Consider the following 66,028-nt stretch of genomic DNA (forward strand, 5'->3'; position numbering starts at 1 on the left):
GTTGAAACTTATGCAGTAACACTGAATTGAGTCAAAGTACCTGGTTTGGAATTGCAACTCTGTTGTTTTCTTTGTTGTTGTTTAGTTATTTTTCAGTACATCCAGCTTTTTGTGACTGCTTTTTTTTTTTTGGCAAAGATACTGCAGTGGTTTGACATTTCCTTCTCCAGCTTATTTTATAGATGCTTATTCCACCTTCAGTCATTTAGTATTTCTGAGTCCTAGTTTCTTAATAAAATAAAGATGTAGGACTAGGTTACCTTGTAGACCCCCATAAGGCTCCTTCTAGTTCTCAATTTTATGATCCTATAATTTACTGGAAGAGATGAAGAAATAGAGAAGTTCAATGAAGAGCCTGCCAAAAGCCCCCAAATAAAGTCCACAGATGCTTTGGTATTCAATGACAGGAAATTCAATTCAATTCAGTAGGAAATTCAATGATAGGAAAATGAGAATGAGCAGAACAATGAAAGCCATCTTGAAAAATAGTGTTCAGGATCAAGAAATGAAAGAGCCAAAGGCCAAAGGAGCAGGCTCTTCTGAAACCTCATAACTCTAACATGAATACTTTCTTCAGTACCCAGAACAGTGCCTGGCACGCTGTAGATGCTAGAAATGATTGATTCATTCCTTCAAGACTAGCACTGAATGTGTCAAGCACTGAAGAACAAGAAACAATAATGAAATGTACTATTCCTTAACAAACAAAAAACAACTGGTTACAGATCATCACTCCCAAATACGTACTGTCTGCATATAGTCAGATTAGCAAATGGTTAGCGCATGTATAGATCAAAGTATATGTTTGTTGACTATTGAAGGTAAACACTAGATTTGAGGAAAGGCTAAATATCAGAAGGTACTATATATGGCTCCACCCTGACCTTTTCAAAGAATCTCAACTCCAAAAATAACTATGGAATAAAAACAAAAATATTGACTTTGATTATTACAATTTTCTAGAGGAGTTTAACCCATGCAAAACATGTGCTCCAGCTAGGATGCCAAGATTCAGAAGCTATCTTAGCTAGCAAACAATCTCCTCACCGAATATATTTATTTATAGGTGATTTAAAAATGAGACTAGAAACACAGAGGTTTCATGAGAAAAAAGAACTAGAAGGTCAAATTAGGAGAACTCAGTCAGAGGGAGAGAGAGAGGGAGAGAGAAAGAGAGACAGAGACAGAGACAGAGGCAGAGAGAGACAGGGAGGGAGGAAGAAAGGGAGAGAGACAGAGAGACAGGGAGAGAGGGAGAAAGAGACAGAGAGACAGAGACAGAGACCTGAGAGAACATCCATTCTCAGGGAAATGACAGTGTTGCTGTACTCTGCTCTCATCAGAACATATCTAGAATACCATGTGCATTTCTGGATGCCACTTTTTAACAATAGCATTGATAAATATAAGTATTGCCAGAGGAGGGAACCAGGATGATGAAGGATTGGAGATAATATGCTTCAAAGATAGACTGAAGGAACTAGGGGTATTTATCTTCTAGTAGAAAAGGCTTAGAGGGAACGTGATATTGGAATGAATATGTCTTAAAATATTTGAAAGGCTGCCATATAGAAGAGAGACAAGGGCTGTTTAGCTTTTCCTCAGAAGGTACCCTAGGAGCAATGGCTAAATTTTGCATAGACACAGACTTTGGCTAAAAGCAAGGAGAAATATCCTAACAATTTTGTTGTTGTTCAATTGTTTCAGTCACATCTAACTCTTCGTGACCTCATTTTGGGATTTTCTTGGAAAAGATATTGGGAGTGGTTTGCCGTTTTCTTCTGTAATGTAGAGGATGGCAGTATGGAATTCTTGCAAAATACAGGGTCAAGCCTCACCCAGAATTCCAGGGGACCACCCCCTGGAGAACTTTGGGTGAGGGGCAGTTGAGAGGTAGTTAAACAGTTGCTTTCTGGGAGTTGAGGTGAGCAGATCTTTCTGCTTGCTGCTCCTGACTTGGGGGTTCACCTGAGGGGACACTGTGGCAAAAGCCATGTGGTTTCTAATCAGGAGTTAGCTTGTCTAGTAGGATTAGACCTTATCAGCATCAATATAACAATTATTTAGTTAAAAAGACATTTGAAATAATTACCATTAACCAAGAGAGCAAGTTTAGCCAAGTGCCTGCCACTCCCTCCTGGGGGTTGGGGGAGGAGCGGCTTCAACCTGATAGATCAGGGCTTCCCATTACTTATCCGTATCCTAATTAGCCCCTCTTGCCTTTCCCCTTTCCCTTCCATAACCAATATAAGCTTTATCTTCAATATCTGTGCCTGGGAATTATTTGAGGATACTCACTGCTCACTTTGCCATCAAGCTCGAATCTTATCAGTTGCCAGCTTAGGAAGTCAAGTCCCCTCAACATTTGGATAACTAGCTACCACTCATTCTTTTATCTGACTTATGGGGAATATAAGTTAAGAAAGGGAACATCATAAAAGATTAGTCTTTGCTGTATCTGGCTTGAAGAACCACAGCCCTGTCTCCATTTTCCAACTGAAACCAACTGCTTGGGGGAGGGGTTTGAGAGCAAGGAGTGCCTAACCCCCTCCCTACTCACACTAGCTTGTCAGTGGGGAAGGAGAGTGTCCAGCAGACATCTGGCCCAGGCCAATCTATCAGCTTCCCCAATATTTCTGTTATTACCAACATACTTCTTCAGCTTATTTTACAGATGAAGAACCAAGGCAAGTAGGGTTAAGTGACTTGCCCAGGGTCACATAGCTAGTAAGTGTCTGAGGCCAGGTGAAATTCAGGACTCCAGGCTCAGCACTCTATCCATTGTGCCATCTAGTTGCCATTATATCATATCATATTGTATTTTTTAAACCCTTACCTTCCGTCTTGGAGTCAATACTGTATATTGGCTCCAAGGCAGAAGAATGGTAAGGGCTAGGCAATGGGGGTTAAGTGACTTGCTCAGGGTCACACAGCTAGGAAGTATCTGAGACCAGATTTGAACCTAGGACCTCCCATCTCTAGGCCTCACTCTCAATCCACTGAGCCACCCAGCTGCCCCCCATATTATATTTTTATTTATATCACATTCTAACTTTATTTTTGCTTCCCTTTCAAACCTAGTGAGCTCATTTATTCTATGTACTTATTCCTATCTGGTCCTGTTGACAGTATTTACAGAGTGCTTACTGTGTGAAGAAGCCTATACTAGGTGTTAAGGAAAATAGAAAAGAAATGGAAAAATTGTCTTTCCTCTTGCCCATCTATCTTACTAAAATGCACCTTCAGTGAAGGCAGGAACTATCCTGTCTTGCTTTGTATTCCCATATCTATCTTTGCATAGTGCTGGATGACCAATTGTTTGGTATGCTATAATGGAAATTCCTTTATGTGTGGGTTGGATGAAATGGATACTGAGGTTCCTTCCAACTCTTTAAATTTAATATTCTAAAGTGGTACAAAGTAACTTACATACTGTATTTGTTTAGGAAATGAAATTGCCTGACTCAATAGCATGTCTTCGCTCACAATGAAGGCATTGTAGCGTGGTGATTAGAGAGCTGTCTTTGAAGCCTAGCTCTCAGTCTCACTTCTGACACATACTATCTGAATGACTTTGGAACAGTCATCTAACTTCTCAGGGTTCTAGGCAACCCTCTAAGATTCAAAGTTGTAGAGAAGGTATTAAACACCTTGAAGGTCTTTATACCAATAAAAGCATAGAGTCAAATCTCCATTCTTATATCACAATATGTGTTTTTCTTTTTTAAATTATTTTTTAAATTTAGAACATTTTTCCATGGTTACATGATTCAGGTTCTTTCCCTCTCCTCCAACTCTCCCCCTCCCTTTAGCCGATGTGCAATTCCGCTGGATTTTACATGTATCATTGATCAAGACCTCTTTCCATATTATTGATAGTTGTACTAGGGTGATTGTTTAGCATTTACATCCCCAATAATATCCCCACCCACTCATGTGTTCAAGCAGTTGTTTTTCTTCTGTGTTTCTACTCCCACAGTTCTTCCTCTGAATGTGAATAGTGTTCTTTCTCATAAATCCCTCAGAATTGTCCTGGATCCTTGCATTGCTGCTAGTAGAGAAGTTCATTACATTCGATTTTACCACAGTGTATCAGTCTCTATGTACAATGTTCTCCTGGTTCTGCTCCTTTCACTCTGCATCAATTCCTGGAGGTCGTTCCAGTTCGCATGGAATTCTTCCAGCTCATTATTCCTTTGAGCACAATAGTATTTCATCACCAACAGATACCACAAGTCACAAAAGGAATTAATTGGTTTGATTCTAAAATTTTTAAAACCTTATATGTCCCTGTGGAAGGGTTGGAGACACTTACCCCTCTCCTCTGACAAGGCTTACATAATGATACCAGTATCTATAAGGCAGTAGGATGTTAGGGAAGGGAAAGTCTTTATGTTAGTCTTCCCTTATATGTCTCTGCAGGTTAAAGATGATACTCAATTAGTCTTAGACATTGTTATCCTTCCTATTTTCAAAGATTTCCTTATTAGGGGAGAAGCACCAGGACAGACCAGTAGGCCAAGTGTCAAAATAACTGGTTTTCAATTTGATAACAGCAGATATCATATAAGCTTTATGCCCATTTGGCTTAAAAGGAAACTTTCACAATCATAAACTGAGGTTTCCCAATGGCTTTCACTTAGCTTTTAAACATTCTTCTACCCATATAGCCAACTTCTAATTATCCACCACTAATCAGAGACTTCTATTTTATCTTTTGCTTGGTCAAACTTTAGGGCACCACCAGTTTGGGTCACATAAGTGGAAGTCAAAGCTGAGCAGAGAGAGAGGGAGAGCTTAGCATATATCTGACCATGCCCATGTGTGATTATATTCAAGTGTTAATTACAAATAATCTTTTGGATATCTATTATTTTAAAATTTAAACTATTTAATCATTTAAATATCTGCTATAGACCTCTTTTTTCTCCACTTATTGACAAGGAAAACAAATTTATTATAATAAAATATCATATTCAACAGCTCTGGCAAAAATTCATTGGGTGACTCTGGTTAAGTTACCATCCCAAAGTCTCAATTTATTCCTTGGCAAAATAGAGATAATAAAACCTTACTTGTTTATCAGAATCATAGAATTTTTAGAAGTGGAAGTAATTCTAGAGTTAACCTTATGAAATATCACTTTATAGATAAAGAAAATGAGGCCTAGGGAAGAGTAACAACCTCTCCAAGGTACCATAGACAGTATGTTTGATTCTGGATTCAAAACTAGATCATCTAAGACCAAATCCAATGATTTTTCCTTTGTACCAGTGAATCATTAAATCAGTTAATAAGCCTTTATTAAGTGCCTGCTCTGTGCCAGGCATGATCTGAGGATACAAAGAATGGCAGAACACAGTCCCTGATTTCAAGGACCTTATAATCTAATGAGGGAGACAACATGAAACCAACTATGTACAAATAAAATATAGGCAGAATAAATTGGGGATCATCAACAGAGGGAAGGAAGATTCATATGAAATAATTGTCTGTGATCTGAAAACTATATTTAGTGGTTATATATAGTATCCAGTCCTAAATCCCTTTCCTAAACCAAACAGCAATTTCATCAATTATTCCTCATGTAACATGGTTCCCAGACCTTCCACTATTCTTGTATCCGCCCCCCCCGCCCACTTCACCGTGTTTTTTTTTTTTGTCAATGTATTTCTAAAACAAACAAAACAAAACTGAACATAACACTCTAGATATGGTGTGATCAGAGTGGATTAGAGAAGAAATATTACATCCCTTGATCTTTTCTATTAATGTGGCCTAAGTTTGCATTGATGTTTGTGGCTACCATGGCACATCAATGACTCACATTTAGCTTGCTGTTAACTAAATCCCCTGTTTTTCCCCATGTGCTGCTGTATCACAGCTGAATCATAGAATTGTGTGTGTGTATATATATATATCCATATATATATATACATACATATATATATGCATACATTTTACAGTTACTACAGCACCAATTTGTTTTGTCTGCTCCTTCCTCAGCATCCAGATGAGTGGGGCTTTGTCTGCCCATGGAGAATGAGAGGAAGTCCAAAAGGAACGATCATTTCCTGGCAAAGAGAATATACCATGGTTAATATCTTTGACAGTAGAAGGACAGTGATACCTCCCGAGAGGTCTCAAGAAGAGGCATGCCAGAATGGAATGAGAACTCTCCAAAAAGCAGATGAAGGACCTAAGCATGGTTAACCCAGAGAAGAGAATGCTTAAAGGCAGTATAATGGTTCTCTTCAAGGATCTGTAAGAAAGATTTCCTGTAGAAGGTGGGGTTTTAGTTGAGACTTAAAGGAAACCAGGGAGGAAAGTAGTCAGAGGAGTCAATAGATGTCAGAGGTAGCATTTTGAACCCATCTTCCTAACTCTGAGACCAGCTCTTTAACTATGATACCATGAGGTCTTGCATTAATGTATTGATATTACTAGCCTTGTTTCCTTTGCTGATATTGTTACTAGACCAAATCTCTCTCTCTTTTAAGCCTTTACCTTAGACTTAACTCTTTTTTGTTTCAATTCCTCATCTGCAAAATGAGCTGTAGAAGGACCACTCCAGTATCTTTGCCAAGAAAACCCCAAATGGGTCACAAAGACTTGAAAAAGACTGAAAAAATGAGTAAACACCAACAAAACTAGTTTTCTATCCTTGGTTTTATTCTGTTCAACATTATTATCAGTGATTTCTATGAAAGTGTATGTGGTATACTTGTCAAATCATTTAATGACACAAAACTGAGAAGAGTACCCAACCCATTGGGAGACAAAGTCAAGAAACAAAAATAGTTCAGCAGGTTGAATAATACACTGAATTATTATTTTTTTAACACTTACCTTCTGTCTTGGAGTCAATACTGTGTATTGGCTCCAAGGCAGAAGAGTGGTAAGGGTAGGCAATGGGGGTCAAGTGACTTGCCCAGGGTCACACAGCTGGGAAGTGTCTGAGGCCAGATTTGAACCTAGGACCTCCCGTCTCTAGGCCTGGCTCTCAATCCACTGAGCTACCCAGCTGCCCCCTTGAATTATTTTTTAATAATAGAATTTATTTATAAGTGTCACTTCCTCCTTCCCCTCCTTCTATTATAGAAGGCAGCATCTGGGATCAGATATGCATTTATAAAAGATGTCTTTCATGTGTCCATTCTCTAGGGGTGACATTCACAAGTTATTCTTCAAGTATTAGATCTGTAGCTATGAATAATGTTCTCTTGGTTCTACTCACTTTGCTATTCACTATTCTATGTAATTCTTTCCAAGTTAAAAAAAATTAGCCTGATCATTATTTTATATGGTACAGTAGTATTTCATTACAACCATATACCATAATTCCCCAACTGATGGGCATCCCCTTCAGTGTCTAGTTCTTTGAGCTGAATATAATAAGATGAAATCCAGTGAGCAAAAATGTACAGACATATTTTGGTTCAAAAGATCAACTACACAAGTGCAGGCATAGTAGATACAGGTAGACAATAATGAATGCAAAAAAGATTTGAATTTCTTAATGGATTTCTAGGGGCAGCTAAGTGGCATTGTGGCCAGAGTGCTAGACTTGGAGTCAAGAAGAATTCATCTTCTTGATGAGTTGAAATCTGGCACTTACTAGCTGTGTGACCCTGGGCAAATAATTTACCCCTGCTTTCTTCAGGTTCCTCATCTGTCAAATGAGTTGGAGAAGGGAATGGCAAGCCACTTCAATATCTTTGCCAAGAAAACCCTAAATGGGTTCAGAAAGAGAGAGAGAGAGAGAGAGAGAGAGAGAGAGAGAGAGAGAGAGAGATAACTGAAACAACTAAACAACAACAAAATAGTTCTCCTTCAAATTCAATTGAAATTGATAATATTTTATGACAACTGGAAAAGTCAATAAAATTTCAAGTTTCCAAAATAGAAGCATAAGATTAAGAATCAGGTAATTTATGATGCTTTGGATTATAACTGAAAATGAAACAACTAGCTGAGGTGTGAGGAAAATGTATACTATAAATTATTACCTGTCTTCTTAGGGAGAGGGAAAGGGTGGGAGAGAAAAAGAAAAGAATGAGACATAGATTTTTGGATAGAGTGTATGTGATTGTTTCTCTTGGATAAGCATATTTATCTCTATTTATTACATATTTGTAACAAATCACATGCATCATATTTTCATTATGTTGCATGTTATGTTATACATAAAAATTAAAATAAATATCAATGCTTTCAAAAATGTTTTAAAAAGCTGGGAAAGATTTGATTCTTTCTGTTTTTCAATATCATCCTAGTCTTCATGCATATCCTTTCCCTTTTGTATCTAGCTGTGAAATAATATTCTTCTAGAAAGGTTATTGACAAACTGGAGTTCTTCTAGGAAAAGAGATCAGGATTTTTAAAAGATTGAAATTATGTTATGAATAATGAGTGAAGGAACTAGAGAGGTAAGACCAGAAAAAAGAAGACAGTAGGGAGGGTTGTCTTAGAGTATTTGAAAGACTATCATTTGGCTGTGTTGGATGTGAGCAAGGAGTTTCAAAGGACATGAGTGTAATATTTTATAAGGAATTGTATGACAGAAAGAATGTAGGCTTGTCATATGGCAGAAGCAAAAGATAACTAGTTTTCTATTGATGGCTTCTTTATTTTGAGAGAAAGCAAGAAAAGCCTCCAGCATGCTGAAGAAGAGACACAAAGGAGGAACAGGTATAGATGGGTGGCAATCAGCGTTGCTGGAAGGAACTTCTGAATTGATGAAATCACAGATTCATTTGAATATTGAATCATTTGGAAAAGAGATAAGACTTCTTTAGTTTGTCCCTAGAGGGAGCAAGAACTAGGAATAATGGATGGAAATAGGAGTGACAGATTTTGATTCAGTATGGCAAAAAATTTGCTAACTTTAATAACTATTTAAATGTATGTGACATATTGTAAAGCAGTACATTTCCCATCACTGAAGGTCTTTACATGGAACAGCTTGTTATAGTTGTTGCTGCTTAGATACTAGTTAGAAAAGATAATGTGATTCTATAATATGTACCTCACAATCATTTTTCCCTTTTTTTTTAATTATTGTAGAACTTAAAGTCTTTACCATACAATCTCACAACTGAATATAGATTACCTTAATTCTGAAATCCAGTTGTGTTATGCTTACCAGTTTCTATTTCATTTGTCTTGTCCTTTCAACTGTATTACAGACTTCTGGAAGGCAGAAAGTTATAATCCAATTCTTTGTTTTCTCACAAGTCCTCTAGCACAGTGCTATCAGTCAGTGCTTAATAAATTTTTATTTGAGGAGTTGTCACTAGGAAGAAGCATTAGATTTGATTTGCTTGGTTCTAGAGAGCATAACCAGGAAATAATGTATTCAAGCTACAGAGAGGCAGATTTTGTCCTATAAGGGAACATTTCTCTCTAGTTAGAATTATCTGAAAGTTCAATGGGCTGCTTTGGTTAGTCTTGGACTACTCACCATGTGAGTTCTATAAGTATAGGTGAGATAACCATCTCTCTGAGATATTGTAGAAGGGATTTCTGCTTAGATATTAGTAGGATTGGATCATTTGTCTATTCCTTCCTACTCTGAGAGCTCGAGATCTTTTGATATCAGTTCTGTAGTATTTCATATTAAGTACAATAAAATGCTTTAGGCCTTAAATCCTTAAAAGCTTTTTTAATATCCTCAAATACTTAGGAGTTAACATCCTTAAAATGCTGATATTTCAGAAGAGTGAAAGGGCTGTGATTTTATCCATATGAACAGATAGTGATTACCACCTCTCTGTTTTAACAGATGGTTTTGTGTGTGATTATAGCCAAAAAAAGTTTACTGCTTGGTGGCCAACTGTTTGGTGATGTGTCTCTTCAAGATAACAAGACTGGTTCTTGGATGATAACTATGCATCCATTCCTGGGCATAAGTCTGACCATTTTGGCAGGACATCTTAGAGCTTGTGTTCTACTGGCACATAGTATGTGTTCACTTCCAAATCACCAAGAGGTATAGGAGCAAGATTTCAGTTGAGGAAAAATATTGACAATGTCTTGTTCTAATTTAGTGCTTTGGAAGCCATTTTTAGTTCTATCTCACTGCATACCCTCCCCCTATACAATTACAAAGTGACAGCCATAGGCCAGAGCCAAACATGAAGCAAGTGTTGACAGTGCAATGTGTCTGACAGTAACTGCTGAGGATAAAAAGAACTGAAACTCTCACCCTTATTAAAATGAATGTGGAGTACCTGAAGAGACTGGTAGGAAGTCAGATGAAGTCATTTGGCTCTAGGCTGTACCCAGAACATTCTGCTCTAGTGATGATGTATGTTTCCTTAGAAGTACGCCTATGAAAAGACACCTTCGGATGATTTTTTTTGGCTTCAACTATTTGTTTTTCTTTGTTGTGATTGAAACAAGCCTTTGATCACAAAAAGAAATACAAAGACTAGCCAAGAAGTCATCTGGGAAAGATTTGATTCTTTATGTTTCTAAGTGACTTCTTATTTTTGGTTCAAGTTTCTAGCAGTGAAACATCGGATCTTGTGGAACCTGGGACTAGTGCTTTCTGATTTTGGCCTCATTGTCTCATCCCTGTATTTCACTTTCTAGAGCATTAGCAAAAAGAAGAAACTTTTTAATAATTTTTTTCTAGGAGCTCTTGGAAAATGTAATATTTGCTTTTCAAATGAAAGACCTGTTGAGAATGTATGAATAAGTAGACAGTCTGAGGGAAAATTTGCACTTTTGGATGCCGTTCTGGGTTCTATTTCAAAACACTGTCGTCATTTCCTTAGTTTTCAAAGAGGATGAATGACAGAATGAGGAAGACTTGTACAAAATTTGCCAGCCTTGCTTTCTCTTTCAGAAGAAATCAAAGTCCAGTGATAGGATAAAATTCTGGATGACTGGTGATGGCTCTGGATGCAGGGGATGAGTGGATGACCTTGGTGTCTTTAATGTCTGTCCAAGCTCTAAGCACTCCATAGCACTTGGTTTAGCCACTTTCATGATGATTGGAACACATTGATCTCATCTGCCCTTTCTACCAGCGGAAGTCTTCACATGCTTGGGGTAGATATCCTCTAATTCACTGATGGGTTTGAGGTCTTTTGGTTACCTCAGCTTAATTTAGCCAGTCTATCAAAATTGCTTAATCAGAATGTGCATGCTACAGCTTCCTGTAGCTGCATAGGCAAAAGTTGGTGGAAAGGCAGACACTCAAGGTGGATGAGCAGCCCTAGAAAGGGATTGCCAAGCCCTCACACCAGAAGAGCTAGTCCTTCTAAAACACTCCATACATTCTATGTCAACACTTATAGCCTTCGCTGAGTGTGTTATAAGAGGTCAGTGAAAGTCCTATTAATTAAGTAAATTAATTTGTAATTTGTAAATATAGACAGAGAGTAGCAAGTACATTACTGAATCAACAGTGCCCAGAAACAGAAAGATAGGACACGAGGAACACCAATCTCACAAACTCTTGTTGAATTTCCTTGATGGAAAGTTCTGAAAATAAAAGTGTTACAATATAATCTGCTTGTAAAATAATTAAAGGCTACTCTTGAGAAATCCACTCCAACCTAACACTTGTATACTATTTACAAAGTAGGGTGCAAGTTACTAAAGATACAAAGACAATGAAAAAGAGTCCCTGTCCTCAAGGAATTTACCTTCAACTAGTGTATGCAACCTGAAAATAGATCAGTATAGTCATAACAATCTTAGGAGGAAAAAAATAATGAAGGGGATCAAAAATGGATATCCTGGGTATAATGGTACTTGAGCTTACCCTTGAAGGTATAAAGATGGAATATGTGCAAAGGGGATGGGACAAAGAGAGCCAGAGAAGGAGTGGCTGAGAGTTGGTGACAGTTACTGACAGTTGAGAGACCAGAGAGGATTCTGGGTAATTCTTCAGAGGAGGAAGGAGAAGGGAGGGCTTCCAGCGGAGGACTGAGAGAGGAGGAGGACATCCTAGCTTGGATCCAGTCCTGACGGCTTCCTGAGGATCTTTCTTTGGACATTGAAACCCTGATTCCCTGGTCAAAGATTCCTTCACATCTCACCCAGCAAGACTTTAATCATTGAGTTAGCTAAGTTTTTGGACACCATTTTGGGAGTGATCTCTTAGTTTCCTTCTCCCATTACCTAACCTTGCTGAAAGACCCCCTTTCAGTCAAAACTTACAATTATAGAAAAGGATAGAAACAGAAGGAGAAGGGACAAGGGGGAAGAAGCTTAGGAGTGGGAGCCATTAAGGTTCCCACCTAAGCAATGGACTCCATAGGAATAGAGAAGAGGGCACCCCAAATCCCTCTGCCCTTCACCCCTTTCCCCAATCCCTGAATTGAGATTAATAAAAGCCATTCATTAGTTAGCGTTCCAGAGTGTCTAAGAGACAACGAGGGAGAGGGGGAACCACAGCTTGGTCTAGTTGCCTCCATTTTGGAGCCAGACTACCTGCTGTGAAATTGACTGATCTCAAGGGAGGCTTGTGTGAACCCCACCCTCATTCAGAATTGGATTGGGGTACCACATACCTCATCTTAAAGGGAAGCCTCACCCCCTACTCCTATGGGGTGGCACAACCATTCAGGTCACCAAGTTTCTGGGTGACACCCCTTCAAAGTCTCCCAGTGTATATTCAGCGGAAGGGGAGAAATAGAAAGGATGGTCAAGATCCTCATTGCAACTGATATGAGGAGTCATTTCATTCCAGGCACAAGGGATAGTTTGTGTAAAGGTATATAGGTAGCAGATGGACTGCTAAGCTCAGAAAGCCACTAGTAGGCTAACTGTACAAAATCACAGAGTGCAAGAGGAGTTGTGTGAAATACCTGCAAATGTAGATTTTTCTGGGTGTGATCCACTTCATGTTTATTATCTACAGTGATTCCTGATAATTTTCTCATTTATTAAATTTAAGGCATTTAATTTTTAAAATATTTTTAATTTTAAGTTCCAATGATCTCCCTTCTCCTGCTCTTTCCCCCACCTATTGGGAAACAAGAAATACCATGCACATTGCACCTTTGTTTTTAATTGCTTGTTCTCATAAAAAGTACTGCTAGAAATGTTTCAACATATATGGGAATTTTCTTCTTATCAATGACTTCTTTGGGGTATAAGCCCAAAAGTGGAGTATCTGGTTCTAAGGGTCTGGGCTTAGTCAATTTGCATAATTCCAAATTGCTTTTCAAAATGATTGTCCTATTTTGTAGCTCTAATGACTGTGTATTTGTGTGTCTCCCACTTCATTATTGCCATTTTTTGTAGGATGAGAGGTAAAATCTCAGGGGTGTTTTGATTTGCATTTTTCTTATTAATGATTGCAGCATTTTTTTCAAATGGTTGTAAAAACTTTGCAGTTTTTTTTGAGAACTGCTGGTTCATATCCTTTGACTATATTTCTATTGGAGAATGACTATTAGTTTTACATATATATGTGTGTAAATCAATTTATTCCAAATAATAGATATGAAACCCTTCTTAGACAAATTTGATACAAAGATTTTCCCCCATTTGTCCATTTCTGTTCTTGTCCTAGATTCATTAATTTTTTCTATGTAGAAGCTTTTTAGTTTTATGTAATCAATCATCTATTTTATCTTTTGTAATTGCCTCAGTTTCTTGATTGATTAAGACTACATCTCCTATGCATACCTTTGAGAAGTATATGATCTACTTCTCTTTAATATTTTTCTAAAGTATAATTTTTAAGGTCACGTTATTTATTTAGAATGAAATGTATTAGAGAATATGGCATAAGGTGTTGTTCTAAACCCATGTTGGTGAACCCATGGCATGTGTGCTGGAGGGAGCTGCTCCCTTCACCCTCTCCACTCATGCCTGAGAACATTTCTCATGTGACCCACCCCTATGTCCAGCAACCCAGTGGAAGCACTTCCTCCCTCCCATGTCTGGGATAAGGTGGGGGGCTCACATGTGGTGTGCGTGTTGCAGTTGGGGCACTCAGTCTCTAAAAGGTTCATCATCACTGATTTAAACCTTATTTCTAATAGACTGCTTTCCATAATTAGACTTCTGCTTTAGAAAACTTTTAAAAAATATTTACCAGTTCTTTTTCTGTTATATTTTAAGATTTGCTTTGGGTTATCTTATAATACATAAGTTCATTAGGGAATGATGATTCTACACCTGTACAGATGTCTGGGATATACTCCTTCCTCTATTTGCTGACCAACTATAGGATGTCTCCCCTTGTAGATCCTACTATCACCTCAAACTACTCAGTATACACAAAACAGATTTCATTGTTTTTCTTCCCTAAATCAGCTCCCTTCTCATCTATCCATTTCTCTTGGTAATACTATCACTGTTTCACTTTTCTAGGCTACAATTCTTGTTTTCTTGGCATCTCTTAGTTTTCCTTCACCAGTTTCCCTAAATCCAATCTGTCACCAAATCTTGTTATTTCTTCCTGTGAAATGTCTTTCATATTTATTTCTTCCTCTTCATTACTTCTGCTATCACTTCCTTCAGCTATTTTTTTATTCCTAGACTATAAGAATAACTTTCTGAATGTTCTCCCTTCAAATATATCATACATATTATTATCCCATTTCAGAAATCTAAATTAGATTTATTTTTCCTCTGCCTCCAAGGCCAAACTCTTCTGCCTATCTTCTAAGACCTTCCCTAATTTAAACCTATGCCACCTAATTTCCCACTTTTTCCCACTTGACTCAGAGAATCACCAGTTATCATAGCAGAACCTACCTTGTTGTTCATAATTTTGGGCATATCTGATTCTTCCTGGCCTTCTTTGGTGTTTTCTTAGCAAAGATACTGGAGTGGTCTGCCATTTCCTTCTCTGGCTCATTTTATAGATAAGGAACTGAGGCAAACAGAGCTAAGTGATTTGCCCAGGATCACAAAGCTAGTAAGTATATCTGAGACTAAATTTGAACTCACGTCTTCCTGACTCCAGGTCCCACACTCTATCCATTGAGCCACCTAGCTGGTCTATAGGAACCTACTGTAGCAACCATCTAGTTCAATCCATCCTTCAAAAAGAACCTCTCTACAATATAACCGACAAGTAGTTATCCAGTTTTGACTTGTAGACCATTAATGAGTTCCCTTTCAAGACAATCTACTCTGCTTTTGCACAATTCTAATTGTTAGGAAGTTTTTCTTCACATAGAATCTAAATTTGCTTCTTTATTCTATCTATTATTCCTAACACTAGTAGCTAATATTTATGTAGTGTTTTAAGATTTGTATTACACATATGAACTAATTTGATTCTCATGTCAAGCCTTAAATGTAAGTGCTTTATTATCCCTACTTTACAGATGAGGAAATTGAGGCATAGTGAGGTTAAGTGATTTGCCCAGTGTCATACCTCCAGGAAGTGTCCGATTTTAGATTTGAACTCAGCTCTTCCTGACTCTCCTCCCAGAATATGATTATCACTGTCTCCATGGCATTTCCTTTAGAATCTCCTCAGACCTATGGACAAAGCTGCAATAAATAGCAGGCATTCAATAAATTCTTGCTGATTAAATGGTCATTTCCATTCTTTAAAAAAAATTTTTTTTAAATGCTTACCTTCCATCTTAGAATCAATACTGGGTAGTGGTTCTAAGGCAGAAGAGTGGTAAGGGCTAGGCAATGGGGGTCAAGTAAATTGCCCAGGATCACATAGCTAGGCAGTGTCTGAGGTCACATTTGAACCAAGGACTCCATCTGCAAGGCTGACTCTCCATCCACTGAGCCACCCAGCTGCCTCCTCCATTCACTCTTTTTTTTTTTGTATATATTTTTTTTATTTTAAACCCTTAACTTCTGTGTATTGACTTTATAGGTGGAAGATTGGTAAGGGTAGGCAATGGGGGTCAAGTGACTTGCCCAGGGTCACACAGCTGGGAAGTGGCTGAGGCCGGATTTGAACCTAGGACCTCCCGTCTCTAGGCCTGGCTCTCAATCCCCTGAGCTACCCAGCTGCCCCCACTCCATTCACTCTTAAAGTCTGAAATAAGGAATTCCCTAATTGTCTTAGAAAATTCTTACATGCAAACAGTGATGCAGTGGCATGCTGACGTCCTTTGGAATTTTAGCTGAATGGATCTCAAAAGTTAGTAAGCAAAACATTTTAAATTATATGATTCAATGAAGGGATTACTGTATAATTAACAAAGGAAAAGTGAATTAGTACACCTTTATTTGTTAGTAAGAGAAAAAAGAACTTGTTGCAATTCCAGTTTTCACTTTCTCATTCCTATTTTTGTCAAATGATTGGAAAAGCCTGACTCTGCACTATAGGAAGGGCAGTAATATACACACACCCAGAGATGACCTCAGTTTGGCATCAATCTCCAGTTAAGCTAATTAAGGCTGTGTGTAGGAACCTAAATTGCAAAAGTAACCTCTTGATAAGAAGACCTATGCCACTAAGCACAGGAACTGGTAAAGTGGAGGTAGTACTGCCTAGTAATTAGCTCACTGCACAGAAGTCCTACCTCATGAATTATGCTGAGCTCTTTAGCTAATGCCTTCTGACACCTGTGTGACTCTCTGTTTCCCCATCTCAAAACTAAAATAACAACAGCCAAGTGAAAATTAAGGCAGATTCTGTGAGATCTCCTATCTACAACCTTTGGCAGGGGAGGATCCCAACCCAGGACCTTGGTATCTGGCAGAAATTGTTGGGGACACTTTTTGTGACAGTAAAGGAATAGGGATATTGCTTAACTATTTCAAGTCCCAATTAATACCTTCCTTCTAGAAATTGAGGGGTCAGCTTGACAAAAGTTCGGGATCATGGCTGAGTAAGAACAAGCACACAGTATCCTAAGAAGTAATCTGATTTCCAGCTTGTCATAAGAGAAAAAATTGGTGGACAGTCTGAGTTAACCTTCTACTCTAGGAAAGTGAGCAGGCACCTTTGGGATGTGATTTGAGAAGAACCCAGGAAGATCCTATGCCTAGAAATAATCTCCCAATCCCCAATGTCAAAATAACCCAAGTTCTACATTATGCATTTCTTTAGATCTTTAATCCTGTTGATTCTCTTTATTTTTATTTTTTAAAAGTAATTTATTTGTTTATTTGAAATTTTTATTTAATTAATTAATTTAGAATATTTTTCCATGGTTACATGATTCATTTTATTTCCCTCCCCTCCTCTCTCCTGTAGCCAACGAGCAATTCCACTGGGTTTTACATGTGTCATTGATCAAGACCTATTTCCATATTATTAATATTTGCATTAGATTGATCTTTTAGAGTTTGCATTCCCAATCATATCCCCATTGAACCATGTGATCAAGCTGTTGTTTTTCTTCTGTGTTTCTACTCCCACCGTTCTTTCTCTGGCTGTTGATTCTCTTTAAAATTGTAAAGTATGCCCAGAGAAAAGTTTCTTTCAGAAATGAGGCAATATGAGTGTAGAATATTATATAGCCTATCAGAAATGGTTGATGTGTTAGATGATTTTGCTTAAGTGCTTTTTCTTTCCTTTTTTTCTTTTAAAGTTTTTGTTAGAAGGGATGATTTTCCAGGTAGGGAGGTAGGGAAGAACATATCTATTAGTAAAGGTGAAAAAAAATAAAAGGTCAATAAAAATAAGGGTTTTTTTCTCTTTCTTTTTAAATAAAGCCTTTTGGGAGATTTAATAATTTAAACTAATTTATACTTTGGCATTTGTGATTTAGTAAATCCTATTTTGGGGAGTAATACTGAGTGCCTGACATAGGTCTAGTTTCATAGAACCTTCTATTCATTTAGAAAAAACCAAAGTCATTTCATTGTTTATATAAATATCAAAGATCCTTTCTCCAATATTCCTAAGAAGTGGTTATCTGATTTATGATCATCAAGGAAATTTTGACGGAGCCCTCATTGTTGTTTAGTCATTTCAGTCACGTCCAACTCTTTGCAATCCCCATTTGAGGTTTTCTTGGCAAAGATACTGGAGTCTTTTGTCATTCTCTTCTCCAGCTCATTTTAAGATGATGAAATTTAGGCAAACAGGATTGTGACTTGCCCAGGATCACATCAAAGTAAATGTCTGAAGCTGAATTTGCACTTAGGTCTTCCCAATTCTAGGCCCACTGTTCTATCTATTGTGCCACCTAGCTGCCCAGGAGACCTCACAGAAATTACTAAATAATCATAGAGTTCTTAGTAGAGTTTCACAGGCAATCCATGACATATTTGGACAGCTCTAATTATTAGGAAACTCTTCCTTATCTTGAACTGATATCTGACTCCTTTAATTTTCACCTTTTGGTTCTAGTTCTACTCTTAGGAGCCAAGAAAAATTAGACTAATTCTTCTTTCATATGTGAATGCACTAAATGTTTGAAGATTGTAATCAAACTGTTTGAAGACAAGCAATTCAGTTACTAAGGAACTGATAGCCAACTAGATAATCTTCTCTCACTTAGATTCTATGAGAGGGGGCAAGGGGGGGGGGATGGGACAGTGTTTCATCTATCATTTAAAGCTTGGGAGATGCAATGTAGATGACTAGATTTGGAGACAGGAAGATCTCGGCTCTCTAGGTAAAGTGGTTTATAAGCCTTAAAGTATATATAAAAATGTGTTATTGTTGTTGCTCTTATTCTCCCCTTTTTATTTTTGGTGTGAATTTGTAATTTTACTGGTGTAAGGATATTTTGTTTAAAAAACCCTTTTACCAATGCAGATCAGCAACTGTTTTGCAACTAATTGCCCTAGAGAGCTTTTTGGGGGTCCTGAGAGGTCTAGCATCACTCAGCTTCTGGCAGAGGCGAAACTTGAAACCAAGTCTTCTTAACTCTGAGACCAGCTCTCTATTCACCATGTGACACTGTTCCTTAGATACAAGCTATTATTTTCTATTGGAAGTCAAGAACTGTTAATTTTTGGTTTGGAATCCCCAGTGCCAGAATTTTGAAGAGAGGCCTTAAAAGAACTAGAGGGGGCAGCTGGGTAGCTCAGTGGAGTGAGAGTCAGGCCTAGAGACAGGAGGTCCTAGGTTCAAACCCGGCCTCAGCCACTTCCCAGCTGTGTGACCCTGGGCAAGTCACTTGACCCCCATTGCCCACCCTTACCACTCTTCCACCTATGAGACAATACACCGATGTACAAGGGTTTAAAAAAAAAAAAAAGAACTAGAAATTTTTACATTTGTATAACATTTCAATACCTGTCAAAGTATCTTCCCAACCATGCTCACAGATAATCCTAATAAAAACCTCATGAAGTCCATAGGGCAATAAGACAAAATTCAGGGATTTTGTCTGAAGGAGACTTAGAAGTAATATGGCCCGCAAGATTTAAGTCATTGGGGGCAGGTACCTTAAAAGGCTAACTAAAGGGCTGAGATTATGAAAGAGTAAAAATGAAATCAGAACATGGGATTACTGAGTGAGTTCTGAAAAATGAAGGAATTGAGGATCACAAAGAGAATGAGAAACTAGTGGCAGAGAGACCAGTTTTAATACTAGCATAAATTTCTCAATTGACAACTATCAAAGGCTATGATGAGCTAGTTCTTTCTTCCACTATATTTTTATTTATTTTGTTAAATATTTCCCAATGACATGTAAAATTATTTAAGGTGGCTCAGTAGATTGAGAACCAGGCCTAGAGATTGGAGGTCTTGGGTTCAAATTTGACCTTAAACACTTCCTAGGTGTGTGGCCCTGGGCAGGTCACTTAACCTCACCTTGCCTCGTCCTTACAACTCTTCTGCCTTGAAACCAATACACAGTATTGATTCTAAGATGGAAGGTAAGGGTTTTTAAAAAATTATCACACTCATTTTTTAAAAATTTGAGTTCTATAAATTCTTTCTTTCTCCCTCTCCTTTCCCACTTCCTTGAGAAGGCAAGCTGTACTGATTATACATGTGACATTTTGCAAAATATATTTTCACATTAGCAGTGTTGTAAAGAAAAGACAAAAACTTCCTAGAAAAACAAAGAAGTTTTAGAAAAAGTATGCTTCAGTCTGCGGTTAGAGTGTATCAGTTCTAGCACAACAACACATTGCCCAAACCTGGCAAATAAAAATCATATTAAATTTTTCACAGAATTATTTATGTGATTGATTTTCAATATATCAGTTTAAGGAATATAGCTCAGAGGAATACATTTAAATTTATCACATTCTATCTAAATAAAGGAACAGAGTCATATCCATGGTATAATGAAAGAATTACAGAGAAAAAGCCTGGGACCTTCAGGACCTGACTCTCATTTTGGGCAGTTTCTGAAACAGCTCCAAGAAAGTCAACAGCATTGGGTGTGGTTTTAATTTTGCTCTGAAGCCAAATTCCAGTGTAGTCTTCACAAAGGTTTGAACATTTTCCACCTTTTCATAAATAATTTGAATGTCAACATAATTTGAAGTATGATAGGAATAATCTCTGATAATGGGTAGTGAGTGATAATAGACTTCTATTTTACTTTTGACAGATTATAATTTATCTTCTTCTATCTGATGGTTAATGCAAGGGAATGTTCCAAGATGAGAGAGAGTGTGGACCCTCATCCTAGTGGATTTCTGTTAAACTCTTTTCTCAATTTCCTCTATCTTTGCAAGTTTGATGCTATCACACCTGTTCTCCTGGGGAATATTGATTCCCCTTTCACCTTGATGAAAGTGTGGAAAAACAACTTTCTTCTCCTACAGGAGAATAGAATTTGCAACAGTTATTTTTATTAAGAAGTCAAGAGAAAACATGAGTATGCCACAGTCAGATAAACAAAAGCCCAGAAATGGGTGTGTTTATAGGCCAGCAGTTATTCTATATTATATTCAAAGCTAGCCAAAAATCTTATGCTATCTAGTTTCAGTTGAGCTCTATGTATAGCTTAGCAATCTTTTGTTCATCTTTTATTGATTACTTAGCAAATTAATCCCAGAAGTTTCTTCAAAAATATGTTTAGTTTTCAAAAATCTTTGTAGTGTTTTAATATGAACAAAAGGATAAACTGAGGAATATCTCCATGAGAGATCACCTTTATTAGCAGAGGCAAACTACTTCTCAATAAGTGTGTCAGTGGCTTGCCTCCACTTATGCCAAAGACTCCAGACAAAAAGAGAGCAAACTTCAAATTGCTTTTGGTGAGTACAGAACAAAGAACTGAACGGGGTAGATGATGTCATGGAATTAAGGATAACATGATTGGTTACAGAGCTGAAGCACAAGGAACAACATAACTGGTTGGAAGTTTGGTAATGGGGGCTTGCAACAACTCCCCCTTCTTCTCTCATGAAACTAAGGAATGCTCATTGAGTACAGGTGCAAGATAGCAGCCCTTTTTGGGCTTTTGGACAGCAAACCAGACTTCCTTTAAGAATAGCTTGGTGGCTGCTAAATTCCTTGAGGTAGGAGATTTGGATTTTTAAATTTAACCCATTACAGAACAGTTGAATTCTGAACTAGATTGAGAGACAAAGAACCATGACTTAAGCAGTTACAGAACAAAAGTAGTTATAGGACAAAATCAATGACTTCTAAATAGGCTTAGGATAATAAGAATAATGATACATTGATGCATGATACATGATACAAATAAGAAAATGATACAGGATCAGTTTTAATCTTCTCATCAGATATAAGATAGTTGAGAAAAGTTCATGAGAAAAGGGCTTGGTAAAAGTGGGGTAACTAGCTGGAAGGTCATTGAAAGTCAAACGTTTCATATACTTGCCAGAAAAGACTAACATGATTTTAGGTGTAAAGACAGCTAGATGGTACAGTGGATAGTAGCCTGGAGTTAAGACCACCTAAATTTAAATCTAGGCTCAGTTACTTATTGTGTGTCCTTGGGGAGGTTATTTAACCTATATTTGCTTCAGTTTCCCCAATGGAAAAATGGGGAGAATTGCATCTATCTTGAAGGGTTATTGTGAGAATCAAATGAAATATTTGTAAAAAGCACTTAGTAGAGTGCCTAACATGTAGTAGACCCTAAATAAAAGTTCATTTCCTCCCTTTCCCCTTCCCCTTCCCTTAGGCAACATCAGTACCTATAAATGTTTATTTATTTATTTGTTTGTTTGTTTTTTAAACCCTTAACTTCTGTGTATTGGCTCCTAGGTGGAAGAGTGGTAAGGGTGGGCAATGGGGGTCAAGTGACTTGCCCAGGGTCACACAGCTGGGAAGTGGCTGAGGCCGAATTTGAACCTAGGACCTCCCGTTACTAGACCTGACTCTCAATCCACTGAGCTACCCAGCTGCCCCTTATGTTTATTTTGATGTATATTACTTTGTTCCTTTTTCTCTGTGTTAGTTAGTCCATGTTTGTAGAATAGTGTTCAGTTCCAGTCACCATATTTTGGGCAAAATATTGACAAACTAGAGTAGATTCACAATTTCAGAGATGGAAAGGGCTTGTGATCACAGAAGAGAGGCTGAGACACGTAACAGTTGTCTAGAACACTGACAGGTGAATAAGAATAGGTATCATTGCAGATTACCTTAAGGTTTGCAAAATGCCTCACATATATTATCTCAGTTGATCTTCACAACCACTTGGTGAGGTCACAACCACCTGATAAATCGACCATGCACCTGTAAGAAATCTATTCAAATGGAGAAAGACAATTTGGGTCTTATAGTTTTGGAAAATGTATGTCAAAAATTGTTTTCACGTAATTGGGAAATGAAATATTTTAATAATAATAATAATAATAATAGAAAGCCAATCTCAGGACCAAAAAGATCCGTGTTCATATCTGGCCTCTAAAAGAGAATACTTATACAAAACCAAAATTCCCCTCAAAAAAACAAATAAACTAAAGTGAAAAATTATATGCTTTGATCTGCATTCTAACTCTAACAGTTTTTTCTCTGGATGATAATATTCTTTGGCATAAATTCTTCAGAATTGTCCTATATCATTGTAGTGCTAAGAATAGCTAAGTCTTTCACAGTTGATCATCATTCAATATTGCTGTTACTGTGTACAATGTTCTAGTTCTGCCTATTTTACTCTGCATCAATTTACATAGGTCTTTCCAGTTCTTTCTGAAATCATCCTGTTCATCATTCCTAACAGAGACAGAAGTATTCCATCAACATTATAGACCACAATTTGTGCAGTCATTCTCCAACTGATGGACATCCCCTTAATTTCCAATTTTTTGCTACAGCAAAAACCCTTTAGGCGTAGTTCTAAATTGCTTTCCAGAATGGTTGGATCAGTTCATAACTCCATCAACAATTCATTAGTGTCTCTATTTTGCCACATCCCCTCCAACATTTATCACTTTCTTTTATTGTCATATTAGCAAATCTGATAGATATGAGATGGTACTTAGCAGTTGTTTTAATTTGTATTTCTCTTATCAAGAATGATTTAGAACATTTTTGTTATGATTATTGATAGCTTGGATTTCTTCATCTGAAAACTGCTTGTTCATATTCTTTGACCATTTACCAAGTGGAGAATGACTTGGGTCCTTATAAATTTGACTCAGTTCTCTATATATTTGAGAAATTAGGCCTTTATCAGAGAAATTTTCCCAGTTTGTTTCACTTCTAATCTTGATTTCATTGGTTTTGCTTGTATAAAAACTTTTAAATTTAATATAATGAAAAGTATTAATTTTATAGTTTGCAATGTCCCACACCTCATTTGGTTATAAATTCTTCCCTTCTCCATAGATCTGCCAGATAAACCATCCCATGTTCCCATAATTTGCTTATGGTATCACACTTTATGTCTAAATCATATACCCATTTTGACTTTATCTTGGTATAGGGGGTGAGATATTGGTCTATACCAGTTTCTGCCATACTGTTTTCCATTTTCCCAGCAATTTTTGTCAAAAAGTGAATTTTTATCCTCAAAGTTGGGATCTTTCGGTTTATCAAACCCTAGATCGCAATGGTCTCTCTCTCTCTCTCTATTGTCACACTGCTTCTTCATTCTGTAGTTAGTAGTAGTAATAGCAGTGATAACATTAATAGTAGTAGTAATAGTAATAGTAGCAGAGGTAGTAATGGTGGCAGAAGCAGCAGAAGTTATAATAGTAGCAGTATTAACATTAGTTGTATTAATAGTAGTAGTAAAAATAACAATTGTGTTTAGTGGTGCTTTACTTTTTGTGACCCCATTTGGGATTTTCTTGGTAAAAATACTGGAGTGGTTTGCCATTCCCTTCTCTAGCTCATTTTATAGATGAGGAAATTGAGGCAAACAGGGGTAAGGTGACTTTCCCAGGATCACACAGCCAGAAGTATATGAAAACAGTTTTGAACTCATAATGATGAGTTTTCCTGACACCAGGCTCTGTGCTCTATCTACTGACCCACCTGACTGCCATAAAACAATAGTAGTACTAGCAATAATAGTAGTCATATGAGGGCACCCTTGCTTCTCTGCAAAGCTGGAAAGTGGCAGGGCTGTATAAAAGATCCTTACTTATTGACTCAATGTTTCCCGGTGCTACATGAATTACTAGCAAAGCACTTTATCACCTTCCTCCTCTCAGACATAAACCTCATCTTTTCTTAATAGAAGGCATCAAATATTTCTTAACAAAAGAATACCAAGTGACCCTTCCAAGCGCAAGCCAATAAATGTACTTTATACAAAGCATTCATATCTTGTATGGCTTTTATATTAACATTTTTAAGAAAACTGTATATTGACCAAGGAACAAAAATAGTCCCCCCAAAGTCCCAGGGATATAGGAAGTTATCCATCATTGATTTGGTAATTAGTGAATAAACTGCCTGGAAGCACTATATGATGTACTCCTCTTATTATTACAAGGCCTTTGACTCACTGCCGCAGTCATGGCTTGCTCCTTATTACAAATATATAAAATAGAACGAAGTAGAGTAAGCATCCGAGAATACTTGATGTACGCATGAAGAATTGTTAAACACATTAACAATGCAGTAGCAAGGTGATATTTTTCAGTTTGTCTTTTGTAATTTTACCAAGCTTTGAACCCATTGTCATCTCTCTTAAATAGAACTGTTAGTTCTTTAAAAGAACTTCTTTTAGGTTAAAGAAGTCATACTACAGCATTAATCACTTGGATGGCTTCACTAAAAAAAAAAATAGGAAAATGTATTTTTTATCTTGTAGAATTTTTCTTTAATGATTAATTAAACTGCCATTAGGACTTGATAAGTATAAAATTCACAATGTAGGTCAAGAAAAATGGTTTTCAAGCTTGAAAGTAGAAGTCATATTGAATCAGTGGTTAAATATATTTGTAAATAATCTTGGTCCTCTTCAGGCAGGGAAGATCAAATTTAAATTTATGTTTGACAAAACTATTGTTGTGTATGCCAAGAGACTTGCTGGAATCCTTAAACCAAAGTTTAATAGAAAAAATGTGTTTAAAACTACTAATTCCTACAGAATACTGATGTAAGGATATGGTTCCTTTAAGATTATGTCTTCTTATATGTGCAGTTTAGTTTTGCATGGGACAGAAAAATATTTTTATTAAAGAGAAAGAATCATATCACCTGGTTAAAGATGTATGTTTCATAGATAAAGTCTGATCCCTAAAAGTACTCATTAAAAATGTTTAATACAAACTGTTAAAGTATACACATACACATATCTTTTTTTAAACCTTTCCTTTCCATTTTAGAGTCAATACTGTGATATGATTGATTCCAAGGTAAAAGAGTGGCAAGGGCTAGGCAATGGGGGCTAAGTGACTTGCCCAAGGAAGCAAGGAAGTATATGAGGCCAGATTTGAATCCAGGACCACCTGTCTCTAAATCTGGCTCTCAATCCGCTGAGCTCTCTAATTGCCCTCTGATGTGTATCTTTTAACCACAGAAGTCAGATCAATGAGCTTTTAACAAACATTCACATTATATCTTGTGTACTGTGCTACAATGAGGATACAAAAAAGATTTTTAAAAAATCCTTGCTCTCAAGGAGTGCAGAGTCTAATGGAGGAGCTAACATACAAACTATGTTCTGAAAGAGGGAAAATTTAGGTGTTTTGTAGATATATATTTAAAAGGTGGCCACCAGGAATCAACAATTCAGGTTGATTCCATAATTAAATCAGACCCAAGTCAGCATTGGGTTGAGGCAAGTTTATTTACAATCAGGAAGGTAAAAGTATAGGAATAAAGAGAAAGGGAGAGGCTAGTCCAGGCCTGGTCAGGCCTGGACAAGAGAGAAGGTTAAAAGGCTAAATAAATTAGGCTGCAAGCCACAAGGTCCAGCAACCAGATAGGCTAGTGCCTGCTTAAGGCAGAGTTTAGAAGCGGCCTAGGTAGGCCAAGGAAGTCAGCCTAACTTACCCACGTGACAATACAGAGTAGAAGCTGTCTGTGGTCTCAGGAGCTCCTTCAGCACCAAGTTCAGAGCGGGAACTGCCTCCACAGGAAGTAACCCACATACTTAAAGAGAGTGTCTTTCATCACTTCCCGTGGGTCCACCTCTAATTCAAGTGGACAAATGGTAGTCTCTACACTGATTTTGGACTGCCCAAAGGGCAGTCCCTTATTCTTGATTTGTTACTTATTGTCACATGTGGGTAACTCGTCTCCCCTCCTCACTAAGGAAGGTGAGGGTGACATAATTTCTATGTCTAGGTTAAGTAGGAGTCTAACTAGGAATGGGCTGGAACTAATTCCATTTACACAAAATGCTAAAAAGTCATTCAGTTCAGATGTCCAATAGACAGTCAGAAGCATCCTTTTTTAAACCCTTTCTTCTTTTCTTCCTTTCTTTCATCTTTCTTTCCTTCCTTTTTTAAACTACTACAAAAATCTTTTCCCTCCAGAAAGTCAATTCAAGTAAATTTAACATTTATTAAAGTAAAATATAAATGTAAGTAAATATAACTATTTGATCAAAAGCTTACAAATAGGCCCATTTTTCAATGAGTTGAGAATGTGTCATTTTACACATAACTCAACTTCTTGTTCCTGGACCTCCTCTTCTCACTCTATTTCACCTCATTAGCTCTCCAATGCATATAACCATTGTGACCTAGGACACAGTGACTGGATAAAAGTCATCACATTCTAACCAGTCCCCTGGCACTACTTATTCCTTTGTCTTTGAAAAGTTCTGAGTCAGTGCCCCATTACACAGCAGAAAGAAGACAAGATTTTAACCCCTTAAGGAGAACAGAAAGAACTCTCCCTGTCACCACCACAAACATCTACATTCTGCTCTCTTTCCTGAACACTTCCTATCAGAGGAGGAGAATCAGAAATCCAATAGCTCCTTTATTGTCATAAGGTAAATATTTCTATTTCATTGTGTTAAGACACCTTTTTAGCCAGCTTAAGCCCAAGGATGAAACAGCTGAGAATCTGGTAAAGGGTAGTTAGACACTGAGGGCTTTACACAAAGCAATCATCTTCCATTATTTTAGGATAATTGGGATGCAGTGATTATGCAGATAATCTACAAACCTAATTTTAATAAATAGTTTTACACTTCTCCACTCAATCTTCAGCCAGAACTGTTAATGAGTATTCAAGTTGATGTCTTTGAGATTCAACCCTCTGCCTACCCTCTGGCAGAGGTGTTAATAAGAAATGAAATGGATTAAAGATAGACAACCTTGAGAAAAACAAAGAGAAGCCATAAGGTTTGACAAGCTGCCACCAGTCCTTGGAATAATCAAATGTAGGCTGTCAAAGTTGAATCTTTCCATTTTCCAACAGTATGACTGTAAAGCAAATATTCTTCTAAATGTCATCAGTTGATGAATATTTCATAGATAATTTCCATTAGATAATTAGAATTTGCTAATTTCCTTCCAAATGGAAAGCAAAGTGTGCCATGTCAAAAATCAATCTGATAAACAGATCAAAGACACTAATTATGATAATATTTCATTTATCTGTCATAGCTGGAGAGTGCAGTACTCAGTGAAGTTTTTCATAAAAATGAAGATTGGCCCATTGGTATCAAAATGCTATCAGAACCATTTTGGATGGTTTAAATACTGTTCTGCCTAAAAAAAGAGTTTGCTGAACATAATCTAATATTGTCTTTACAACTCAAGTTCATTAAGAGCATCACTTATTGTCTTTACCTATAATAATAAAATGATAACCTGAAGGAGGTAAAATAACTACATGTCCTAGGTTTTCTGGAAGAGGAAGATATCTTACATTGGAAAGAAACTGCTTATAATGAGATTTTTGTTAAAAAAATATTCTTAAACCCTTACCTTTCATCTTAGAATCAACTGCATATTAGTTCTAAGGTAGAAGAGTAGGAAGGGCTGGACAATGGGGGGGTTAAGTGACTTGCCCAGGGTCACACAGCTAAGAAGTGTCTGAGATCAAATTTGAACCCAGAGCCTCCCTTTTCTAGGTCCAGTTCTCAATACATTGAATCACCTAGCTGTCCCCCCCTAGGTTTTATTCATAGGTTTTGAGAGAACTAATTCCCCCTCTTCCCCTATCACAGTGGTTCCCAAACTTTTTTGGCCTACTGCCCCCTTTCCAGAAAAAAATATTTCTTAGCACCCCTGGAAATTAATTTTTTAAAAATTTTAATAGCAATTAATAGGAAAGATAAATGTACCTGTGGCCATAACCTCCCCACCCCACCCCCCCGAACGCTACAGCACCCACCAGGGGGCAGTGGCACCCATTTTGGGAATCACTGCCCTATCAGATCTTCCTTCCCTACACCTTTTGAAGCTGCAAAACAAAGGCAGGGTTTCCACCCTGGACACTATTACTTCCCATGCTGTGACCTGACAAATTCATGATGGATTGATAATCTAAACTATACTGTCTGTACCATGCTAAGAACTATACAATCATGGGAACCAACTGCTTCCCTGCAAAACGGCCAATGAGACAACAGCCAATGAGACAAGTCCCAGATTACCTTTATACCCATAAAAACCTTTGTCTCCTCCTGCCCAAATGAGGCCCTTTGCTAACTCTCTTGGCTTTGGGTCTCTCACCTTTGTCTTTGCTGCGCCTAATAAACTTTGCTGAATCACCCTACTCTGGTCTCATATTGCCTCTTGTGTTGCACCCATCAGCCAGGACTGACATTTATCATGCCATATTTCCTGATTTTTGGTTTGGATAATGTAATCACCATGCATCTCATAGAATTTCTCCACATTGTTGTATAGTTCTGACTCTTAGTTCATTCCCCTTCTCCTGCAATCCCCAATTGATGTTTTTAGAGGGTATTTTATTTAGATGTTGTGAGAGAAAAATCCCCTACCCTCTTATATGAGGATTAAATATTAATGTTAGCAGTAGACTTTAGATAATCATAATTGTAATTCTAAGATAGTTAAATAATGGCCTTTTGTGATTATTTTAGTATAAGTTTTAAAGCAAGATAACTGCTTGAATAGAGTTAATCATTGTTAGAACAGGTCTCAGTTTTAGTCTTAGCCTTTAATTTGCTATATATCATGCACCCTCAGCAATCATGGTCTTGAATTTATGACTGGGCCTTCATTAGCATAGAGGCTTTTGTCTTGGTTAGAAGCCTGGTGACACCCCTTCACCTTTGTATACACCCTAGTATACATCATTAGGCTTTTGCCCTTCTTGGGGGTCTGGCACCTCCTCCTTACCCTAGTCATCTTAGCATTCATCATCCTTGATATCAGGTTTAGAAAGTATGGTTTAGGCTCCCCCACTACCCCTTTGTCTATCAAGTGACTTCTTCTACCAATCAGAAGTATCTCCTGATTAATTCAACCAATCCACATCTCTCTATTTTTATCATAGTCCTGAATTATTTTTGTACTGGTATAGAAGTCATGATATTCTTTGGGATATATAGGAAGGTCTCTCATGGTGCTTGGGGTCTTTTGGTCTTGACCAGAAGTCTGGCTTTGTTGTGGGACCAGGCTTGGAGACTTTCCTTATCATTTGCATTCCTGTGGTTTGAAATTATGCAACAATGTAGAAGGCCATTTAATGCCCCAGAGACTTCTTCTTGGCTTTCTCTGTTCTTAGTTATTATATCTTGTAGTTTAACAGTAAGCATAAGACAAAGTGTGGTATTCACAACATTGGTTCTTGAGACTTGTGAAGAAGCTAGGTCTGTTCTTTGAAAGACTTGTTTCTATGTTAGTCTGGCTACTCTTTTCGTAACTACTTTCTGTTTACAGCTAATTCTTCTGTTTCAGATGATATAATAAAGGTAAAATATGTACTTATTGAGATTTGTCTCACTTTTTCCTTGGTAGAATAATATTTAAAATTCATTTATGAGGCTACTAGTAGCTTTAGTAGCTTTATTACATCAAAGTAGTGATAGTAAAAAGAGGGAAATGTAGGAAAGAGGTAGAGAGAGTTGCCTAGCCTACCACCCTATGTGCCATTCTGATAGAATCAAGCTCATCACCAATAGGGGTTCCTTCAGGTCCAATCTCTAGTCAGAAGAATGTGAGAGTGTGTGACTAGAGCCTTGATCTCCTCTTTATAAGCAGTTTTCTCCACCCACTAGCTCTCCCACGTCACATCTCAGGAACCAATCATAGTTCCTTAATTTGTCTGGCACTGCTCAGGGGGGCAGTACTCATAGGATCAGTTTCCCTTCTGGTTGGTTTCAACTTACTTTCTCTGAGGGCCTGTTTATCCCTGCACATCTCAATGGTAGATGACTTCCAGGTCAATTTTGACTACATCAAAACAAAGTGACGTGCTCTTTGTGGTGGCAAAAAATTGGAAGATGAGGGAATGCTTTTAGATTGGGGAATGACTAAACAAACTGTGGTATCTGTTGGTGATAGAATACTATTATGCTAAAAGGAATAAGGAACTGGAGGAATTCCATGTAAACTGGAATGACCTCCAGGAATTGATGCAGAGTGAAAGGAGCAGAGCCAGGAGAACATTATACACAGAGACGGATACACTGTGGTAAAATTGAATACAACAGACTTCTCTACTAGCAGCAATGTATTGATTCAGGACAATTCTGAGGGACTTATGAGAAAGAAAACTATCCACATCCAGAGAAAGAATTGTGGGAACAGAAACACAGAAGAAAAACAACTGTTTGATCACATGGGTCGATGGGGATATGATTGGGGATGTAGGCTCTAAATGATCACCCTAGTGCAAATATTAATAATATGGAAATAGGTCTTGATCAATGAATGACAAATGTAAAACCCAGTGGAATTGCTTGTTGGCTATGGGAGGGGGTGGGAGGAGGGGAGGGAAAGAACATGAATCATGTAACCATGGAAAAATATTCTTGATTAATTAATTAATTAATTAAACTAAAAAAAAAACAAAACAACAAAAAAACAAAGCAGCATAATAGGGGGAGGAGTTCCCTTCCTGGGATCATAATATCTGAAAGTATCTTTTGATAATGATTATTCTAATGATATGAGTACAGTATCTTTTTTTTTCCTTTTTAAGAATCAACTTGCTCTCTGACAAAATGGTTGATCATCTTGTTGGAACGTGGAAATCAACTTCTTGTGAAAATTTTGATGAATACATGAAACAAATGGGTGAGCTGAGTTTTGTTACATCAAATTTACTGGAGATGGGATCCTGTGTAACACATTGCTTAGTATTCTCAAATTTTGGATTCATCTTGAATTTTCTCATTTCTCAGTAATAACAAAAACAAATATTATCAAATATTTATTATGTACAAGGCACTGTCCTAGGTCCTGTTGAGATTGTCAAGAAATAGAAGGTCCTTGCCCTGAACCAATTGTGTTGGGAAGAAAAAAAAAGAGAAAATTGAATAACAACAAAAGACTTAAAGAACAGAAATAATAACAGAAGAGATTTCACAAGGCACTGAATGATTAATTTTCAAATTAACTGTGCAGACAGTAATTACTCTGGAGTTCAGAGAAGGCACAAATAATTTAGACTTTTTAAGTGGACCATGTGATAATGTATTTCAAAATGTGACCATGTAATAGCAATTTTTCAGCTTATCTTTTCCTACAGACTTTCCTCACATTTTTAGTGGACATATATGAATGAAGAAGAGGCATTCTAATTCTTAAACAAAGCTTAAGAGGGAAGAGCTGTTCACCTTTTCCTAACATAAAAGTTTAAGTTTAATTAAGAATGGTATATGTAATATAGAACAATCACTATTTCTGGGATGTAAGTGACCTCATTTATTTATACTCATATTTAAAGAAGTGAAAATTTCTGGTGTGGGAGAAGGGCCTTGCACTCCATCTCTAAAAGGTTCACCATCACTGGAACAGAACCTTGGATAGAGCAAGCAGTTGTTTGCTAAACCTAAAAAACTTATTAGGCATCTAAATTAAACTTGAAAGGTATTCCCCAATTATTTACTATTTACAATATTTTTAAAGGCCTAAAGTTTCAAAGCATAATCTATCCCATCATGTAGATTTAGACAGTGGAAGTTCCATTTCAACTTGAGATATAATCTGACTCAGAATACACTACATTTCAGTGTAGGGACATTGAAAGAATATGGAATGACATTAGGTTGATGAATGATAACCAGAAAAGAAATCCTAGATAATTCCTTGAATGCTGTTTTTCTGAAACTAGGAATTTAAGGTCTGGCTCTACTGGGGACAGGCTGTGTGATGTGGGTGCTGGTGCAAATGTAAAGGACATGTCAATGTAATATGATTTTATTACAGAAAGAACATTTCTAGATGGTCATCTGGGAGGTCTGGAAAGAAGCATTTTGTTTTCCTTGGAGACTAAGGATGAAGATGTCTATATTCTAGGAGATAGAGTATCCATTACAATTATCCCAAAGTTGAATGAATACCCATTTACTATTCTAGCTTTGAGAGCCATGCTGACTTTCCATTATCCTTTTTTCAACTATGAGCTGACTACATCTTTTTAGAATTTTTCTAGGACATATGAATATTTTGGAATGCAAGCATCCATTTATATCTGACTATGGATTGTTTTTTAACATGAGGTTGACACCTATATCTACAATAATACTACCAAATAAGTTCTTTCTTTTTTTTTTAACCAAAGAAACAGTTCACTGATTAATGCTCAGACAGATCTATGATCTCCTTTTTTTAGGAGTCTCTTTCAACAGTGCAAGTCAGCAACTCAGGCATATCTTCTCATCCAGTGAGGCTCTTGTCGGTGTCTTTTCTTAAGGTTCCCAAACACAAGGCATCCTTGCAATGTGCTAGGAGCCTTCCTTGCTATCTATACTCATTCTGAGGTAAATGATGGAATATTTTGGCTATCTACCTGTCATCCCTTGCTCTCTCCATGTGACTGGATATTTATTTTTCCCATTATACTTTCCTTAGCATCTTTTGCTTCTGTTCTTCCAAGTTTCTCACTAGTTAAATAAACATTGCAACTGGCTTACTCCCACTAAAAACCACATTTACATTATTCTCTGTGCTACATTTCTACTTAATTCTTCAGATACTGTTGCACTTTGTGTCTTGCAGCCATACAACAACATTAGTAAAATGTTAACTTTATTTTTTTTTAATTTTTATTTTTTTAGAAAAAATTTCCATGGTTATATGATTCATGTTCTTACTTTCCTCTTCACCCCCTCCCCCCCAATAGCCAAAGAGCATTTTCATTGCTTTTAACATGTGTCATCAATCAAGACCTAGTTCCATATTATTGATAGTTGCATTGGTGTGGTCGTTTCAGGTCTACATCCCCAAACATATCCGCATCAACCCACGTGTTCAAGCACTTGCTTTTCTTCTATGTTTCCACTCCTGTAGTTCTTCCTCTGAATGTGGGTAGCATTCTTTTCCATAAGTCCCTCAGAATTGTCCTGGGTCATTGCATTGCTGCTAGTACAGGAGTCCATTACATTTGATTTTACCACAGTGTATCAGTCTCTGTGTACCATGTTCTCCTGGTTCTGCTCTTTTCACTCTGCATCAGTTCCTGGAGGTCTTTCCAGTTCATATGGAATTCCTCCAGTTTATTATTTCTTTGAGCTAGAATGTTAACTTTAAAAAGATGTGCTTTTGTTTCCATGGTGAGCGTGGAGTCAATAAAAGACCTTGCAATTTGAGGAAGTCAATACAATTTGCTCTCCTTTTACTGTTTGCCTATCTGTACTATTGGTCCAGGATATTTATGCTTCTGGACACACTAAGTTCTATGGCTTTCTATACAAATGCTTGTCAAAATCTGGGCAAAAGTTATCTTCCATTCCCTTGATATTTTCTGTGTGAATAGTCAGACCAAAAACTCTTTTGAGTGATTACTTGTCTCTTCCAACAGGCTCAGAACCATTCCAGTATTCTGTAGGCTTCCATTGTGATGCAACCAACACAGACACACACAAAGAACATCTATAGGACTTCCTATCCACAGGGATTTTTCTTTCACTTGGGATCTGTGCTGGATCTCTTTTGTCATAGCTATGAACAACCTCCTAGCAATCATACATCTTCATGTTTTATTCTTTGCCTGACATTTATGATCAAGAAAGGTTTATTTCTATTATCTCTCAAAGATTCTTAAATGATTTCAATGTGTGGATAGGACATATCTTGATGAAAAAAAAGAGTCATTTGTGGCATTTTTCTGTGTTGATTCAAATACTTTTTTATAATCAGCAAGCAATGAGTCTGTTGGGATTGTATAATCCCTAAACTTTAAGACAACTGGGAAATGATAAAGATGTGATCTAAGGATGTTGGGTATTGTTCTTATTGTTTCTATTTATTTATTTGTTTGTTTGTTCTTTTGCTTATTTATTTATTTGTTTGTTTATTTGTTTGTTTGTTCATTCATTCATTCATTTATTTATTTGCTTATTTATTTATCTATCTATTTATTTATTTATTTATTCATTCATTCATTCATTCATTCATCTATTTATTTATTTATTTATTTGCTTGTTTGTTTATTTATTTATTTATTTGTTTATTTATTTGTTTGTTTGTTTTTTGGACCCTTAACTTCTGTGTATTGGCTCCTAGGTGGAAGAGTGGTAAGGGTGGGCAATGGGGATGAAATGACTTGCCCAGGGTCACAGAGCTGGGAAGTGTCTGAGGCCGGATTTGAACCCAAGACCTCCTGTCTCTAGGCCTGACTCTCAATCCACTGAGCTACCCAGATGCCCCTTGGGTATTGTTTTTAAAGTTTGCTTGTTTCCTACAGGCACACTCATTGAAGACACCCACAATTTGTGTAGAGATGACTCCCACAAAGAATTTCTATAGTGGGAAAAGTAAGCATATAGGTCAGTAGTCTCATACAAACATATGGATTATACTCAGTGTTGCTGGATTGGCTATTCTTGGCTGTAAGCCTATATCCTTTACTTTTTGGAAGATTATATTTTATGGCAGTGATGGACAGCCTTTAAGAGAGGGAGTTCCAGACAGACACCCCCCCCCCAAGACTTGAGTGCTGCTCCCACTGCTTCCCCCTCTTCCCTCTTATTCCACCCAGGGGAGGGAGGAAGCACTCCCATTGGACTGCTTGCTGGATAGGGTGGGTGATGTAGTCTGGCTTGAGTAGAGGGAGAAGCAAGGGGTGCAAACATTCTACTCTGCTCCTCTGTGGTTATGTGAGCTATGATCCCCTCAAACTTAGCTCCTTTCCAAAGTGGAAATTGAGGAGACCTTGAAAATTTCAAAGTACACCCTCTTTAGCCACTTTTCAAGAAACCAGAAGCCATTTCAAATGTAACACTTTATTGAGAAAGAAAAAAACCTGGCCAGAAAAAAAGTAAAAAAGTCCCAGCTTACAGGAAAACCCCTTATTTACAGGAAAATATAACCTTAAGGTCAAATGACATCATCCTGACACATTCCCCCATCAGGTTCCAGCCTTCTTGAAGTGGGTATCCTCCAAATTAACCTTTTTAGCAAATGGTCAAGGGTTGAAGTCAGATTTTAATCTGCATGCAAGACTGATTAGGTTACTACCTCTGACTAGTCACTGTTGTGTTTTCCCTCAGGCAGGCACCTTTTGAATACAAATTGAACAGACTAAAGCACCCAAGGGCTACATATGAAAGAAACTGAGAAAAGGGTTATAGAATGGGGAAGAGGCTATTAGCCTAGCCTCAGGTTCATAAAATTTATTCCTAAATCACTACGCTACAGTTTTGAACATTTTTAAAGTACAAACTCAAAAGATACATCCTGAAATCCCCAAAATACTTTGTATAGTAAAGACACTGGTTGTTTCTGATAGTAAAGACAGAAGTTGTTTCTGTCTCACTCAGGCCAAAGGTAATTAAGAGGCCATTGTATTCTGAATGGGGTGGGGCAATCTTGTCCAAGGGAATATGTCTTGAAGAGAACTGCTCACTAACTCCTACTGGGGAGAGGGGGATGGGAGCAGCTCAGATTCACCTCCCTCTGGCTTCCTAGTAAGGAACTCTGGTGAACTCTGGATTGCAGGCATGGGAGTTCTGGGTTCTTGGGGTACTGGGTCCTTGGCATGCATGCCCACAGAGAGGTCTATGCATGCCATTTCTAGCACATGTGCCATAGGTTTGCCATCACAGTTCTATAGTTTCCATTGGCTGCTAAATTATGTATGATCCTGTTTGTGTCTGCTTGGCACTTGCATTTTGTCTTTCAAGTTGCACGCAGTATATATTTGTAAGGGGTAAAAAGGGGTTTTGATTGGTAAATATTAAAAGGTTTGGTTGCCAGGGGATTGAACAATTATCAATCTCCAATTAAGAATAACCTTGTTAAAATGATTTTATGGAAGTTTATTTACAAAATGTAGGAGAGAGTGGAAGTAGAGAGATGAGAAGAGGATAGAATAAGAGATTTGTACTTAAGTCTGGGCTTTACTCCAGCAGGACTCCAGAGGCCCAGCCAGAGCCTAAAAGTCAATTAACAAGGGTTTTAGCCACAAGGGCTTCTCCCAATCAAGGGAGCCTCCTGGAGGCTAGTACCTCCTGGGAGTTTAAAGGAGTCAGCCTTCTTCACTCACCACTGTAGTTCTAAGAGAGAGATCTAAGAGCAGTCTCACCAAGGTCTCAGGGTCCCAGGTCCAGAGCTCCTCCACATCCCATTCATGAATTAGAAGCCCCTGACTCACTCAACTCTCTCTTTTTAAAGGGGCCTTTTTTTTGCTTCACTTCCTGTGCCTTCCTCTTAGTTTGTGTGTCCAATCACAACAGACGCTTTTCTTAGGACTGCCCCAGAGGCAGTAAGTAAATTCTGATTTGTTACTCATTCTAGGACACGTGGGTTACAGACCACCCAACTTGTGAGTTAAATGGAGACATTTTCACCTTTGGTGAGTAAATCTAAAGACAGGCAGGGTAGATTAAATCTAATGATCACAATTTTACTTGGAAGATCTAGGTTTGGAGCTATGGATTCTCCTAGGAATTTTCATCTTGAGGTTTCTTTTAGGAGGTGTGATTGGTGCATTCTTTCTATTTCCACTTTGCCCTTTGTTCTAAGAGACTCGGGCAGTTTATAGATTTCTTAAATTAGGACATAAAGGCTCTTTTTTTAAGTCATGGCATTTAGATAGTTCATTGATTCTTATTTTTTTCTCCTTGATCTGTTTTCCAAGTTAATTGTTTTTGCTCACAGATACCTTACATTTTCTTTCATTTCTTCAGACTGTTGATTTTATTGTAATATTCCTTGTTGTTTCATTAAATCACTAGCTTCTATATGGCTCATCAGTTTTAGGAAGTTTGTTACCTGAGCAAAGTTTTGTACCTCTTATCCTAAGCTAATAATTTCCTTTCTAATTCTTTCCCCCATAATTTTAATTTCTTTTCCTTTTTTTTCTTCAGGAGTTCTCATTACATTTGTAAAAACATTTCAAACTCATTAAAAAATCCCTTCTTCATCTCCTCAGGGAATTGAATTTGAGTTTGTGCCCAGGCTTTTGCTTTTCTTTGAGACTTTACTTTGTACGATGTTTTGGAATTATTTTCTTCTTTAGATTTGTGTCTTGAGTTTTCTTGCCATCATGATAATTTTTTATACTGGTTTCTTCTTTTAGTTTTATGATTCTTCCATCTTACTCCTGACTTCAGACTTGGCATTATTAGACTCTGCCTCACTTTTGGAGAGAAGTTCTGGGTTAGTCCTATTGCTGCTTTTTTGAATATTGTGTTATTCCATGATCTCAAACACAGGCTGGAGACCTGTCATCTTTCAGTAGTTCCAAAGTGAGGCATTAAAGGGCAAAGTATGATTGCTGCTCTCCCTGGTCAGAACTTAATAAGTTTCTGAAATGAATTTGAGTTTGAGCAACTGCTGAATGCTGCTAGATTCAGCTCCTATTAATTAGTCAGAGTGACAGAATTTTAAGTTCCTTATTGATCTGGGATTTCTACCCTGATTATTATTCTATAGGCTGTGCTACATGCTGGAATTAAGACCCTCATGTTTATGCCACAAGTTACTTCTTACTTTTGAACTTCCTCCTTTTTTGGTCCACTTGTACAGGGCCTCCTTATCTAGCAACAGCCAAACCTGGGAACAGATGGAGTGAAAGCACAGGCTTCTTTCTCAGTCTGTTCTGGGCCTTTGTTATGGAACTGGGTAGTAGGACAAAACTGTTATTTGGCTCTTGTCCCTCCAGTTGGTACCCCAACATTGATGTGGTGGTGCCCTAGTATGGGTCTGGGATATCCACTTCCTTTGATTCACAGTTACCCCCCGGGACCTTGAGGACTATCCACACTACATATTTTGTACCAGCCCTATTCCTGGTGTAGGCAGACCTCTGTCTGTCTATGCTAACATGGGCTAGAAAAAGGACTAATTGTAAACATTTTTTTTATGGATTTCTCCATCAAGATTACATCTGGTACATTTTGCAAATCTATTTGGAGAAGTATTTTGCAAAGAGTATTTCATATTGCTTCCTGCTACTCTACCATTTTGACTCTCCCTTCCCTCTTGCTCCATATTTTTAAGGAAGAAATTATCATTGCAGAAAGTTAATAAGTTATTAGCTGCTCTGCTTTTGACAGAGAGGTCTAGCAAACGCTCAGCTGTCTGCAGTCTCTCTTCAATACTCTGTTATGTCATGACTCTGTGCCAAGCTTGTTATCTATTTTCTGAATTCACCATGCTATTTTCTTTTAAAGTTTTCTCCCCTTTAAGATCTTGAAAATTGACCCCTGAATGTTTTTAACATGGTGTTGTCTTCACATGAATTTCCACTTAGATATTTGTTTAAGTTTAGCACTCTTCCCAATTTCATTATCTTGAACTCCAATCCTCTTTCCTCCAGGCCATTAAATACAAAGCTGTTATTGTCAAATGTATAAATTCTACTGTCATTACTGATAAGAATCAGTTACTATAGAAATTCTGGCAAATCTGTTCTCTTTCACATCTTTTGTTTTCTTCCTTCGAGTTTTACTTTAAAATGCTTTGGTTTAATTGGGTCTCATGCCAGGCATTCTAGAGACTTATTTTCTCTTCCATTTCTTTTTATCACTCATAATCTTCTATCGTATTTTTCAATAACATCTTATAAATGAATTTGAATGGTAAACCAAGGTTTTCCCTAGCCTCTCTTTCTACTTGTAAAGGAGAAAATTTGTCTTTGCTGACTTTTAAGAGTTTTGGGACTCATTTGACTTATACACTATGGCAATAATTTATTTGGGTTAGCTGTCAATAATAAATGAAATGTCAATCATTTGAGTCAATGTATTTTTATTCATCTTCCATTTTTAAGAGCTTATTAATATGTTACGTTAGAGGTATTTTAGATGAACAGAGCATTTTTCTCATTTATCTGTCTAATTTAGTGCTAATGTTAAACCTTTCTTCTAACCAGTAGATGATAAAACTGACCAGAGACAACTAATTCTGAAATGTCTTCTACCTCAGTATCCAGTTGGTCTCTTTTTGTTAAAATAGTCAATTTCATTTGGGAGATTTTTTGTTTGTCTAACTGAAATCCCTAATACCTTTTAACTTTTCTTGAAGAAAGTATTCATGATGTACAGATATAAGCCTTCTGAGCAATCCACAAGACTTTGACCTCTTTCATTATTTTATTCTGAACATAAATTTTGGCCATTTCCCCCCAAACATACCTTCACAATGAAGTATTGATTATCATAGTATATTTTGACATAGTTTTAGGGGGTTTTCTCAAGTTCTTTGTAGAGTTCCTCAATTTTCTTATCCTCCTCACATGATTACTCTGACTAGCTCCTTTACTTGCTTTTTTTGAGGAGAACCTGAGAATCATTTCTCCATTTACCTTCAATTTCTTTATATCTTCTTGTTTTATTTATAGTGAGAATGTCATTATGAATATGATTTATCTCCTCCAATAGTGTATCAAATTATTTGTAATTGAATAAAAACTCACATTTTAGAGAATTAATAGTAAGATTAGTAATTATAGACATTCTAAAAAATATGGGATTCTTGATACCTTCTGATCATTTTTCAGCATTTTTGCACTCTTCCATGATCACTGAGGTAAAATCACAGAAATGAGGGCCCCTTTGGATTTTTCCTTATTTAATGGGTCAATTGTGATCAAAGAACTAGTGGGCAAACTGATGGCAGGGAGCCTCTCCAAATTTAGCTGGATATGTTCAGGACACATACCCTGTTGCTAAGATGATATTCTAAACCTTTCCTGCTTGATATGACCCACCTAGGCTCATGCTTTATTGGTACATATCTTTTGAGATAAGGTACATCCTTTGGTACCAAAAGGTCATTTATAAGACACAATGAAGCACTGGATGAGGGCCTTTAGGGAAGATTCTATGCTTACTTTCGGATTGTAAACCATTTAAATTCCAAGTGATGGAGACGTATTTTGACTTATAAATAACCTTAGCATCTTAAGGACATTCATGAATGTTTTAGGGGTTTGGGAACCAACTGATAGCACTTTCTCAGGTCACTTGGGAAACACTCAGAGACATTATTTCTTTTTCTGAAGTTGTGGAACTACTAAATTTTGATATATGACTTCATGAAAGATGAAATCTCTTTAATCATTTGCCAATGAAATCCAGCCATTTAAAGAATAATGCTCTCTGATAGTAAGTTGTTGGGCAGCTCAAAGGGAATCCTTACTAATAAATAACAATACTGCACATTGGCTCCTTTTGTCTGGTTTCTAGGAGTGGGATTAGCCACCAGGAAGCTGAGCAGTTTGGCCAAACCTGTCATGATCATCAGTGCAGAAGGGGATTTGATTACCATCAAAACCAAAAGCATCTTTAAAAACAATGAAATCTCTTTTAAGCTGGGAGAAGAGTTTGAAGAAACCACACTAGATGACCGAAAAACCAAGGTGAAGCCAAAAATTTTCCTCTTGAAGAAACTTGGACAAATATAACAAAAATATACAGTAGCCCATCAAGTGGACAATTAAATAGTCCATTAGGAAGATATATCATTAATACTTTTATTTATAAATTTGCTTAATTTATAAATCATAAATACTCTTTTACTATTAACTACTTTCCTGAAAACTGGCCTAGACTATTATCCTCAGATAATTGTATTCATATTATTTTATCTGCTATTTTGCAGCAGTTGTCTGCTCCCAGAATTATACTGAATAGAATGAATTGATAAATAACCTTGGTTGAAAGCAAAAGACTATGGAACAATATGCTTTGAGATATAGGTATATCCCATAATATGCCATAATAGTATTCTTTAATATGTAATTATAATATCTAAATAAAAATAGGATTTAAATGTCAGAAAATTCAAAGCTGATGTAAGACTTTAACCTCAATTATTTTGTGACGGGAAAGTGTGACATGTGGCTATAAAAGGCAGAATGATGTAATGGAAATTACATTGGCTTTGGAGTCAGAGGAACTGGGTTCAAATCTAGCCTCTGTTTAAAAACCTGAGCAATTTACTGCATCTCTCTCGACCTCAGTTTCCTTATCTGTAAAATGAGAGAATTGAATTAGGTTGCTTCTTATATTAATTTCTATGATCTATGATCTTATTTTCTCCCCATTGTGTTGGTTCTGAGGATAAGAGTTATAAATTTAAAACTACTTATATTTTAAAATATTTAATTATGTATATGGACATTTATAGATAATATGACAAAGCAATATCTTTGTTATCAAGCATTACTCTGCCCTAATTCACCTCCCCCAAATGTCCTCCAAGAGAGTATGAAAGAATTTTGAGAGTGTTCTTTTTTAAAATTCAAAATAATTAGTTAATAAGGCTATTATTATTTTGATTGTAGCCTGTGTAAAACTTCAGAGAATTTATAGCAGATGGCTAGAAGTTGAGGTGTGTAGAACACTCTGGATCAAGTGACTAGTATATCTTTGTCTTCTTCAGAATGTCGTAACCTTGGACAGTGGCTCTTTGAATCAAGTTCAGAATTGGGATGGCAAAGAGACTACTATAAAAAGAAAGCTGGTGGATGGAAAAATGGTGGTGGTAAGTTCTTTTCTCTGCCAAATATGGTCAAAATATGAGTGAAGTCTCTATGGAACATGTCGTTCTAAAATGACAAAAGAAAATGCTTTCCTTTGCTGAAATTTTATGTGAACAATAGAGTTTTGAGAGTTGAGAGAAGAACTTTGACAGTTAAGTAAACAAATGAGACCTATAAATGTTTCAGAATATTGATGAATTACAAAAACATTATAAAGTGTCTATAACTTGATTTTTGGTTATACATATAAAGAGGAAAGCCCTTTATAGTTGGTGTGTGTGTGTGTGTGTGTGTGTGTGTGTGTGCGCGCGCGTGTATGACAATCTCCCGCCTTCTTCTTAGGAAATGTAATGGAAAGATAGTTTTGTCGTGTGTGTTTCTTTTGGAAATTGTTTTTGTTTCTTATGGATCCACACTGGGAAAATTAGCTGGCCTGAATTTGTTTCTCTCTTAATATTAGTCAACAAACAGAATAGTTTTGTCTTTTATTGATAAATGAAATGTATGTGAGAGTGAGGTTGTCTGGATGAAATAAGCATTATGTGTTTTACTGTAAACGACTTATAAGAGTGAAAATATATAGTTTGGTCATCTAGGTATGTGCGTACTTTAAAACATAATGCAATTAACAAAGAAGAACCACAAGGCAAATTAATTAACAAACGAATGCTATAGTTTTCTTTCTCTCTGGGTATGCATATGGAAAAAAAATGTTTGCCCATAAATGTGCATATGTAAACATTAAGGTTTGTAAAGCACTTTACATATATTTTCTAATTTTATACTCACAACAAACTTGCGAAGTATGTCCTATTATTATCTCCATTTTACAGATGAAAGGACTGAGGCAGACAAGTTCAGTGATTTGCCCAGGGTCACATAGCTAGTACATCTCTGAGGCTCAGTTCAAACTCAGGTTTTCCTGAACCCAGGTCCAGCATTCTATCCATTGTGCCACAAACCCTCCTGTGTATGTCTACATATGCCAATAAAGTATATATAGAGATACACAAGATACATATGAACATATAAATGTGTCTGTTATACATAGGAATGTGGGGTGTGTATATGCATGTGTTTGTGGTAATGTGGCATAAATATGGCATACCACAATGGGTTCAAGTCCTGCCTCTGCCTTTGCATCTGTGTGACCTTGAGCAAATTACTTGCTTCAGTGACCCCAGGCAAAGACTAGAAATTACACAGGAGTCTCCTTATGAAATTATAGCTCTGTTTTTTAAAGTATGACTATGTATGTATGTAGAGATTTTTTAAAGGTATTTCTTTCAATTTTTAGGAAAGTGCCATAAATGACACAATTTGCACTCGAATATATGAGAAAGTGTGAAGATAATCAGCTTCAAACCTCATCCAAGCACGAAACAAGGACATCAGCACTTCTTGGGGCATTTCAATAAAACTCCAAAGCAAAAAGCCATGACAATGTCACTTCAACTCTGAACAAAAGTTAACAACTTTCCTTATACTATAGTCAATTAACTATTTTGAATGGTTATAAATAAAGCAGAAATCAGGCTGCTATAACCTCTTTCAACTCAGGATGGAGGGAAAAAACTGCTATCCTGGAGTAATTTTAATTTTCATTAGTCTAATGCCTTGAGGGAGGCATCAGAATTTTTTCAAAAGGGGTCCTTTGGTCATCCAAGAAAATTTAATGTAATTTGTGCTGGATTGGAAAAGTAATCTCTTCCTTCCTTCCTCCCTTCCTTTTCCCCTCCCTTTCTCCCTCCCTCCCTCCCTCAATTCCTTCCTTCCTTCCTTCCTTCCTTCCTTCCCTCCTTCCTCTCTCTCTCTCTCTGTCTCTTTCTCTCCTTTTTAAAAAATCCTTGTCTTTTGTCTAAGAATCAATACTGTGAATTGATTCCAAAGCGGAAGAGTGATAAGGGCTAGGCAATGGGGGTTAAGTGACTTGCCCAGGGTCACAGAGCTAGGACATTTCTGAGGGCAAAATTGAACCCAAGACCAGGTCCTTTCTCTAGGCCTGATTCTCAATCCAATGAGCCACCTAGCTGCCCCCTTAACCCCACCCCCCATTTCTTTGTAAACAATTGGAGACATAGTTTTCAAAGGGGACATGCTAGAAACATATGAGGGAAAGCAAGGGAGATTTTCATAATTATAGCCACAACTAATAGTTGGACATGATCCAAGAAAGTTTTTAGGAAAAAAGCAACCTCATAACCTCTAACAAAAGCTAACAAAGGACAATAGAACTTTAATTGTATTATTAGTTTAAAAATAGAATTTTATATGTAGAAACAGTTTTCAAGGTCAACTAGATCAAACCCTTCATTTTACAAACAAGTAGCATTTGTCATAATCTAGTAGTAGTAGGAAAAAATGTGTAGTACTTTTGGTTCCTTAATATGTAACATCTACTTCTGATTATAGGATAGATTTATAAAACAGGGTCTGCATTCCTAATTCCGTTCTTAGTAGGGTAGTTATAAAATGGCTTGTGCTTATGTCCCCAGTTATAAAGCATGATTTTCTAACAATGAAAGGACTGGAGATTAGCTTCCAGAGAGGAGCCCTCTACTATGCAGCTGCCATTGACACCTCATGCCACAAACAGGTGATAGTGGGTTACACAGCAGTCCAGGGTTTATGAGAAATATTAAATCTAGTAGATGTATTCTTTAATAGAATAAAAATATTGTAAATAGATGCTATTAAAAGACATCATAATTTCAGTTAGCTATGTTAGTTAATCACGTAATCAGAAATAAGGACAGTGAGTAGTAGGAACGCCTGCTTTTCCTTTTATGTCATGTTATCCAATCTGTAGAGTATGAGGTGGTATCTCAGAGTTGTTTTAATTTGCATTTCTTTAATCAGCAGAGATTTAGAACATTTTAAAAGATGTGACTCTTGATAACTTTGACGATTTCTTCTGAAAGCTGCCTATTCATACCCTTTGATCATTGATCAATTGGGGAATGGCTCTTATTTGTATACATTTGGTTCAGTCCCCTATTTATTTGAGGAGGCCTTTATTAGAGAAACTTGCTATAAATCACCCCCTCCACTTTCCTGTGTTTCTTCTAATTTTGACTGCATTAATTTTGTTTGTGAAAAATCTTTTTAATTTCAGGTAATCAAAATTCTCATTTTACTTCCTGTGATCTTCTCTATCTCTTATTTGGTCACAAACTCTTCCCCTATCCATAGACCTGATAGGTAAATGTTTCCATGTTCCCCTAATTTACTCTACCTTTTATATCTAAATCATTTATCCATTTTAACTTTATTTTAGTAAACAGTATGAAATGTTGGTTTACATCTAGTACCTGCTGAATTGTTTTCTAGTTTTTCCAGCAACTTTTGTTAAATGATGAGTTCTTGAACCAAAAGTTTGGATCTTTGGGTTTATCAAATACTAGTTTACTATTGTAATTTACTATTGTGCATTGGGTACCTAATCTATTCCATTGATTTACCATTCTGTTTCTTAGCCAGGACTATATTGTTTTCATGATTTACCATACAACTTTTTTTATTATTGTTCTGCATACATTTTTAATAACTTGTGCAGGATTGGAATGTAATCTAATCCCTCATTTGAAGCTTCAAGGATAAGATTCTATTTTTTTCTAAACATTTTGGTTGTCTTTACCTGCTTTTGATCCTGTATTCCACATATTTAACATTTCTTGATTCATTCCTACATGCACATGGAGACTGACAGCTCTATCTTTCTTCCATTCCAGAGCAGCCTGACTCCACAAAGAGTATTCGGAAATGTGAGTTTAGAAAATGTAAAGTTCTAATTTTTTTTTTTATCATTTTCAACACTTTCTCTGTGTGTAAAACAAGACCCGAACTTCCAGAGTCCTACTTTTTTCTTCAGTGGCACTGCTTTCCTTTATCTAGGTTGTTTAAAATTTATTTTTATTCTTTCATTCATCTCCTCTCCATCAATTACTAATTTACTGCCATGAGACTTGAAAGAGAATGCTATTATGTAATTTAAAAAATTTTTAAAAATTAAAAAATTTTTTCCATGGTTACCAGGATTCTCATTTTTTCTCTCCTCTCTTCCCTCCCCTCTCCCAGAGTTGATAAGCAATTCTACTGGCTTATACATATATTTTCACTCAATTCCTATTTCCATATTATTCATTTTTATAGTAGAGTAATCTTTTAAAACCCAAATCCCAAATCCTAAACCCACACAAACAAGTGATAAATCATATGTTTTCTTCCAGATTTCTACCTCCACAGTTCTTTCTCCAGATGTGGATAGCGTTCTTTCTCATAAGTCCCTTGGGGTTGTTCTGGATCATTGCATTGCTATTAGTAGCAAAGTCAATTACATTTGATCGCCCCACAATGTTTCAGTTTCTGTGTACAATGTTCTCCTGGTTCTGCTTATTTCACTCCACATCAATTCATGGAGGTCTTTCCAGTTCTTATAGAAATCTGTCGATTCCTTATAGCATAATTGTATTCCATCACCATCACATATCACAATTTGTTCAGCCATTCCCCAATCTAGGGACATCTCCTTATTTCCAATTTTCTGATGCAACAAAAAGTGCAGTTACAAATAATTTCGCATAAACAGGTGCTTTCCCAGTTTTTTTTTTTATCTCTGGTATACAAACTCATTGGTGGTATTGTTGGATCAAAGGGCATGCATTCTTTTAAAGCCTTTTGGGAATGCCATTAAAAATGCTAAGAAGACTGGCAAGGGGAAAGCAATCGGGGTTGAGTAACTTGTCTAGGGTCACACAGCTTGGATGTGTCTGAGGTCAGATTTGAACCCATCTGGATTCTAGGTCTGCTGGTCTAGCCATTGTGCAACCTAGCTGATCCTAATGCCATTAACTTTTTGAGAAAGAAAGGAGCAAGGAAAGATTCCAGCACTTTTGATTTCTAGAGAAGCCTAGAAAGAATATTTCTGCCCTATGGGAACATTTAATCTAAAAAAAGACCTTCAGGAATACAGGTACAAACTTTATTTACACAGGACTGAAATAAGAAATTTATTGGAGGAAAAAAGATCCATCAGTTTAGTCAGAATGATGATAGAATCCATGATTCTGGAGCATAGGCATTGCCACATAATGAATACTTTGACATTTCACGAAGACATAATGTATTACTTTCAATAGACAATGGTATGAGTTCTTTGCATGGTGTGTTGAGAGGGGGGAAAGTCACTTTTTCTTTTTTAAACCCTTATCTTCCATTTTAGAATCAGCATTGTGTATTGATTCCAAAGCAGAAGAGTGGTAAGGGCTGGACAATGGGAGTGTAAGTGACTTACCCAGGGTCACACAGCTAGAAAGAGTCTTAAGGCCAGATTTGAACCTAGGACCTCCCATTTCTAGGCCTGGCTATCAATCCTCTAAGCCACCTAAAATAATTTTACATGTCATTGGGAATTACTAGAAGCGTTGGATTGGTTTTAAAAGAGTTCTGATGGACTAGAAGGGTGTTGCTTGAAGAAAGGTTCCATGTAAGGTCTAAAGTGATTCAAAGTATTGTCATAAGGAAATTTGCATCTAAGAAGAAGAAGAAGTTGAACAGAAGTTATTGATTGCTACTTAGTTAATAAGGTGAAATGTGAATATGGAAAATCCTGGACTTAGATCAAGGGAGAGTTGAAAGCTGAGGATGTGAAATAAAATATACAAGGCTATATGCAATCGCTGTGACTATTGACTTTGCCCAGTTTTTATTATTATTGTTTCAAAATTTCAATAGAGTGGGAGTAAACACTCTATTGAAGAGTGAAGGAGAGTGAAGGGGAGAAACAACTGGTATAAAACCAAAAGACAATAAGACATAATGGTGAATTCAGAGAAGTTTGATGAATGTCTTTGAAACTAAAGGTAAGAATCTTGGTTAAAATAAACTGTGGTGGAAGTAGATTACTGAGTCTGGAGACAGGAAGCATGGTTTTTCATTCAAGTTGTCAGATATGCTAACCATTGAGAAGGCAGTTAACCTTTCTGAGTCTCAAATTTCATTTTCTACAAAATAAGAGCAATAAAAAATCACTACAAACTTCACAGGTTTATTGTGGGGGAAATGCCTATTAAGCCTTCAGGAATGAATGTTAATTATTATTATCATACATTATTTTAAATGTATAAATAGTGGCTCACATTTGCTATTTTAAACATAGCAATCTTGTAAGGGAAGCAGTGTAGGAAATGTTATCGCACTCACAAATATCCTTTCTTTTCCACCGCCTCATCACCAAAACTATCCTGCCCACACCAGAGACTGGATCCTGAAGGAACTCGTGCCCTGAGCTCTCCTCTATTTGGATCTACGAGGTGCTGGGCACTGTGCTAAGCACTTTACAAGTATTATCTCATTTATTCCTCAAAACAACCCTAGGAAGTAGATGTTATTACAACCCCATTTTATAGTTGAGGAAACAGACGATTTGCCGAACGTTGCATAGTTAGGATGCATAACATATTCCATAAGGCCAAATTTGAATTTGTCCTCCTGACTCCAGGCCCTGAGCTCTCTCCACTGCACAAACTAGCTACCTAGGTAGAATACAATTTATGAACGATAATAAAATATAATTGACTCTGACAGAATGCATTTGTTGATTTTTTTTCTGAACTTTTGTACCCATAGCCAACCTATGGTTGCAATTCAACCACAATTTGATAAACGGAGTTATATTCTAATCTAAGTTTTTCCAATAGATTCATTGTCATTAAACCCAATTTTGACCTACCGATAAACTATTTCTTATCCTTGTACAAATCACATAATAATGCTAACTATCTTAACACTTTAATTATAGTTGCAGGGATTAGAACATTGGTTTTACAGTAACATCTACAAAATTCTGAAAACCATTCAAATCAATCTCATGCTTTAAAATTTCACTTTATTTAATTTTCACCAGGTGTCCATGGAAAAATTAGTTCTTTATTAGGCCAAGTACTTGATTCTAAAAAATCAGAACAATTAAAAATGCTTTCATCATTTTTTCTTTCTGATAAAAGATGTAAGTTTATGTGTTGAATGATATTTTTCAATAGTATATTCCTAAGGAGAATATTAAATTTATTATTTTTTATTAAATGGAATATCTATATTTGGAATGGAATATTAAATGGAATATCAAATAAACATATTTGATCTAAAGCTTCAACTTGAGAGACATGCTTTCCAGAACCTTAAACCTTAAAACTATAAAGTTTTCCAAAAATTTTATGATACATTTGATTATTTAGGGGCCTTCTGAATATTAGTTATTTTATGTCATTAAAATTAATCACAATTTCTCAATTTCAATCATTGTAGCAAACTCTTATAAGAAATTAATGTCACCTAATCTTTTTATCCAAACAGAAACAGAAGAAGGAGGAAAAATGTATATATAATGCAGGCTATGGGTACTGCCCATCTTGCTCCCAGTATTCAACTGAGTTTAATAATTTCAATTTCAAGTCCTTTAGCTACACTTCTAATTTGGTTTTATTTTATTAGATTGGTGACAAAGGGAATGAGTTTTATCCAGTAATATTTAAATGATTAACTTGTTTTATTTTAGATTCTTTCATACTTTTAGATTGAACAGTTTTGAGCCTCCCATTCTCAGGGTGAGACCCTACACGTTTTCCCTCAACACTTTTCCCATTTAACAAACTTCAAGGGCTCCCTCTGGCCTCCAGAATCAAATAAAAAACCCTCCATTTTACTTTTAAAACCCTCATAACCTGAACCTTTCTACCTTTCCAGTTTTCTTATACCTTGTTTCTCTCCATGTACTCTACAATTCAGTGACACTGGTCTAATTGCTGTTCTGCCCTTAAGATACTCCATGTATTTTTTTTTCATGGCACTGTCCCCCATTCCTGGAAGTCTTAACCCTCTACTCTCTCTCCTGGCTTAAATCTCACAGTCTACAAGAAGCCTTTTCTGATCTCCTTTAACACTAGTGCCTTCTCTCCCTTTATTTCCAACTTATCCTTATTGTTCATAGTTGTTTGCATGTTGTTTTCTTTCATTAGACTGTGAGAGCCAAGACAGTTTTTTGTTTATATTTTTGGCAGGGGTAGGGATGGAGGATTCCTCATATTCTCAGAGCATTTGCACAGTGCATGAAGCACAATAGGTGCTTAATAAATGTTTGTTGGTTCAACTAATCATGAGAAAAGTTGAAATTGTTCCATATATATGGGGGTCAGTTGAAGGAACTAGCAATGTTTAACTTGGAGAAGACTCAGAAAGACAATATTTCTTTCTTCAAATGTTTTGCTTGGACCCAGAGAGTACAGTTAGGAATGATAGTCAGAAATTATGGAAAGGAAGATTTTGATCCAATTAAGATGGAAAAATTTCCCAATAATTGGACCTATATAAACATGGAATAGGCTGCCTCTTCATAACATCTTAAGGCTCCTGTCACTAGAAGTCTTCAAGCAGAAGTTGCATAATGTTATGACTAAAGTTCTCTGGACACTGTAATTTAATTTATATTTATTTATTAAATAATAAAAAGTGGGCTAGACAAAGAGAAGATATCAGCCAAATGTGGCCTGCTGCCTTCTAAGAACTATGCCCTGTTGCACAACTACTTAGTTCCAAAGCTCCCACTTTTTCCTGGTACTCTATACTCTTTGTGACGTCCCTTTCTCAAGTCTCTCAGACTGGATCACTCTGGACAAGAGGCAGGTCTTCCAGACACCATGGAATCATGCAGGGCAAGAGACAAGGATCTTTAGGGATGCCAAAAGTCAGGAGACCTTTGGAATGGCTGCACAGTGCTCATGTCCACTTTTCTCTACCCTGCTTCTTAAAAGACTTGATTACACAAAAAGAGCTTTGTCTCCTCCCTTATTCAACTAGAGGGTATGGAAAGAAGCAAGCTGTAGTTTCAAACTTTAAGATTAAATTCTTTCCTTTAAAATCCAAAGGTTGTCTTGGGGTGTCAAAAAAAGTACAGGCTAGTGTTAAATTTTCACACTAACTACTTGGAGATAATTCTGAAGAAATTTCCTATATCAGGTAGAGGCTGCATGACCTTAAGAGGTCTTTACCAATCTGTGATTTTCCTTCATTTCAGACACACTATAGATTAATTAGGCTTTTCTAGGCTGACCTAGGAACTTAGAGATTGCTTATGACTTAAAATATAGGATCACACTTGCTAATTACATCAACTTTTAAAAATGTAAACCCTTTTCTTCTGTCTTAGGATGCTGTATATTGGTACTATGTCTTGGGTCCAACCAAAAGGAAGAAAGGCTAGGCAAAGTGACTTGCCCAGGGTCATACAGCTAGGAAGTATCTGAGGCCAGAGTTTAACCCAGGTCCTTCTAAGGTCTGGCTCTCTAACTACTGAGTCACCTAATTGCCCCTCAACTGACTTTCAAGTACCTCCTCCTCACGACCTCTTTCCCAATCCTCCCCATACCAATACCAGTATGACTTTGTAAATATTTTATATGCACTTATGTCCTTGCTCATTGTTTCCTTCCTGGGTCCTTACCCCCATTAGAATGTAAGCTCCACTGGGGCAAGGACTTTAGCCTATGTCTTTCTGTACCTCCAATACTTAGAACTATGTGCCTAGCACATAGTAAATGCTTGATAAATGAATATTGAATTGTTGAATACATTTTTGCAATAAAATCTATTATCAGTTGGGAATTAGGAGGAAAGAGTATTTGATTGGATCACAAGGTCTCTAATGACTGTTTAAATTCCACTGACACTGTGCATTCAATTTTTGAAATGATTTATGAACCTAGTAAATTGTTGCATTCTGTATGAGGCAAGAAGGTAGCAAAGCGTATTAGATTTGGAGTCGGGAAGACTTTAGCTTGAATCTGGCCTCCGAGACAGTTCATCCTTAACTTTCTGGGGAGCCAGGGTAACATTCCTAGAAAATGGCTCAAAAGTAAAAAACGCAAATGCTGATATATTGAACTGTGGGAAATGAGGGGTTAGGCTCCCATGACCTCCCCGAATGGTAATCCTTTGCTAGAGGTTGCTGAAAATACACTTCTACACGTAATTCTTTATAAAAACCATTCATTCTGGTAGTATGCACTTTTCCTAACACAATAACCGTGAAGTAACCCATAAAACACAGGAGGGAAGAAAGTCAATACCTCATGAGTTGGGAGAGGGGTCAGGGATGGGATGTCAGAACCCCAAAATAAAAAGAAGGAAAGGGGCAACCTGCCATCTCTGATCTCGCTTTTGGCTCTGTAGTTGAACTGTTCCCCAACGAAAAGTACATGCCTTGGGGTGAGTCCCTGGCCCAGTTCCAGGAGCTTAGAACTCCTGCTGGGGCCTGCCTGGCCCAGCCCAGCCATCCTTTGGTTACCCCTCAGGAGCCAGGCAGCAGGGGCAGTGGCTGAGCCAGGATGCTTCAGCACCTTCAAGAGGGTGGGGGTGATCAACATATTTATTCACAAACTTAGCCACTTTTCCTTTTGTTCAGTTCTCTCACCAGGCAATTAAGAAGTCACTATAGCACTTTCTGGAGTGGGTCCATGAATACTTTTACGAATACTTTTCTCTTTCTTGTGGATATAAGTTTTTGTGGATTCATTAAACACCAAGGACGTTGCTAACAGTGACTACAGACTTTCTGACATGAAGTTTAGCACCTTTGTTTTCCCACTAAGCTGCATTACTGACTTTGAATGCTTGGGCTTGAAGCCCAAAGGACTTGGCCTATGCTTTGGGAACATAATTGCAACACAAAACTTGAGTTTCAAAGGCAAACTATGAAAATATGCAGCAAAAAGATGGAGAGCTCTTTCCAAGGATTAGGTGAACAAGACCAGTGAAGCCCTTAGTAGGACACCAGCTCCATAATACTGCATCTCACATCTACCTTTTTTCTATACTGTGTTTAGTTGCCAATGTCTGTTGCCTAGAGGAAAGTGAAAATGAAGTTACTAATAAAATCACAGGGATGCTTGAAGTTCCAAAAATTAAACATAGGAATGTTGAGGATTGAATATATTTGGGTGTATGACCCTGGTCAAGTCATTTTCTCTCAGAATCAATTTTTCTCTCTGTTGAATGGGGATAACAATTACATCAACCTCACAAGGTTTTTGTGAGGATCAAATGAGATAACGTGTTTTATAAATCATAAAGTACTATATAAATGCTAGTTATTATTACCACCCTACTTTAAAAAATCATAACAAATTTTAGAAAAAAGTAGGCTAATGTTTTTTGAATTAAAAGAAAAAAATGAACACATTTAAAGATTTCCTTTAAATGAGGAACAATACTGTTATGTTTAATGAATGTTATACATTAATGCTCACTCATCATACGAAAATGCACTCCATATACCCTCATTCAAGTCTGCAGGTCCTGAGTGGGGTCAGTTCCTTTTCTAGCTCTGCCAATCTACTTGGGTGGTTGTGCAGAAGCTATTTCACTCTTCTGGATCTGCATTCTAGCTTAAAAAAAAAAAACAAAAAAAAACCCCTTTTCTTCCACTTTAGAATCAATACTATATTATTGGTTCCAAGGCGGAAGAGTGGTAAGGGTTAGGCAATGGGGGTTAAGTGACTTGGCCAGGGTCACACAGCTGGGAAGTGTCTGAGGCTAGATCTGAACCTAGGATCTCCCCTCTCTAAACCTGGCTTTCAATCCACTGAGCCACCCAGCTGCCCCCTCCACCCCCATTCTAGCTCTTCTAATCTGTAAAATGTGATAGTTAATATCCTTTCCAATTCTTGGAACAAGGAATAAGTGAGATAGAGAGTGAATTTATTAAATATAAAGTAGTACTTAGTTTTCTCTTCCTGAAGGTGGAGCTATGTGCAGAGAAAAGGATCATTGCCATTTTATTCTGACTTATTCTGATTTAAGCAATGCTATCTTTTTTTTTCTGAAATACTTTTATCATCAGATAATTTTTATGATTTTTTAAATATTCTCTTTCCACTTAATATGGTACTATTTTTGGGGGGGAAAGGTGAATTTTACATGTAGCATACATACCTCTACTTAGATCTTTTGGTTGTCTTCCTCATGGGGAGACTGCCAAAATTTTTAATTATGACTTGTCCAATACCAACTGATACTGGGTGATTTTAAAAACATACCTTTCTTTCTACTGACAGATATAATGTACTTTTTGCCTTTCAAACTACTAGATTGATTATCTATTATCAAAGTGGTGTGTATTAATTTGACAAGCTTTGTTTCCTTTAAAGGTAAGAATGGTTTCTCTTTATCCTATGTTATTATAATCATTATATGTTATTATAATTGTCTGTTCATGATTTTTCCTCCCAGAACTAGATTCAAAACTGACAGGACTGTCATTTTTATGGCCTGCATTCTCCCTGTGTTTAGACAAAATTTTTGTTTTTTCACTAGTTGCCCAAAATGACAAATACTGGCTGCCATGATTTTAGCTAGTACCTGGGGTGACAGTCAGAAGAGTAAAACATTCCCAGTTACTTCATTTTTCTTCCCAAAGCAAGAGAAGGAGAAATCATAAGACAATTTTTTAAGGACTGGTTTTAAGTAGTCTTTCTTTTATAGAATTTATAGAAAGTGGACTAGCTTTATTCATAGGCAAAAGTGGCCTCCCACCAAAATGATCTCTTCTATTAAAGTGGTGAAAATTCCTTCCTTGAGAGTTTGAGTCTTCCACTTTTAAGAGATTAAAATGCAAATAATCCTTAGAAGAGTAGCTCCTTAAGCCTTTTATCAGGTAGTACTTTGGAAAGGATTTTTTTGATTCTCTTAAGTACTCTGAAAGTGGTGGTGCCACTTAAGTTTTTCTTAAACTATGTATGTGGTAGGATTTGGAAGCAAAGGATCCTGGTTTAAACACTAATTCTGCTACTTACTCCTCCTGTGCTACTGTGTGACCTGGGTCTCAGGTTCCATTTCTAAAATGAGGACACTGGGCTAGATGGCCTCTAAGGTTACTAACAACTCAAAGACTATAATCCTACAAATCAGGACACCTAGGTAGCACAGTGGATTGAAAACCAGGCTGGGAGTTGGGAGGACTTGGGTTTAAATATGACCTCAGATATTGCCTAGCTTTGTGATCCTGGGCAAATAAATTATTTAACTCCCATTGCCTAGTCCTTGTTGCTCTTCTAGCTTAGAACTGATATTAAGACAGAAGGTAAGGTTTAAAAAAAATAATCCTATAAATCACAACATTTTAGGTTGAAAAGGACTTTAGAAATCATCTAACTTAACAGTGATGAGCAAACTACGGCCAGCAGGCCAGATGCGGCCTCCTGAAATATTCTATCCAGCCCCGCCACATTATTACTAATCTGACTAAAACAATGAGTAGGATACAATACAATGAAACTTTGAAAGAGTTGCCTTAGAAACAGACTGATAGATGAGCATTTCCTTTCCTTTGTCCCCCTCTTTAAAAAATTTGCCCATCACTGGTCTAACACAATTTATAGATAAAATAGCAATCCTCTCTGCCTGAAAGCAGGTTCCCAAAGCAGCCCAATTCCAATTCTGAAGATTTTGGGTTGTTAGAATGTTTTCCTCATTATAAAATTAAAACCTTCCCATGTATAGTTTCCACCCCTTGTTTCTTGTTCTGTGGTCTTGGGCCAAATGGAACAAGTCTATTTTCTCTTTCACATTACAACCCTTTGTTATGGGAGAAATACACCCAAGTTCGAAGCTGGGTGTCAACCCAAGAATGGGAGACTCAAACTCTGTTTAATCCAGAAGTAAGAAAAGAATTTTATTTGACAAAGAAGAGGCTTTTAAGATAATATAACTAGGCTGGTGGAATGAATTTAGGGACTGGTAGTGTAGCCTGATAGCTAGTAGAATAGCAGCCCCTGTGGTGGAATAGCAGTCCTGTGGTGGAGTAGCTCCTTGCACTGATGAAATAGCCCCAGAGTTCTGGGCTGATAGAGTAGCTCCATAGTCCTGGGCTGATGGAATAGCCCTGGAGCTGATGGAGTAGCTTCTGAGCTGGTGGAGTAGTGACTTTCCGAGTGTGGAGTAGTGACTCTCCAGGTGTAGAGTAGCAGCCTCTGAGCAGCTGGAATAGCAGTTCTGGAGCTAATGGAATAACCTGGGAGCTGGTGGAACAGTTCCCTGAAGCTAATGGAGTAGATGGGGAGCTAATGGAGCAGTCCCTCTGTGTGGATCAGGGTTCGCATATTTATCGAGGACCCTGGACTGCCAGACCTCTTGATGCACATGTCTCATGTTTCCCCCTCATTGTCCCCCTGCCATCTTTTGTCAGCTTGGGAGAGATCTCACCTTCATCAAAGGTGGTAATGTAACTAAGGTAAATAAAGAACAAATGGCTATTATAGTAGCCTAATAATTCAGAACTAAGGTAAATATAGGCACAAAGCTGTGGCACAGAGCAGCCTGACAATTCTGAACTAAGTAACAGAACAGTATAAAACCATTATGAGTGATTAACAATAAAGAATGGTTAACTGATTAATAATACAAACTTTACAGTTTATACTTAGCTAGTGCTAATTGGTGAGAAATACAAGATTTCAGAGCATGAAGGTCCTATTTCCTTTACTGCATGTTGCCCACCTCCATCCCCTTCAAATGCTTTTAGACGGCTAGTTAACACATTAGATAGAGTGGATGGAGTACTTAGTTCTGGAATTAGGGATGCCTGAGTTCAAATTCAGCCTTATGGACATTTACTAGCAGTGTGACCCTGGGTAAATAACTAATCTCTTTCTCAGTTTAAAAAAAATAATATGGTGGGGAGACCCACAGATGTGGATAGTGGTAGATCCACTCAGGGATCCCCCTGAATACCCAGCTGGATATTCTAACTTTTGGTTAGTGAGAGTGAAACTGAATCACTTTCTCTCACTGGGCCAGTTGAGCAAATGCCTTGGAGACAATTGATATTAAAAAAAAAACAAACCCCAGTATCTCTTTTATTTTAAGAGGGAATACAAACTGAGGATCAGAATGAGGGGTTCCTAATGCTAAGGGATCTAGCTAGTTTCCCAAATTCACATACGTCCCTCACAAGAGGGAGCCTTCTGGTCTTCTGGCTAACTTAGTTCCCTGTTTCTATCTAGGTGTCCCCCAAACTGACTAAGCTACCTATCTATGAACCTTAGTAGTTGGTTTGATTTATTCCCCAAAAGCTGTCTCCAAAAAACCCATTATGAATAAACTCCAATGGCTAAGTTCACCTCAGGGGGTCTGACCCCTGAGGTAAGAACCTCAAAGCTGATCTGAGAGGATTTTTCAGATAAAACATTCTGAAAAGCACAACAGGTATGGCCAGATCCTTTTCTAGGTCTTTCCCAGTTAAATAGAGTACCTCCAAAGAAGAATTAGGGGTACACTCCTTCTCCACAGTCAGTTGAGGTCAATGAGCTCCCATAAGCCTGCCTCTCCTCCACCATTCCTGGACAGGAAGCTCCCAACCTCCAAAAGGAAGTCAAGTCACTCTAGCAGTTGTCACTTCCAAACTGTCCTCTGCTTTCTGCCTGCTAAAATCCTTTCCCTTGAGTTCCTAGTATGTGCCTTAAAGACAGCCTTCCACTTCTCTTAAATCTTATCCTATCTCTATCCTTTCCCCATTACAATTTCCTCAACTGAAAAGATGGGGATAATAATAGCAACTATTTCCCAGGGTGGTTATGAGGATCAAATGAAATATTTGTAAAACACCTAGTACAGTGCCTGCCATATAGTAAGTGCTTAATAAATGCCCGTTACTTTCTTTCCTTTAGACAACCATGCCTTCTCTAGGCTAAATATCCTCCAGCCTTTTAGCCCATCTTTATATGGCACATCATGGTATCAAGATTTTTCAACAACTTGATTGCTTTCTCTGGTTATGCTCTAGCTTATCAACATCTTCTCACAATGTGGAGCCCAGAAAATGGGTACAACATTGCACACAAAGTTTTCCAGGACAGAGGACTACAGGATTAAAGTTTAAAATACTTTGGCTTTTTAATAGTCAGGGTGAGAATATATCCCTACCCCTTATTTTACAGAAGACAAATTTAAGTATAAAATTTAATCTACTGTCAACTTGGTTCTTGTACCATACTGCTTATGACATAAAACTTGTGGTTGATAATAAACCTCAACTTCTTTATATATAAACTCTTGTCTAGCCATAGTTGCCTCATTTTATCATTATCTAATTGTGTCAGATTTGGACCATTAATCAAGTGAAATCTAATTGGATCTCATTTCTATTAGGGAGGCCTCTATCTCTCAGATTTTAAGTTATTTTTTTTTAAACCCTTACCTTCCATCTTAGAATCAATACTGTATTAGCTTTAAAGCAGAAGAGTGGTAAGGGCAAGGCAATGGGGGTTAAGTGACTTGCTCAGGGTCAGTGCTTCTGGTCTGGGGAGAGATTTGAGACATGGGGCATCATTAGAAGGCTGTTTGAATAGTCCAGGCAAGAGATACTGGGATTTGAATTCAGCAGGTGGCTATGAGGATAGAGAGAAAGCGACGGAAATAAGAAATGCTATAGAGATAGAATTGCCAAGACCTGGCCACTGATTAAGTATACAGAGTGAGGAACTGAAGGATGACTTTAGTGTTGAAAATATGAGTGGAAGTTTGGTGATGCCTTCAACAGAAATACTGACATTAGGAAAAGAGATTTTTTTGGGAGGAAAGAAAATGAGTTCTGCTTTGGACATGTTGGACAAGAGATGCCTAACACACATCTGGCATCTAGTGACACGAGTCAAGGGGCAGTTAAGTAATGCAGCGGATAGGATGCTAAGTTTGGAGTCAGGAAGACTTGAGTTCAAATCTGGTGATTTTTGATTACACAAAATTTAAAAGCTTTCATTCTAACAGAAATCAATGAATAGAAGTACAAAAAAATAAAAATGGATTGGAGAAAATGTCTTTTCATCAGACATTTTCTATTCAAAATATATAGAAAATAGATATAAAACTGTAAGATTAAGAGCAGTTTTAAAAAGTTTATTTATTTAATTAAGTTATAATATTTTCCCATGGTTACATGATTCATGTTCTTTTCCTCTCCTCCTTCCACCTCCCTCCCATAGCCACCAATCAGTTCCACTGGGTTTTACATGTGTCATTGATCAAGACCTATTTCCATATTATTAATATTTGCACTAGGGTGATCGTTTAGAGTTAAGAGCCATTTCTAATTATTGTGCATATAATTTTTCCAGTTTAATTTTTTGTTTGCTTTTTCAAATAATATTTTTACAAGTATTTTTAAAACTCATGAGAGCTTTCCTTTTGCCTTTGTATAAACCCAATAGTGGTATTTCTGGGTGAAAGGGTATGAATAGTTTATTAACTTTTCCCATGTAATTCCAAATGCTTATCCAAAACAGATGGGGCATTTGAAAACTCAACCAACAATAAATTAATATCCATTTCCTCACAACCCTTTAGTTTTTGACTTATCTCAACTTTTCCCAACTTCGCCATTATGGTGGGTGTGTAGTAAATCTTCAGAGTTTTATTAACAATGAGTTTTCCCTGTGTTGCTTAGTTTTGGGCCTGAAGTAATAGCTCAGAATTGTTTCAAATTAAATTAATTGCATTATTACTGATTTTGAATAATTTTAGGATGGTTAATGAAAGTTTATATTACTTTTTTGGAAAAATATTCCAATCCTTTAAAAACCTCTTATGGAATGGCTTTTAATTTTATAGATTTGTGTGGGTTACTTATTGATTTGGGCAGCTCATTAACATTCAAAGTTATAACTATTCATTTTTTCCCCTCACACCAACAAATCCTGTTATATAGCAGTAGCTATTTTTTTCTTCAAACAATATATCCTTCTCTCTTTCCCTGCCTTTGCTTCCTAAAATCCAAATGATCATATCTTGGCCTCTCCCCATCCCTATTTTGTTCATCATCAGTTCTCACTAACTGTGATTTGATTTACTTGAAGCAGTCCCCTCCCTGAGATATTTTTACTACCAAACTCTTGCTTGCCCCATTGTCTGATCACTTTATTTTGTGATTCAAGAGCCCCTCTCTCTTCATCTCCCTTCTGATTTCAATGACCATCAACAGAAATGCCCTGAATTAAGGAGATACTAAGTCTCTTCTTCTCTAGGCTACTTATCTTTTATAACTCAAGTTCATTGCTGATCTTTCTTTGTTCCTTCAGTGACCCATATGTATCTCATATGTGGATGGAAACACGACTCCTGATTGGCTGAGAGAATACTCTCATGACACTATCATTCAACCCCTTCCCCTGCAAGGGATTTACATCCTGGGAGGTGTTCAAGAGAGAGACTTCCAATGGGAGACTGGAGTCTTTCTACTTAGGAACAGGTCCAAACATGATCCTATTGTGGGGACTACTGAGAGAGAGCCTCTATTCTAAGAGATCATTCTTTCTTTCTCTGGTTTTACACTGAGAACTTATCTCATTAACAGTTGAAGAACTCATTTGCTCTTCTGTATTCTCTGGTTTAGTCTAATCTGTAGAATTTCTCTGATTTGCATTTTCTGTTTTCACAAGGTTTACTCAATATACTTTTTTTAAATCAATTTTTAATTTTTAAAAAATTTATTTAGAATATTTTTCTATGGTTCCATGATTCATGACCCCCCCTACCCCATCGCCCCTCCCAAAGCCAATAAGCAGTTCCACTGGGTTATACATGTATCATTGTTTAAAAGCTATTTCCATGTTATTCATAGTTGCAGTAGAGGGATCTTTTAACATCAAAATCTTTTTTTTTAAGGTTTTTTTTTTTAAACCCTTAACTTTGGTGTATTGTCTCATAGGTGGAAGATTGGTAAGGGTGGGCAATGGGGGTCAAGTGACTTGCCCAGGGTCACACAGCTGGGAAGTGGCTGAGGCCGGGTTTGAACCTAGGACCTCCTGTCTCTAGGCCTGACTCTCACTCCACTGAGCTACCCAGCTGCCCCTCAAAATCTTAATCACATCCCTAACGCACTACATGATAGATCACATATTTTTTCTAGTGCATTTCTGCTCCCACAGTTCTTTCTCTGGATGTGAATAGTGCTTTTTTCTCATAAGTTCCTCTGGATTGTCCTGGTTCATTGCATTGCTGCTAGTAGAGAAGTCCATTACATTTGATTGTGCCACAGTGCATCAGTCTCTGTGTTTAATGTTCTCCTGTTTCTGCTTCTTTTGCTTTGCATCAATTCCTGGAGGTTGTTTTAGTTCACATGAAATTCTTCCAGTTCATTATTCCTTTGAGCACAATAGTATTCCATCACCAACAAATGCCACAATTTATTCAGCCATTCCCTAATTGAAGGGCATATTTTCATTTTCTAATTTTTTGCCACCACAAAGAGCATGGCTATAAATATTTTTGTACAAGTCTTTTTCCTTATTATCTCTTTGGGATACAAGCCCAGCAGTGGTATGACTGGATCAAAAGGCCAGCATTCTTTTAAAGCCCTTTGCACATAGTTCCAAATTGCCCTCCAGAATAGTTGGACCAATTCACAACTCCACCAGCAGTGTATTAGTATCCTTACTCAATATTCTTGATAGTCTTTTGTGTGTCTGGCATTTGGCATTGAAGGGATATCTGGTAAGGCCTACCAACCCCCAAAAGAATGATTTGGAAAGTGGCTTTTTTTCCTGAACTTGTAAACACTGTATTTTTAGTCTAGGAATATTTGAGGAGTGGTAGAGAGATATCATTCTAATCTACTAACCCCCTTAGAAATGGGAGAATGACTGCTCTGCCTGGGCTATCCTGGATTTTACCTCCCTTTTCCCCAAAATGGAGTGCCATTGTGAGTCACATCTATATATTTAGCCATATTCCTTTTCCACTAAATCCTTGCACATATGGCACACCAAGGCAAGGCGGTTGTTCTTAGGGACCTAGTTTTGTCTCTACCTTGAATTATGCAAACATCAGGTCAACATTTAGTTGTTTGACTTTATTAGGATTTGTTTACCTTTTATGTTTCATTCATCAGTTGTTTGCATTTCAAAAGCTCTGTTCAACTGTACTTTTCTCCAAAGGATTATTAGGAAACTTTTTTTGGGGTGTGTGTGTGTGTGTGTTTAAAATTCATTTTTCCCCCCCTCATCCCGCACTGGGATATGTTCAATTTTGTAGAATGTGTTGTTTTTGGATGCAAGAAATGTTCATTTGTTTTTTGGTAGACCATATTTTTTTTTATTTTCAGTTTTTCATTATTGGTGAGTAGTCATAGGTGATTCAGACTGGAATCATACCAGATGAGACTTTTGGTAAATGATATGTCTCTATAAGGTAGCTTTTTGTAAGAATTTTTTCCTTTTGATCTGAAAGATATGAAGCTTAGTGATTATACAAAGTGAGTTAAGGAGTCCCCTCTAATAGCCAATCAACATATTATTATCCAGACCCACCTCTTTTCAGTTTTTTAAGAGTTTACAATTAAATTAAATTCTCTTGACATAACCATTCTATTGTTCATTATGGCAACATGAAGCCAATTTTCTGCTCCATGTTTGATCTAATTGGTACCTTTATTGTGTTGGACTTTATTTGAACTGTTCAGATAACCAGAACTTTTCCCCAGCTTTCTTCATTGTAGATTCTCTTTACTCCAATTTCTTTACTCCTAACAGCTGTATGGAATAATTTTTGATTGGGTTGAATTTTTTCTTTTGTTCTTTGTTCCACTTTGACTCATTATATAACCTTAATGTTTTGGTTTTCAATATTAATTGTTATTTGAATATCAAAAATCTTTGATTTTATTATTGTTGTTTACTGTATTCCGTTCTTCATGTTTCTTTTTCTCTTGCCTTTAGTTGGGCAATATGATCTTCAAATTTCTTGCTATCCATTCATTGAGTGAATGGGAGAGTCAGAGATTCTTAATTTTTAAAATTCTTCTTTTTTTTTTTTTTGGCTACATCAAAATTCCTAGATATCTCCCTCTCTCTCTTCCTCTCATTGGAGAAGGTATCACTTGACCAAAAAAAAAAGATGCATATAAACTATGTCTTTTGTGTTTAGTGCAGGAAAGCAGTGTAATAGAGCAAAAGAGCATTAAACAAAGAATTTAGGTGGGAATCCTGGCTTTGCCAATTATCAACAATGCCCTAAAGTCACTACCTTTTGGGGACTCATCTTTTCTCTCTTAGATGATATCTAAGGTTCCTTTTAGCACTGACATTCTGTGAGCCCATGAAATGATGTCCATCAATGGAATATGGTTTCAGGTATGATTCTGCTTCGGGGCATTTATTTGACTTTGGCATCAGAGATGCTCAGGCCCCATGGAAGCTAGTTGGCTCAGTGGAGAGAGGTCTGGGTCTGGAATCAGAAAGACAGGAGTTCAAATCCAGTCTCAAACACTCACTAGCTATTTAACCCTGAACAAATCACTTGGCTTTAATGTGTCAGAGTTTCTACAACTGTAAAACTAGGACAATAAAAGCATCTGCCTCCCAGTTTTGCTGTATCCCATGAGATAATATTTGTAAAATGCTTAGCACAGTGCCTGACACTTAGTAGATATTTAAGAAATGCTTGTTCTCTTCTCCATAGGAACACAACAATAAAAAAGAAACCATTCAGTTTCCTCAGGTATAACATTGAACTGTTATTCTGCTCTAACCCAGCTCATTTAGGTCAAATGATGGAGGGGATGGAGTATACTATTGGTTTAACTCTGGTGCCCGGTGCTCCAAGGCTGCTAAAGTCCCTCCAGGTGGTTCTCTTTCCAGGCCCTCCCTTTAGCAGCCTAAGCTCTAGACCTCAAAGCAAAACTTGATCAAACCTGTTTCTTTCCACATTAACTCCCTGCTGTGGTTTCTGCTAATCTGATCAAAGCATGTGTGCCAATGTGTCCTACTTCCCAGGTAACACGTTTGCCTTTTTACTGTGGTGTTCTGGAGATAATAAAGCCTTAATTTCAAGAGGAAGGCAGGCCTTTTGGTAGCTTTCAGACACTCTGCTTAGGTTATTCTATCTTTTCATTGGATTGGCCAACGTTGAATGGGCTGTACCCTCTAGTAAGCTCCATGGAGAGTCACTGATGAAATGTTTCTAATGTACCATCTATTTCACTTCTGTAGGTAAGCAAACTGAGGTGAAAAAATAAACAAACACCGACTTTGTTTTGCCCTCGACAGAAGGCCCAGAAACATGAGGATTGTTTCTTTGCTTCTCCCCTCTTCACTCTGCCCTGCCCCTTGTCCCTACCCCAACTTCTAGCCCCTATACAGTGGCTAAGTTTTCTCTAGTGTATACTTTTACAATCATAGATCTGGTTAGACAAGGCTCAGACACCTGTTTGCTGACAAAGTCTAAAAAGAAATCTATAAAGCAAACAATAAGAGAGCCAGCTTTTAACTGCACTCTATTATTAACTCTTTGAAAGCTCTCACACCTGGAGAATGTGACCTATTGATTACAATCTGATTTCTTCAGTGAATGCTTCATGGCAGGGGATGGGGCATAGGCACTGATGCCAATTCGTTAATTAAGTTTTGTGGATTTGAAGAAGCTAGTCAGGGCCTCCCCTTTCTCAGATACTTACTGATTCATGGGATCAGATTATCTTAGACTTAGAGTCAGACAGACTTTACAAGTCAAGTCCAATCCTTTCAGTTTACAAAAATAGGAATTGAGAACCAGTTAAATTCTTTTCCCAGGGTCCAACAGGTTATAAGTGACAGATTTGAGTTCCAAATTCAAACCCTCTTATTCTGTATCAGCTTTCCTTCTATGGTACCCTGCTTTTAATCCACTTACAGGATATAAAATTTACTACAGGATGAAAATTCTCTATTGGTTAAAACACAAAGGATTGGCCACAGCTTCTAATTCTAAATAATTTAGGATCATTTCAGATCATTGACACAAATATACCAAGCTGCGGGATCCCAGGTTGAGTGGGGCTCCAGGAAACTGACACAATTTCCATGATTCCCCAATATTGGGGGTCCTTTCTTGTTGTGGTGACCAATCCTAGAGTTCTGTAAGTTGCAGAATGAGTCCATATATTTGAATTAGGAAGATTATTTGATGTGATTCTAGTCTCACATTATAAAATTATGACCAACGAAACAAAATGTGGCATATGATTGTGCTGAAATACTACTGTGCTATAAGAAATGATGAATAGGTTTGTTAAAAAAAAGTGGAGGGTTCCAACACACTAGAGCAGCAAGAAGTAGAAAGAGAAACACCATTTAAAATCACCCTAGACAATATAAAATACTTAGGAATCTATCTACCAAAACAAACACAGCAATTATATGAAAATAACTACAAAACACTTTCCAAACAAATAAAACTGGATCTAAACAATTGGAAAGCCATTGATTGCTCATGGGTAGGTCGAGCCAACATAATAAAAATGACAATTCTACCCAAATTAATTTACCTATTTAGCGCCATACCTATCAAGCTACCAAAAAACTTCTTTACTGAATTAGAAAAAACTATAACAAATTTCATTTGGAATAACAAAAGATCAAGAATATCAAGGGAAATAATGAAAAAAAATGTGAAGGAAGGGGGCCGAGCAGTACCAGATATTAAACTATACTATAAAGCAGCAGTCATCAAAACAATATGGTACTGGCTAAGAGACAGAGAGGAGGATCAGTGGAATAGACTTGGGGTAAATGACATCAGCAAGACAGTGTATGATAAACCCAAAGAGCCCAACTTTTGGGACATGAATCCACTATTTGACAAAAACTGCTGGGAAATTTGGAAAACAATATGGGAGAGATTAGGTCTAGATCAACATCTCACACCCTACACCAAGATAAATTCAGAATGGGTGAA

The 66,028-nt window shown here is 37.0% G+C and overlaps 1 protein-coding gene across 1 annotated transcript; it reads left to right on the forward strand.

The window, feature by feature from the left end:
• Positions 1-26,953: 26,953 nt before the first annotated feature.
• Positions 26,954-43,622, forward strand: LOC123231649 (myelin P2 protein-like; the record flags this gene model as incomplete). The annotated part of the gene is given in 6 exon segments (XM_044657933.1): positions 26,954-27,164; positions 27,167-27,188; positions 31,322-31,416; positions 40,977-41,149; positions 42,175-42,276; positions 43,572-43,622. Coding segments are annotated over 6 exon segments (654 nt in total), but the record flags the coding sequence as incomplete, so codon positions are not given.
• Between the last annotated feature and the right edge of the window lie 22,406 nt (positions 43,623-66,028).

This window comes from Gracilinanus agilis, chromosome 1 (assembly GCF_016433145.1).
Source record: "Gracilinanus agilis isolate LMUSP501 chromosome 1, AgileGrace, whole genome shotgun sequence".
In the NCBI taxonomy this organism is placed as follows: domain Eukaryota; kingdom Metazoa; phylum Chordata; class Mammalia; order Didelphimorphia; family Didelphidae; genus Gracilinanus; species Gracilinanus agilis.